General features: G+C 38.9%; 4 protein-coding genes across 6 annotated transcripts in view; 3 read left to right on the forward strand and 1 right to left on the reverse strand.

The window, feature by feature from the left end:
* notum1b (notum, palmitoleoyl-protein carboxylesterase b) overlaps window positions 1–9,414 on the reverse strand; it is a 13,129-nt gene extending 3,715 nt beyond the window's left edge. For both annotated transcript variants that reach the window (XR_007138694.1, XM_027163260.2), the window contains exons 1-5: window positions 8,557–9,414; window positions 4,541–4,593; window positions 4,352–4,447; window positions 2,170–2,230; window positions 776–834 (exon numbers count right to left, since the gene is read on the reverse strand). Coding sequence is in view for 1 of the 2 variants with exons in the window: in XM_027163260.2 (XP_027019061.1) it covers window positions 776–834; window positions 2,170–2,230; window positions 4,352–4,447; window positions 4,541–4,593; window positions 8,557–8,873 (586 nt within the window). In the remaining variant the exon portion in view is untranslated. The remainder of the gene's footprint in view (window positions 1–775; window positions 835–2,169; window positions 2,231–4,351; window positions 4,448–4,540; window positions 4,594–8,556) is intronic.
* A 6,023-nt stretch (window positions 9,415–15,437) lies between these two features.
* On the forward strand, window positions 15,438–46,741 carry aspscr1 (ASPSCR1 tether for SLC2A4, UBX domain containing). The gene is made up of 17 exons (XM_027163243.2): window positions 15,438–15,662; window positions 15,976–16,031; window positions 16,140–16,254; window positions 24,432–24,532; window positions 27,629–27,686; window positions 27,862–27,935; window positions 28,711–29,242; window positions 31,267–31,326; window positions 31,628–31,767; window positions 34,929–35,010; window positions 35,233–35,299; window positions 36,149–36,211; window positions 36,705–36,757; window positions 41,091–41,142; window positions 41,421–41,490; window positions 44,752–44,942; window positions 46,523–46,741. The coding sequence occupies exons 1-17, from the start codon at window positions 15,573–15,575 to the stop codon at window positions 46,531–46,533; spliced, it is 1,815 nt and encodes a 604-aa protein (XP_027019044.2). The 5' UTR covers window positions 15,438–15,572; the 3' UTR covers window positions 46,534–46,741.
* A 554-nt stretch (window positions 46,742–47,295) lies between these two features.
* Window positions 47,296–55,267, forward strand: LOC113653996 (myeloid-associated differentiation marker-like protein 2). Its single transcript, XM_047804207.1, has one exon. The coding sequence runs from the start codon at window positions 53,520–53,522 to the stop codon at window positions 54,432–54,434; it is 915 nt and encodes a 304-aa protein (XP_047660163.1). The 5' UTR covers window positions 47,296–53,519; the 3' UTR covers window positions 54,435–55,267.
* A 7,175-nt stretch (window positions 55,268–62,442) lies between these two features.
* Window positions 62,443–70,369, forward strand: pycr1b (pyrroline-5-carboxylate reductase 1b). 2 transcript variants are annotated; one of them, XM_027163273.2, is made up of 8 exons: window positions 62,443–62,595; window positions 63,972–64,057; window positions 64,341–64,411; window positions 64,583–64,762; window positions 64,889–65,110; window positions 65,309–65,401; window positions 66,807–66,970; window positions 67,101–70,369. In XM_027163273.2, exons 2-8 carry the CDS (start codon window positions 63,991–63,993, stop codon window positions 67,261–67,263), a joined length of 960 nt encoding a protein of 319 aa, XP_027019074.1. In that variant the 5' UTR covers window positions 62,443–62,595; window positions 63,972–63,990; the 3' UTR covers window positions 67,264–70,369. The 2 variants fall into 2 exon arrangements, with proteins under 2 accessions (XP_027019074.1, XP_027019083.1); XM_027163282.2 differs by having other exon boundaries at window positions 62,446–62,518.
* Window positions 70,370–72,089: the final 1,720 nt, after the last annotated feature.

The following is a 72,089-nucleotide window of genomic DNA, read 5'->3' on the forward strand; positions in this document are numbered from 1 at the left end:
TTGGCTTGATTTCAATTCTTAGAAGAAATCTTACCAGATGCTTACAGAGCAAACTATATATGGATTTAATTCCCTAAATCGTTGAGAGCTTCTAATTCCCTCAACATAAAACCAGTAGTAGTACTTTTTTGAAATCTTAGTCTTTAATACTAATTCTTGTCTTGTCTAGATTCGATATTCATTTTCCTATTTTATATAACAAGAGTAAGATCATCAGAAAAAAAGTCTTCTTTCTGAAGCAGCTAAATTTGAATTAAATGCTGCAACATACTGTAAAGTTGACTTGATTTGGCTTAATTTGTTTCTTTCCCTGCGTTTCATCCGGGGTCATTCAGATGGTCTTCTATTTTATGATTTTTTCTTGCAATACAAATGTCACTTCACTCAAATACAAATGAAATGCACAAGACTCAGCAAATCAGAACAAACCTTTAATGTCTACTAATGCGTCAGTATGTGCATGATGAGACAAGATCGTATTATTACCAGAATCAAACAAATCTCTAACAAAATTTATTAGTAGCAGATTCAAAATTATTTGCAGTTCGAGAGTTTCTACAGTATGTCTAAGTGGCCAACATGTGTGAGGTAAAAGATCCATATGAGGCAACAAAAATCATTTGACATTTGCTGTATTTTCTGTCAGCCAGCTCGCAATGAAATCTCAATCCATTCCTCTTGATAATTATTTTAGTAATTATTGCACTTGCAAATTAGGAGCCACACAGTCAAGTGATGATGAACAAATACAGCTGCTTAAAGATAGATCACTCACTTTGGTCAGTTTTTGGTGAGGCTCCACTCCACACGTCACTGGAGCAGTAAGGGATAAATCTGCAATACACAACATACAGGATATTGTTTATACCCCTAAACCCTGATTTACTATGATTCTAAATAATGTTAATGCTAATAAGACCATGATTCTTTGTTAATTACTTGAAAATATATCGACTGTTTATTTATGCAAATTAGGGCAGGGATATAGTGGACTTGCTCCACTGTGGTTGCAGTCATGTGCAAAGTTGGGGTAGAAAACAATATGCAAATTTGTTTTGTTTCAAATGAAACCTAAAACCTAGCTACATAACTTTGCTTAAAGGCTGCTAGATGAATCAGGAAACTAAAAATACAGCAAAAAACAAACTAAGAACGTATGTTCTGTTTAAAGGTCACCGTAAATGAAAACCTTTTCACAGCCTCTAAATGCTAGTGGCATCAAATATCTTATAAGCAACTTTGCTGATGTCATTTTAATACAATCATATAACAAGTCATAATAAGGGGCTCATTTTTTATGTTTACAACGTTATATCTTGGATTTTTGAGCAGCTGAATGGCTGCTAGTGCTTAGCTAACTTTGTTAACAATGCTAATGATGCTAATACAAGTGTTTACATACATGTTGCTCACAATTTGTGATGAAAACAGTATACTGAGACTTTTCTCATTGTAAGTAACTGAAATGAGACCAAATCCAGAGGAACTCCTGAGGGTTAAAGCGTGTAAGACTCATGCCATAAAAAAGGACTTTTTTCATAAACCAGTATGAAATGTATGGAATCATTTTGTGAGTTATAACATAGCTTTTGAGCAGTTGAATTGGTATGTATGACAAGTGTTCTCATGCTAATGCTAACTCTAGTTGAACCACCATCAGTGGACTAAGATTTGTGTACATACTGTAGGTGGGAAATGAGAGTGGGCTCAATCTAATCTTAAACTTTTTTTTTTTTTTTTTTTTTTTTTTTTTTTAAATGCACCTTGAAGGCAAACATAGAAGTGGACATAATTCTTTGCAGACCCTATTAGTAAATAAGCTCAGCAGATTTGTGCATGTGCAACTTTGCTTATTTCTACTTACGCAATACAAAATTCTTGCCCATGATCAGATATGCAAATAAACTGACACACACACACTAGTATAACTTATCCTATAGACTTTGGGTGGCCTATGCTGTATTAAAGAATAGTGTGTGTGTGTGTGTGTGTGTGTGTGTGTGTGTGTGTGTGTGTGTGTGTGTGTGTGTGTGTGTTTGGCTCCATATCCGTTTAAACACACAGCAGTGGTGGTTGGCAATGCAAGCAGGCTGCATTAATGAGAGCTCTCATTCAGAGTCTGGAAAGGTTTCAGGGTGTGTATAGAGAGTCCTGGTCTAGGGTACTTACACTGTGTTTGCATTCCACCAATGTGGATTTTCCTCTGGCTGAGGAGACAGAATCCCTGTACCTGAAACACACATACAAAATATATCACTATTAATGCATGGGCAACAGATTAAAGAGCAGAGCTGTTACCATCCTGCACCGACACCGATCTTAAAGCTGTAAACTGGACTAAACACTTAAATTTTCCTCTTACACAAAGAACTACCATACATATATAAAGAAAAAATGAATATAAAAATAGGAACAGAAACTGCATCATTTTTAAGAAGAGCACCATTTCAAATTCGCAGATCAATGTCCCTGTTTAACCAAACCGGGCACCAACAGGAAGGCATAACTCTGTGGGCATGTGAGGGAAACAGAATGTGCGAGTACATGGCTTGGCATCTTTTATTCTTTTATTCGAATAAGAACCAGATAAAATAGCTTTCTTTGTAGTCTTGTTTTTATTTTTCTTTCAACCAAATAACAGCCCCTTACAACAGAGAGCAGGATGATGAATCAGAGCAGTGATGCTTTAACCTCAACCAACAGAATATTACTCAACCTGATTAACAAGTGCAGAAAAATGTAGCTTCCCTCTAAAGTGACTCATAAGCAAAAGTCAGGAGCATAACAGGAGAAACAGAGCTTCTGTTCTGATGTATCCAGCATCAACGGTGCTGAGTAATTCCCCCCACCCCCATGTGTTTTTCTAAACCTGTAATCATCATAAAACTTTAAAAAGATGTATAATAAAGAAATGCAATTTGCACAAATGTTAGGCAATTAATCCACTTTGCTTTTTCCTTTCAGTGTTTTGTTGAAATCTTCCTTTCAAATCTCAACCCTGTAGTTCTTCAAAGGAAACTCAAAGCATATGAGGTTTGAATGGAGGACATGGGGCCAGTTAGTGGGGGCTTGTCAAAGTCTCTATAAAAAATTTTTTTAAAACCCACACACATCACATCCATCTTGAAGCATAGTTCCTAACCTGCACAGCAGAGGACATCTGTCCACCATCTCTGGACCTGCCAGATTTCTGCTGGTGCTCTACGCCTGCACTTATTTTCAGCTGTTGAAGATGGTTTGTGCCCGAGACTAACCCTTCCTTCAGGTGGATACCTTTAGTACCCAAGCACTGCTGCTGTAACTCAAAGACTGTGATTCTCCTACAGAAACACCCTTATAGGAGCATCATAGTCTTTTTTGATTTTTGTGGAATTTTGTCCACATATTGTCCCAGAGAGTTTGCGGCAATCACCTCAACCTTGTTCATTAGGGATCGCAATCTGCAAGCAGCTTTTGTGTCTGTTAACGGAATTCAACTGAACAACTGAACATATGGCAGTTTAGGATTTTCCCTGCTTGAAAATGGATAGTAGCCAGGTATTAGAGCCAAGACTTTCCCCAGTATCCACTCCTGATCTTCATTCCTATACAGGATACATTTCCAAAGTCTGAATTTGACTCCCTTTAAACAATTCTCTTACAGAAAACATCACATCACATGACATTCACACATTACTTTTATATAGAAGACACTTCACATAATGTATTTCATACATGTTCACATGTTGCATATGTATTAACTTATGCTTCATATATTTCAAGTCATTTTCTTTCTGTTGTAGGTTTTCCTCATTTATGCATATATTAATTTATTTGCACAGACTTTTTAAAGTGTTCATTTTTGTTTACCAAATTTAACAACTCTTATCTTCATGTGGTTTTATTCAGATGATATGACAAGTATTTACTTGCATTCAGCAATTTCAGGGCATAACATGTGGAACTGTACCATCACATGCCCAGTTAAACACACATGGAAAAACATAATGTGTGAAATAAGTGTGATTTATGTTTAAGGCAAGGGTTTCCTTAAGTAGTGTCTCATTAAATGGTCTACCAGTCTCAGCAGTTAAGGTTAGTGCTTGAAACCTGAGGTTATAAGTTCTAATCCCCAGACTGTCAGAGAAACTCCACTGAGCTCTTGTGCAATACTGTTCACCTGCATAGGTCTGTGCTGAAATTGGATCTTGCCTCATTTCTAAATCTATTATCTTTACTTTTACATATTTGTCAAAAGAACAGCAAAATCCCACAAACATTCAAATGACAATAAAATATGCTGACCCAAAAATGGTAGATACTATAGTTGAATTAAATGATAAAACAACAACAACGAAGCAGCTGAGCTCACCTGTGCGTGTCTGAGGCCACCTTGTAGAGCTCATCAGCCTCCTCATGGTGTCGTACCTGGTGTCACAGTTTTGTTTGTTGAAGCAGTACCACCCCCCTTGAGAACATTCAAACAAATGCATCATTTAAAGTAAAGCAGAGACTGTAATAACATTGCTGAACTAAAAGTTTCATTAACATGTACACTGACCTTCCAGGAACAGCAACCATCTTCTGCTTCCCCGTGACTCCTTCATGTAGTACCTGCAATCAATTGAGAAACTAATCAGGAACCAAGTTGTCATTAAACCACGTTAAATTTCTTTGTGCTCCCAGACCCACAAAAGCTACCAATTGGTGTGGTGTTACACTTGAAGCATATCATACAGTACATGTGTGATCAGACACCCGTGGTTGTTTGGATCACTCTCTGATTCAGAGGGAAGAGGAAAAATGTGGTCCCTCAAACCCAGATTTCTACCTATGCACATCTTTAAAGATTTTCTCTTGTTCCACCCTGGATCCTGACATCTTAAATTCTAATTCTTTTTAACCTCACATGTGAAATCACTGTAGATCTCCCCAGTCAGTTCCCCCAATAAAAAGGTCTCTTATGTAAGATCTACCTAATTCTGAAGTGAAAAACCAGGCCTGTTTGACGCAGGTCTTTAATCATCAGAACACTTTTGGCAAATAAGACCAAGAGCATCATATCCACCAGACTAGGTTTGATCTCCAGGCCAACTGATCTCACAGCACCAACAACAGCCCTTTTCTTCAGAGGCTGATAGAAATCAAAGTTTATCCTCATCAGTTAAAGTGTTTAGACCACCTATTTTGATGATCACACTGCATGCTGAATATCATTTCTTCATAGTTCCAGAAAGAGAACTTTATAGCAGGGCCATAATATTTGATTATTTCCCCACAAGCCTTCCTGAGTCTGGACAGCGCTGCATCTTGTCGGCACCAAAGTCCGCCAGCTTGCATCATATTACTCTCCAAAAAAGCTCTGTGCTCTAACCTTCGCCTTTGATCAGCAAATTGAAACATTTGGGTTTGATTTTACGCATAAAGCCCTCGCTCTCCCTCTCCTCGTTTTATTTGGAGCCCGTTTCAAAGCTCTCTGAAAACTATTTATAATTATTGAATTTCTGGACTACGTGTTGTGGCTTCACAACAGCTAATTACACAACAGCTCAATTGTCCATCAGACTTCATTCATTCTTCCTGGAAAAAGAAGACATTTTAAAAAGACATGGCAGGGCTTTGAGTGAGCCATTTTGTTTGGGTAATAAACACATGCATTGGCTGTTTGAATGCAATGAACAGCAATGCCTGGGTGTCGCAACACTAATCAAAATACTATTTAAAGAACAGAACATTTTGAGGGATCTAAAGGTTGTTGTTGTATTTTGGTATGAATTGCAGATGGAGTCCAGCTACTGTTTACTACTAGGTTGTGGGAACATATTATTGCCATGTCTGTGTGATGCCATGACACGTTCGTTGATATTATTGATTTATGTCTAAAATCGATCACCACTTCAATAAAAAGTTATCGTATATTGGTATATGTTCTTCCTTACTGACTTCACGATTAAGGAATAAGAGATTGAATGACTGATCTTAGGCTTTTAAAAAGACCCCAGTTACCTGCTGTGTCCAAGTGTGTGACAAAAATGAGGAGACATGTTTTCTTGTTGACCCAAGTACACAAACAACCATAGCATATCTCTTATTGTCTCTATTAAAGGGCGAGCCCATGTGTTCTGTGTTAAAGCTGGGGAAAGTCCGCCTCAGTGCCCGACAGCTGCTAAGGAACCACACTTGTTCACTCACTCAGTGTTCTCTCGCTCTCTTTCGTCCTCCCTTTCAACTGCTTTATCACAGAGATCAAGCAGAAGCGGAAAACCCACCAGAATAAAGCCATCAGACACACATTGCGCCAAAGATGAGAGAGTTGTGAATCGTTTCATCTTGGGGATGAGAGAGATGGAGATGGATGGAGGGAGTGAAAGGCGAGGGAGGAGGGTGGGAGAAAGTGACCGTCTGTGTGCAAGGTTCAAACGCTGTGAACCTACATCCTTAGATATCCTCATGTATACATGCTCTGTCTTTCAGTGCTCTCACACACACACACACACACACTCACATGCATTCACCAGAAAGCCGTCTTTGATCACTGATTATGCTCAGCAGACAGCTGCGTGTGTGTGTGTGAGTGTGTGTTTAAGGAAATGAATGCAGAAATGGACAGAAAAAATGTGTTTGTATTTGTGTATGGGTGTGTGTGTTACACATTCAGTATGGCAGCCAGATAGCACTGGATCTGGAGTGCCGCGTTTCTTGGCGTGGAATCCCTTTGATGTGTCTCTGGCCTTGCTGAATAAACTGTTGTGCTTTAACATATAAGGAAGCAGAATGCCTTATGTTGTAGACCCGGGTCTAGATTAGTTTCGACATTTCGGCTAATAACAGAAAACACAGCTGCTCCCCAAGAAGTGGTGCAATTTACCAGTTTACACAAACCTCGCACACCACTCCTTGCTCAGTGATACCCTAAGTCAGGTGCATCTAACTGCCATTCACCTGCGAGAAATACTATAGACTTTTAGCAATTTGAAAATGACACTTGTATATGCTAAGCAGATTTCTTCCCTGAACAACTCAATCTGATTACCTCTACCTGAAATACATTTTTAGAATAATCTCAACTTTTTTTTCCCTTCAGATCTTGACTAAGCTCCCAAAATGCGAGCATGTACATGTGTGAATCTAAAGACAAAGCATTTATACATGAGAATATATAAGGATTTAGTTTCACAGTATTTGAGCCTTGCACACAGACATCACTCTCACCATTACCTGCAGCATGTGCCACAGACACGTACAACCTGTTGCTTTAAACGCAGAGCGGGAGAACATGTTCTATTTTTGTAAGGCCACAAATTGGCGCTGACGTTTCCCAGTCAGACCGCAACACGGCGATCCTCTCTTGACGGCCTGCCAGGCGTCTGCACGTTTAAGACAAGCATGGACAATTTTCTTTTCAGCAATCGCAGGGTGCTTATTAAACAAGTTTGTCTGGGATGCATGGAAATCACCCCCTACTTTTATGCATAAAATGGAGAATTGATTAGTCTTGACTTTTTTTTTGCTGTATGCAATATAATAAAATGTTTAACCTTTTCCTTCAACTACATATTTGAGTGCCGGTCAGTGTCTAGGCCTCATGCAATAACAAAATAATAAAAGGAATAGGCTTTAAAAGATGTTGGACGTACATGCTTATAAATGCTCATGTGATGATTCTTAGGCTTGTTTAAGCTCATATCATTTGGTCAGTTTCTTACATACTTCTTGCTGTCATGTTTATTTATTTACACTGCTGTCTGTATTTTTGCACTATCCTGCAGATATCCTGTTGTTTACTGGAACTCTAGCATGTATTCATGTTATATACACAGCCGTTATCCTGACTTGTATGAATTCTATTTCCTCATGCTGTAAACAGGGATATAGATGGAATTACAATAATTTTTGAATATGTGTCTAGAGTAAAATGTTTTAAAGGGAAACATGTTGTGATCCAGTGTTATATATATACGTGTGTGTGTGCGTGTGTGTGTGTGTGTGTATGAGAGAGATAGAGTGAGACATTAATTTGATCAGTGACGTGTTAGACTGTACATTATAGTAAAAACAAACAATCTTTTATTTGCATGCTGTATCATTCAGTAAAACCATGCACAAACATGCACGTGCGCCTGGTTACGGTTGGTGCTTATGAGCAGCATTAGGGATTAAATGATCTAATTGACTCTTTCGAGTGAATCACATTAAGTGAGTTGTGATTCATTTGAATCGCGCGGTGGAATAAAACACTTGTGATCAAAACAAAAAGCACCATGACTCGGATCTCCACAATTACGGTTTCATGCGGTCGTTTTTTTTGACGTAGAACATTACACTATTTTACAAGCCCAACATTTACATTTGCCAAAAAATAAAACAAATCACAAGACTTAAAAACATCGGATGTCCCTGTTTTAATTTGATTTAGTTTGCACAATCAATCAATCAATAAATAAATAAAAATCGAGAAGTTATTTGCGCTTGTGAATCGTTTGGTTTAAACGACTCGTTCAAAGGAACCGAATCGTTCAGGACAATAGCGGACGGCTGATCGTTAGAGGAGGTTTATTTATAAGCAGGACAACGTACCCGGCGGGTGTTCCGTCGTTGCAGGTCACCGAGGAGTTCTCTAAAAAGTGTAACTTCATCTCATCCTCCAGCTTTTGAGCCGAACACGGGTAAAGGGACTGAGCAAGGTTCTTCACCTGCTCCATGAACGTGTCCACGTTGCCGTCCTGCACGGCTGTAAGGTCCAGAGGGAAGCTCTCTGTGGTCTCCGTCCGGTCCCGCTGGGTCTGCCGTGTGTGAGTCCGGCCACCGCGTGCCTTTCTGCCTTCACACCTCTCAGGAACAAGCAGCAGCACCATCACCAGCACCGCTAACAGCACCGGCGTCCGGCTTCCCATCTCCAAAAGGAACCGAGATGAAGATTTACTCCAAGAGGTTCTTTGCTCGTTAAGACAATGATTGACAGCTGGCGGTCGCTGCAGCTATGTAGCCTATAATCAATGCATGTGTTTTCTTCCAAATTCCACTTGTTTGTCCTTTTACAAGCGACTTCTTGACAAAGTTGTAATGATATATAATGCCTTAAAGATTTCTGATGATTATTTTATCTCAAACATCATTAATCATCACTTGGTGAAATTGCCTTTAAGTGCAAGTACAGATGGAAAACCCTAAACAACAACAGAGTCAAGTTAGAAATGAAAAGCTGGATTAATCTCGCGGGCTGTAATTGAAGAACTTGACAGAAACACATCCCTTTGCACCGTCCATGTCAGCTGAGGATTCATAATTTCCACGCGTGAAGCGTGGTGGAGATTTTATTCAAATATTTCGCCCGGCTCTCTACTCTCAGCCAATCAGAGCAGTGGGCTGGTCGAGGAGGCGTGGCTAGTCGGCGTTAGAATTAGATGGGATTATTAAATACTTTATTCTGGGCTAAATAAAGTGCATCATGTCTCCACCTGGGAGCTGCTATGGGTTTCACATTTTAGTTTTAAATGAAGAAAAGACTGCGTTTTATTGTTTTAAAGATACATGCAGGTTCCGAAATGATTTAAAATGACCTTAACCAGGATAATTTATTGCATTCATGTGAAAATAAGAAAGAAAAACTACATTTTAAATTTGGTTCTGAAAATTCATGTTTGAAAGTTTTTGCTATGAAAATAAGGCTCCAGACACTAACAACATTCTCATTCTGAAACTGTACCTCGTCACAGAGATGCTAACTCGAATGGTACATTATTTGTACCTTTAATATGTATCTTTCACCTGGAAATGTGGATACAGTGTTCCTTTAAATTATTTGGGGTCCAAATTATTTAAACTTAATGTTTCAAATGCACATTGTGTGAGTCTAAGTTGAAGATGTATACTAAAGGTTTAGTGTGTTACTTTTTTGAGAGCAAAGGCTTCCCTGAGGAAAAGGCAAAAACGTGAAAGTTCTACATGTGAAACAGCATGTAATATATATAGGAATATATATAAACATATGTACAGTAAATAAATATAAAGGCTATAGCAGTGCAGAGATGTGTAAACATTGTTAAAAAGTACAAGTAAATGGTTCTAGTTCTATGGCATTGAAAAAAATGCAGACACTGTTGTAAAGCAACAAGAAGTAGAAGGTTATAAGGTTATGGCATTAAATATATAGTTGCATTATATAGTTACATTATATAGTCGCGTATACCAAAACTGTAAATGAAACATGAATCGCACATTTTCCTTTAAGGACATTAATTAAATTCTAATCATCTTTTGTCATAACTACACTCGGGCTACATTGCGTCACACCTGGAAGAAGTGTTTGGGGGGAAAATGTGTGGAAACTGCGTTTGCAAATCAGCAGGGCTAATCATACAAATCAAAACAAACTGAGACGTTTTAAATTGACTGGAAAACCCACGCCGACGTTCAAACGAGAGCTCGTTTCCCTTTTGCTGCGCACTTCCTCTGCTTCAGAGGTACAGAGGCAAACACTCGCTCTGAGAAGGGGAGCGTTTGAAGTTTTATTTCCTCGCTGATCGTTTGGACGGATAAAGACCGGCGCTGTTTGTTTATTCAGACGGCAGCAATTTCCCCCCCGGGGGCAAAACCAGTCTGTCTGTCACCTTAATGCCCTTCAATAAACACAAACGGATAGGTGTAGAGAAACCGGGCCGTGTGAATAATATTAAATTCTATTATTATTATTATTATTATTATTATTATTATTATTATTATTATTATTATTATTATAGGTTTTAACAGTTTAAACATTAAAACCATTATATAACAGACTTCCTCACTTTTCTTGGGAGAGTGGAATGTGTTTTTTTGTACGCACAGTAGGTCAGTCGCTATTCCAGGGCTGGGGTCCTATCTATATTACAGTTGGGGTTTTTTTTTATATCACACTGCTCCGTTAACTTTACAACACAAAACTTGCTAGCTCACAAACATCTTTTACAGGTTAATTTTAGGAAATGGTATGGCCTGCTGTAGAAGAAAGACATTGCAGGACAAAAGACAGAAAGAAAGACAGTGCAGGACAAGACAGAAAGACAGAAAGACAAAGACAGTGCAGGACAAGACAGTAAGACAGTGCAGAAGACAGAAAGACAAAGACAGTGAAGGACAAAAGACAGAAAGACAAAGACAGTGCAGGGCACGACATAAAGACAGTGAAGGACAATACAGTGCAGGAAAGAAAGACAAAGACAGTGCAGGACAAGACAGAGAGACAAAGACAGTGCAGGACAAAAGACAAAGACAGTGCAGGACAAGACAGAAAGACAGTGCAGGACAAAAGACAGAAAGACCAAGACAGTGCAGGACAAAAGACATAAAGACAGTGCAGGACAAAAGACAGAAAGACAAAGACAGTGCAGGACAAGACAAAAAGACGGAAACATAGTGCAGGACAAAAGACAGAAAAGCCAGTGCAGGACAAAATACAGTGCAAACAAAAGATACAAGACAATACACAAAAGACAATACAAAAAAACAGTGCAGACCAGTGTACATACTGTATGTTCAATCAATATAATGTGCGGAGAAATACTGGAATGAACACAGTATTATAGCAGCAGTTACCTGAGATATTGTAAAGCTTTGTGCAAAACAGCAATTGATTGAAATGTGAGACAGCATGTGCAAAGAGCAAAAAACAATGTGCAAAACATCATGTAAACAGTTTGATATGATGCTGCTGTAGACAGGGATGTAAGTTGGAAGAGTGTGTATTTGGTGTGGGCCATTGCAGTCCATACCGTTGATTGTGTGTGCGTGTGTGTGTGTTTGTTTTATGATTCAGGTACATAAATACAGCTTAATTAACATCATTAATGTACCTCAAGTAACATTCAGGATACATTTGTACTGTTATTTTAATAGTATTTTACACACTATACCTGAGTATTTAACACAGTACCTTATTCTGACACAAAAGTACAGTAGTTTATTCAGAGACACCATTTTGACAGTATGGTGTTTATTTAACAGCAGTGTTGGATTAACCTTTATAGTTTTTGTGCTTGTTTCCAGCTGCTCTTTAACATAGATCTGTCTTATTCAACAGCAGAAATGTAAGGATGTGCACCTAAGCTAACCGGTACGGCCACTATGATGTGTTCGAGCTATAAGATTAGGAATAGCCTTGTGATCAAGGAATTCATTCCAGAGCTCTTCAAAGCCATGCCTGTGCCTGGGTTTGTGCATACTGTATGTGTTTGTAGCCCCCTATACCCTCCCCTACACTCTCCCCTACAGACACAAAACCCCTTCTGCCCTCATGGCAGAGAAATGGATCTGTCACTGATACCCGCCCAGACTCTTTGACTTATGCCTTTATTTCTGTCGCAATTCTTTCAGTTAAAGGGGGAAACATGCCACTTAAATCACTCGCATATGGAGCCACAGCAGTGCGACACAAGACGAAAAACATCAGGGGAATGATTCCAAAAACGAAGCTAGCCTATATTATAGCCTTCAACTTCAAGAGTTTTATTTAGTTGAAATCTCAGACCTGTGGGAGCTTTACTGAGCAGATTGAAAAAGGTCATTTCAGTGATATGGTATAAACCGGGTAAATCAGTCAGTGTCCATGTATCTTTGTTTAATAATTTTTTAATACTGGACTACATTTTTGCACTAAATGGTATCTCAAAGTATATGACATGATCACTAATGATTAAAATAAGTTTATAATCTCTAGCACATTGTGTTTTAGTTTTTTGTTGAGTTTCTTAATTGCAGTGATATTTTCATCCATTCTGCTTGTACTCTTTGTTGCAAAACTAATTTTCCCCAATGGGGCAATAAAGTTTGATTGATGTGCCATACTTGTCAGCAATTAATCGCTGGGCTTTGGCACAGTTGATGGCAAGATCCCCTTGCATTTCCCTTCATCCCCCTCTGTGTTCCTTTTGATTAGTGCTCGCTCCCAATCCACTTATCTGGAGCCTTTTGATCTCATCACATCAAAGAGATTTAGTGAAGGATCACTTTCACCAAACAGACAGGGAAGCAATGATCCAATCATTAGAAACAGGCAAAGGACCTGAGCACCTATGATCAGTCAGGGGGTTAAAACAATTAGCCTACTTAGATGCTTTTTAAAAACATCTGTCAAAGTAGCATCACCATCTTCTCAGCCAATCTGGCTCAGAGGACGAAGTGGACTCCCCTTTCATGCAGTCAACAGTTCTTGTGTGAAATGACCACAGAAAAAAACGCAATACCATTTGCCTCGGTGTCGGTGTGTGATGCGGTGCTCCATATTTCCTTCAAGCTACAAAAGATATTAAAGGTGCTTAGAATCTGTTATAATATATATATATATATATATATATATATATATATATATATATATATATATATATATATATATATATATATATATAATAGGTTTTGACACTCATACTGCATTGTGGTATTAAATTAATGAGTTGTATATTTTACTGTAAGCTTTTCAACGTGGACCTAAATGGACAAAACTCACAAAATATTTCACTATATTGTAAGTTTTGTGTAGTTTTGAGTATATCATAGTTGAAAGTATATAGATACTACAAATTAGCAACTTTAATGCTACGGTGCAAAACGTTTTTTTGGCAATTACAGCTTTCAGGCATTTCAGAATCAGGTTTATTGGCCAAGTATGTTTTGTGCATACAATTAATTTGGTACCAGGTTTTGGTGACCCTCAAAAGTACAGACATCAATAACAACAAAATGTAGTTTGCAGACAATGCTATAGAGATTAAACAAAAACCATAAACAGAGTACTTGACAGTACTTGACACTAATATAAATATATAAGTAAGCAATAATTATACACTTACTAGATATATATACCTCAGTAAGAAGTAATAAATTCTTTGCAGAATTGCACACTTTTTTTTAGTGACATCATCTTCAGTTCTTCAAGGTTGAGATGATCCTTCTGATGGACTCACAGTTTGAAAATTCTTTATAAATATTGAATGGGCTTTATGTCTGGAGATATAAGGCCTTCTTGAGTTTATTTTGGCTGCATGTTTGGGGTCATTATCTTGTTAAAATATCCATCTTCTTTCCAGATTCATTTTTTTGGCCCATGGTGTTTTCACTGGTGACTTAAAATGCCCCAAAACCATTTGCAAAGAACCTCTGTAATTCATTCTGGTTCACAATTGTGTTCATGGGATCATATGAACAAACCCTTCTTTCTCCAAATGTAACAAGCTGAATTAATTGTCAGAGTTATATTTCTGTTTAATGTGACCAGAGTATATTGTCCTAAAGTTTTCTGATTCATCAAAAATCTAGATAGATTTTTGGGGTTAAGGGATAGAGATAGAGATGAAGATGATTGTAGTCCAGATCATTGTTTTATGTTCTCTGAGTAATGGTGGTTCCGGCTGCTTTTACATCAACCTGAAGCTTTTTTCATGTGACTTCTGACATTTCTCATACTGTCCTTGTCATTAGCATCTGAGAGAGACTTGTCAGTAAAATCCTGGGTGGGGCACCTGTCTGAGGGCGATTAGACATGGTTTCCATAAACTTTCCACCTGCATATTATCAAAACAATTGTCCTGACAGGGATGTATACACTCTTTGCTATGATTCTGTAGACTTTTCTATTTGAGTTTGTTGAATAATTTTGTACCTGAGAACTTTAGGACCTCCTTAATCTTCTCCAATGATTGCTACTTCTTGTGAGAATGTTCCCAACCAATTCCAATGTCTTTTATGAAGGTGCAATGAACATTTTGAGTGTTTAAATCTAGAGTTTATTGATTTTTATGTTACCTTTATCTATATAGTGTCGGTATACCCCTCAGTTTTGTTTAAACATATTTTTATTCATTTGAATACATATTTTTTGCATATTCACAAATGCAAAGTCAAAATACATTATGTGAGCCATTTTGAAGTACATATATACACTGGAAGAAATAAAAACAAAAGTGAATGCTTATTTCCCTTTATTGGCTGAAATGTTTTCTGGTTTCACTTTTACATCTACAGTAATTACTTGGTACACCGCAGTTACTCTCTGGATTCTTTTTCACATCCATCCATCCATCCATCCATCCATCCATCCATCCATCCATCCATCTATCTGTCTATCTGTGGCAAAGATCTAGATAGTTGAAGTGGTAGCACAGGTGTTGGACTATTGTTTGGAGGTTTGTGAGTTTGAATCCTAGTGCGACCAAGCTGCCACTTCCAGGTCCCCTGAGTAAAGCCCTTAACCTTCACTTGCTCGGTTGCATGAGATAAATGTAGGTTGCTCAGGATATGTGTTTCTTCCATATGCCACAAAATGTAAGTGTCTTGAATTTAGAAGATTCATCTCCTACAGTCTCTGAAACACTTTGTACACTCTACTTAAATTCTACCACATTTACAGTAATTACTGGATTCTTCATCTGTAGATCTATTCTATTCTGTTCTGTTCTATACCATTCTATTCTAATTCTGTCGTTCACTATATGTTCATCTTTAATCGGACATTGTGCATTAAAAAACCCGACCACACAAATCCCTGGGCACCTTTGTGTTTTTTTGACACTGTTTTATGTCAATAAAGTTATTTCAAACAAACACGCTGACGTCATTTTGCAATGGCAGCCAGCAGCACAGCGGTGTCAGTTCTTGCTCCAAATGGACGAAGACAGACCGTAAAAGTCTCCCAAAACACACCCCTACTTCAGGTAAATATGATCGACGGAACGAGTAAGATATAACAATATGATGCTTACGTTTTACTTGTAACAGAGGCTGCTCCTTTCCTGGATCATGTGTTATCGCAAACAATGGTGGTGTCCCAAACAAATCTCCGTCGCCTATATAGTGCACTAGTAAGGGAACATAAGCCTAATGTATCACAGCGGGTTAAGTGCACTCGGATAAGTGATCGGGAGCAATTTGGGACGCTTGAGTAACCATTTAGCTGCATTAGCTCAATTGGTATGAGATAGCGAAAAAATATTCAGATTTTCACCCACTGTTGTTGAAAACCTGCAGGTTCTCGAGGAAGTGTGCAAGAAACAAGGGTTTAATCCAGATGAGCATGGACTGAAGTAAGGGGATTTATATATATAATTATACATATAAATATATATATTCCTAACTAATGCTTTCTGTATATCTAACTGTCTTTAACACACGTGTGTCTGTATTTTTCACAGGTTTCAGAGGAATGTGCTGGATCTGACGGTGCAATGGAGGTTTGCCAGCCTGCCAAACAATGCCAAGTTGGAGATAGTGCCAAGCACCAGCCAGCGTGGAGGGGCAGATAGCACGGTGTGTAAATGGGTATTTGTCTGTAAGTCATGAATGTAGTTGGATAGATTATATCTGTCGTTTAATATCTGAACCTAGACCGTCTACATTTATGGCATTTAGCAGACACTCTTATACAGAGTGATTCATTTTTATTTAAAAAAAATTTGACCCTTAATCTTACTCAGGGGCCCAACAGTGGCAGCTTGGTGGATTTGGGATTCGAAACCATGACCTGATCAGTAGTCGAACACCTTAGCCTCTGAGCTACAACATCCTACATCTAAAGCCATTTTTTTTTTTAATCTTAAGTCACATTGCATTATTTTACCACACACTTGAAACACTTATGTGATTATCAAGCTGTTAGAGCACATTTGTGGATAAAATGAGAGCAAATGAAAGATACAATAATCATAATTGATTTAGTAACCGCTTTACCCTGGTCAGGTTGGTAGAGGATCCTCAGCCTGTCTTGGGAACATTGAGCATGAAGGACGAGTTGCAAGTGAATTGCAGCACACCATGTACATACACACTGATACGGTCATTCACCCCTAAGAGTATGGGTGTGGACTTGCTGTTATATCTATCCAACTCAATAAGTTCAATAAGTTGTGCATTCTGAGATGCAATTCAATTCAAATTTATTTGTATAGCGCTTTTAACAATTGACGCTGTCTCAAAGCAGCTTTACAGAACATAAACATAATACAAAAGGTTATTATAAAGAATAATAGAAAGATTAATAGAATACAAAAATTCAAGATTAATATTAGATATATTTAAATGTGTTTGTATTTATCTCCAATGAGCAAGTCTGAGGTGTCTCAGGTGACTGTGGTGAGGAAAAACTCCCTTGAATGGTAAAGGAAGAAACCTTGAGAGGAACCAGACTCAAAGGGAACCCATCCTCATGTGGGTGACACTGGAGGGTGTGATTATAAATATACAGTCTGACAAATGTTGTATTGATGCAAAAGACCACATGGAGTTGGCATCTCCTCTTTGGTATCGCAGAGTCTAATGAGCTGGTAGATCTCTAGATTCCTCATTACTCCTCACCATAGCAGTATTGAGTTAAAGTGAACTTCCTATCAGCTCCAATCAGTGTGGACATTCTCTTTAGATCTCTTTTATGCTCCCTGGTCTGTTTTTTTTTGTTTGTTTGTTTTGGGTAACTTTGACACTATATCCTTGGAGAGCAACAGGTTCAGAAACACTAATCTCAATATTTTCATGAGTGAGCAGTGGTACAGGTATTTCTATTAAGGTGGCTCGTGAGTATCAGTCATTAGCTAGCTGAGCTTTCAACAGATTAATTGAAGGAATTGTAACTGTTTTTTTATATATGGACCAAAAGAAAGTCAGTGGCTTATAGAATGTAATGGTCAAGGTTTATGTATTAAAATTAAATCTACCCTACTGAGGTGAAATTATTGTATATGCAAAATATACATATGTCTGCAATGTTGTTGTTTATTAAATAACACTTTCAGTCTGTTAGCCAAACCGCTTGGTTTAAAATGTTTCAGGTAACAATACTGATCACATGGCCAGTGGCAAGGAAATTCTTTATCGTTAACACTGAAAAGAGGGTTTAGTTCATCTGTAGAACCTTGGATATATGTAGATAAATACATACCCTTACCTTTTACATTGTATTATTTATTATTCTTTTGGCATGAGTACGTTTGCGTTTGTCTTTATTTTTGATGTTCCTTAAAGTTTCTGTAGAAGCAAAAATGATTGTGTTTGCCATTTCTCCTCATCCTCACTCTCAATGAACTGGATTAAATAGTTAGCCTTGTATGGGAACAGGTGAATTTGATTTCCTTTCAGATTTTCAGTGGCTGTTTTTCATTACTGTACAAAAAAAAATTTAGCTGGATGGTGAACACTAATTGATCATCCACAGCCGGAAAGAGCAACTAGTAGAGTCTAAGATTAGGGGTGTAGTCACTGAGTGCCTTAATGAGTGAGCATCCAGTCAGTGGATTAAAATCTTATTGTGTGCAAGCTTATTTTAAGCTTGCTTCTGCAATTTTGCCTTCAAACATTTGGATGCGGAACCGAGTAAGCAGAATTACAGTATACTACATGTAAAAGCTAAAATGATTATGGTTGTCTAAGCTCTCTTACATAAGAGTATGATACATTTCTGGTGTCCTTGTAGTGTCACTCTTATGGACATGAGAGGGAGTAATAACATCCCTCCTACCCAGAATGCAGGGACAGTTCTGTACATCATGAGTGAGATTTTCTAGGACCAAAGATATCAAAGCTGGCTGTTTTTGCCTTCATATTAGTGGAATCGGGTGTGAAGGTTATGTTTGTTAAAATAGGAGAGTATCAGACATTTATTCAGCTGGAGTAAATTCTTTATCTTTGTTTGGGTCAATGTGGTATCATATAACATGACATTTTATTAAATAAATACAATGAAATTAAATGGGAATTGCAGGTGTTCCTCTAATCAAGACCCTCTGTGAAGGTGTAGGTTTACTCTCGGTTTCTCAAAGACTCATGATGCCACGGAGATCAGAGTAACACCCTGATAGATCTTCACTGCATACGTGATCACACAGATGCCTCTGATTGACTAGCATCACTGTTAACGATACGGAAGTTGCCTGTGGAAATGTCAGGATTTGAAATCACAAACTTTCAACCAAGAATCTGATAGATTTCTGATAGAGACAATGGAGATATTCTTAACTATCTTCAAGTATGTTAGCAGGGTTACAGTACGTTTGTTTTTTTCACTTATAGTTAGTGGGTTTATTTGGTTGGTGGGTAATTTGGTTAATTCTAATGTTTTAATGAACTGAGTCACAATATGATTTTAATATATAAAAGTAACTCAAATTGCATTACCAGAAATAACCAGAAAGCTGTATTTAAATTTCCGAACTGTTCGGGGTGTGTTGTAGAAAAGCTAGTGTACATTTTGACTGAAGAATTTAGTTGCAACATTGTTTGCTGACACATGACAGCATGTCTGTTTGCCTCATTCCACCATAAAGATTGTAGTGCTTATATAAATGATTTAAGGAGACTGTGTGGTGTCCTGTATTGTGGGGCTGATTCGTGAGAGAAAGTGCTTAAACCCTGTGGTGCTATGTGATTGCTTTACTTAGCTTTCTTGTTGTCCAGAACATAACGTGTGCTCCCACTTTACTGCTACAACATGGGTCATAAAAATAATCAGCGCCTTGTTTGAGTCCATGTTCCAAAACATTTATTCGTCTGCTTTGAACATTTACATGCATTTTTTCTAACCGCATACACTCATACACCTCACCCTCCGTTTCTATTTGTGTGCTGACATAATTAGGCTTTTACATTACAGGGCCATGTGGCTGGGTCTCGCCGGGTGCGAGATGGCATGGCGTCCTTTCAAGTCTTAAAACATTTCCTAAACAGCCTATTTCTCCTGCTGCTGGCATTTGTCACAAAGTGCCATCTTTTAAGAACTGGCCTAAAGTGGGCACATCTGCCAAGCAGGTTCCTGAACACACCCCCTCTTTTCTGACAAGACCTCATATTGGTTGCAGCTGATTTCTTGTTTGTGAAAGAAACTAATTACTTCAAGCCTTTTTGATTAAGGGTGAGGATTAATGGATGTTTACTCAGCACCAGTGTTTGATAGATGAGATCCTATTAGCAGTAGCTTAAATAAAGCTAAATACAAGTAGTTTTGAATTGTTTACAAAGATCTTCTCTGCTCTTCTACTCTAAAGAAGATTCACTAGAACTCGTAATGGTGCCAGTATTCGAGCTCTGAGAGTAGGCAATATATTCCCAATTCATCTTCCTCTCCTTTAACAGCCTAGAAAGAGCTGCAGGGAATATGCTGTTATTCACTTTCAGCTAATTATGAGGTTACAATGAAATAACAAGAAGAGTCAGGTGTTGGGCTTCACCACACAGATTCACATGGATTAAAATACAACAGTGTATTATGATGTGCTCAGTCTAGCATTTTAGTACTTTTGTCTGTCCGTCCAAAAGTCCAAGGAAACTCATGCTAGATCTCCACCATCAAATTACATTGAGAGACAGATATGGGCAATGGTATAAAACCATTTCCAAAATTTCATTATTGTGAAATGAAGTTTGGACACCCAGTACACCTCCTAAGAGCTCTCCAAGCTCAGTAACCAGGCTAGAAGGTCCTTGGCCATAAAGGTGACATAATGGTTACTGTAACAGAGCTTCCAAAGTGCTCTGTAGACATGTGAGAACCTACCAAGACCGCCTTCTTAGGAAAACGGTGTCAATCAGAGTTGATTGACAGATCGAGTGGGCGAATGAAAGCCATTGTGATTAAATTAACTGTAGATTAATTGGACCAAATCAGGGGACAAGTGACAAGAACTATTGGCTGCATCCAATACTACATCCAATACTACACCCATACTTAGCTGGAAGAAGAAGCCTAGGAAGGCAGGGAGCAGAAACCTATTCAAGTTTTGGGGATGTTTTTAAAAGATCTTCTGCAGATTGTATGAATCATAGCATTGGTGTGCTATTATGATCGTTAGATAGTATTATGATCATATGATGGTTAGACATTCAGATTTAAGTTGATTTTCGTGTCTGTTGTTTAGAATTTTCCATCATGGTCACATCTGACTACATACAAGATTGTTTTGTTTACCGCCACTCCACATCAATGTCTTATCTGTCCTTTATTCTTTTCTGTTTCATCTTCTTGTTTATACTGGTGTCAAATAACTTGAACAAATAAACGATGACTTAAACCTTTTCTAGAATGTTTATTCATGTGCGAACTGTTTGAGGGTGTGACGAGTGGCCCTGGCATGTTGCTAGAACATTGTCTTAATTCTCTATGGCTCAGAAAGGCTGGAAATTGAGGGCAAGACCAATTCCAAGGTTAATGACATCGTCAATCTGAGGCAGCCTCCTTTAGCCTCTGTCATCCATGTGTGCTGGCTGGGCCACCCACAGTCGAACACAAAACAGCGACTGTTTAAACCAGTGGCCAGGTTCACGCTCTATGTCTAAAACATGTGTTTGGCTAGCCCGTGAAGGCACGGACGGACATGATTGTTCATATGCTGCCTGCATGTGTACCTGCCATCAGTTCTGGTTTACTGATGCAGAAGAATGTGTTTATAAGCAAAGGAGAGAGAGAAGCAGACTGCGTGTGTTTGTGTCTGTGCGTGTGTGCTTGTTTCTAGAACAGAGGATGAAAGCAGACCAAAATTTGCTCTCTTTCTCCTATATCGTGAACGAAGGATCAAGGGAAAATGATCACTGGCCAGGGTGACTGTGGCTGTTATAATGCACAGTGGGAAAAGCGCTAACCGCTAATGTTCAACACCACCCCTCTCACTCATGTTTACGGGATGTAAGACAGGAAAGAAATGCTCATTCATGTCCAAGTGTGGTTGTGGTGCATTTACCCAGCACTGAATCATTACATCAGGGCAATTCATGCTGTGCACAAACACTAGCTTTGTCCCACTGACCAGGATCTGTACAGGTTCCTTTCAAGAGTCAAGTCAAGAGTCAAGAAGTCAAGAAGCTTTTTATTGTCATTTCAACCATATATAGCTGTTGCAGTACACAGTGAAATGAGACAACGTTTCTCCAGGATCAAGGTGCTACATAAAACAAAGACAGGGCTAAGGACATGTAAGTAGTCTTAGCCACATAAAGTGCAACTGTGCAACCTGGTGCAAACAGTGCAGGACAAGACAAGCAAGACAGTGCAGGACAAAAGACAGTGCAGGACAAAAGACAGTGCAGACATTAAGTTACAAGACAATACAAAAAGTACAAAAAATGCAATACACAAAAGACAATAAACAGTAACAGAAACAGCGCCGACCGACCGGTGTAAATACTGAATGTTCAAACAATATTTTGTGCAGTAACAGAATGAACAGCAGCAGGTTCTTAGCAGCAGGTCCTTTGGATTATATATGGAGTTGTGCAAAAAACAGCAGATGACTGAGATATTGTCCAATATGTGCAAAAACAGCAGAAAAGTGTGCAAAACAGTGTGTGTGTTTTATGAGGGTCTGTGCAGTCCATACAGATGATGTGTGTGTATGTTGTGCTCAGTATAGTACAGTTCGGTTATTGAGAAGTCTGATGGCTTGTGGGAAGAAACTGTTACGCAGTCTTGTCATGAGGGCCCGAATGCTTCGGTACCTTTTTCCAGACGGCAGGAGGGTGAAGAGTGTGTGTGAGGGGTGTGTGGGGTCATCGACAATGCTGTTGCCTTTGCGGACGCAGCGTGTGGTGTAAGTGTCCATGATAGAGGGAAGAGAGACCCCAATGATCTTCTCCGCTGTCCTCACTATCCGCTGCAGGGTTTTGCGATCCGAGATCGTACAGTTCCCAAACCAGACAGTGATGCAGCTGCTCAGGATGCTCTCAATGGTCCCTCTGTAGAACATGGTCAGGGTTGGGGGAGGGAGATGTGCCTTTCTCAGCCTTCGGATGGAAGTAGAGACGCTGCTGGGCTTTCTTGGTGATGGCGCTGGTGTTGAGTGACCAGGTGAGGTTCTCCGCTAGATGAACACCCAGAAATTTGGTGCTCTTGACGATCTGTACAGATGATCCGTCGATGTTCAGCGGAGAGTGGTCGCTCTGTGCTCTCCTGAAGTCCACAACCATCTCTTTAGTTTTGTCCACATTCAGAGAAAGGTTGTTGGCTCTACACCAGGCAGTTAGTTGTTACACCTCCTCCCTGTATGCTGACTCGTCATTCTTGTTGATGAGACCCACCACGGTCGTGTCACGGTCGTGTTTCCTTTGTACTAAACAATACATTTTATTTAAGAAATTAAACACCACTGCATGCTGTCACAGGAAAATAATCAATGTTGTGACAGTATGATGACGTTCGATGTGGCACAGACTTCCTGTTACCACCCAGATGTTAATTATTTTCTTCTAACCACACTTCCTGAAGTTGTTTATTCCTTTTATACCACAGCAATTTGCCAACACCAACAATCATTTTTATCCGTTTACAGCTACGTTTAATGTTGGGGAACGTCCACAACAAAAGTTTCTGCTATTGCTTATGTTCTAGCAGTTATAAACAGTAATTCCTTCACCAGTCTCTCTTTATTTCCTCTGCCTTGAAGTTCATCAGAAAAAAAACCTATTTGACCAAAAAACCGCAGTCCATGGCAGAGTTCTCTACAAGTCAGTGCTAAAACTATTCCTTTATGTTTTCTAAAACGTCATCTTTTCAACGTCTTCATATCGGCATTCACCATGCAGGTTCAATGAGTGAGATTTTACAATAGAAATTTAAACATATTAGACAATGCGGGGTGATGGTATCGATATCAAGGTTGTGTCAGAATTTGATATCCTGGTGTGTAAATTCTGTAAAGACCTGTAAAATATGGCAAATATAAATTGTCACAATACTAGGGTATATAATGAATGGAAAATTGTATTGTATATTCTCTAAATGCAAGTTTGCTGTTTCATTTAAAAGAGCCTGTTAGGTCACACAAGATCGATTTTTTTTTTATGATGCCACAGCATCTGTTCAAGGTGTCTGTGAGCTCTTCCATGGAAATTCATTGCATTTGTAGCAGGTTGAAAAGATGCAGCCAGTTTGATCAGGATTTGTAAAGACACCTGGACATTAGTCCAATCGTAGGATCACTTATTTACCAGTTAAGATCTGCCCTAGAACCAGCATTATATACCATTTGCAGCACTTAAAAATTACAAAGCAAACCACATGATGTTTGAATCTAATAGATCACTAGATTGCGAAGCACCAGTGGTGGTGAATATCTTTTACATATTTAAAAAGATATCTGATTTTTGTGTAACCCATAAACTTGGAGTTTCTTCCATTATGTCTTTACTGAAGTGCATTTTAATCCCAAACAATGAATGCTTGAATTGTTTTATATATTTTCCCTCTACAATTCCACCATCTCTTGTTTTTTATATTTTTATATATATATATATATATATATATATATATATATATATATATATATATATATATATATATATATATAGATAGATAGATAGATAGATATAGATATATATAATGTGTGTATGTAGTTTTTCTCAGTTTTAGTAATCATAACTATAAATAATACAAATCATTTATTGTAAAATGAGTTTTTTTTATGACTCAAGGCTTGAGTTATGATCCTGATTTGTTTGAATTTCACACACAGGTCCGGATTGCACTACAATTAGAGGATGGATCTCGTCTGCAGGGTTCTTTCCCTAGTGGCCACAGCCTATGGGATCTGCTCAGCCACTTCCCCCAAACCAGGTGCATAATTTTAGGGTGACAAATCAGTGCTAATTTGTGACCTATGTTTATGTTAAGTGTCTTTATAAGGTGCTGGACCTCCGTAAGTCACAATATCAGTGAAGTGTGCCTGAGCACAGAAGCCCCTTTTCCACCAAGGCAGTTCGAGTGCTGGTTCGGAGCCAGAGCCTAATTTAGAACCAGTTCTTTCTGTTTCGACCGCCTCTGAACCAGGAAAAGTGGTTCTTTTAGTAGCACGTTCAGTAGACGTTGCTGGTCTAGACTTAAGAACCGCTTGTGTCAGCGGCTGTGCGCAGGGCTACTGTTAGTGCATTTGATAATGTACCTTAAGTATACTAATGTTTAATACACTTTTACTTTACCACAATATAATCACTTATCAGCACACATGATAGTAGGTAGCTACATGCTAAGGCTAACTTTTTTTCTGGGTTAATGATAAAATAACGTTATGTACTTTATCGATTACAACCTCCGTTTATACAGATTAAACGGAGCTGCACGTGCATGTTTTATTCGCCGCATTTGGATGCCAATGTATGTTCGCAAAGCCATGAGCATTAACAGTAAAGCAACATCCGCCATTTTTGTTGTGTTTGTGTTTGCCGCTGCTGCACTAAAGTTGCTGGGACACGTGACACGTATACGGTGACGTCACACTCGGCGCTGTGATGGCTCTCTAGCCGGTGGAAAGGCAAACCGGTTCTTAGAAGGTTCACCAGTGGAACCAGCACCAGTGCTAGCACTGAACCAGCACCCGGTTCTTTTTGGTGGAAAAGAGGCAAGAGTGTCTGATGAAGTGATGACTGCCATTCTGCCAAGAAGATAATCCTTCAGTGCTTTTTTTTAAAAATTTTTTATGAAGACTCTAAAAGCATTCATTAATAAGTCACTCAAAAATATCTCCTAGATGTTGAATTTGGTTGAGAACCAGTGAGTGTGAAGGCCATTCATGTATTTAAACCGTTCAGTGAGCCCTTGGGTCCTGTGGAGGGAGGCAGGGTCATCCTGGAACAGACCACTTTCACCAGGATGAGGTAAAGGTGATTAGTCACATGAACCTTATATTGATGGTTCTTTTCTCTAAAGCAGTGCTGTCTGGATCTCCTGAGGACTGAGAGAAGCATAGCCAGCCAGGAAGTGCAGAATGTTCAAGCATTATGTGAAATCTCAACTCACCATTACAACTAAACTTTTGATTTGCATCTATGGCATTTGACAGAAGCCATTATCCAGAGTGACTTACATTTATTTCTTTTATACAGCTTAGCAATTGAGTGTTAAGGGCCTTGTTCAAGGGCTTAGCAGTGGCAGCTTGGTTAACCCGGGACTCAAACTCACAACCTTCCGATCACTAGTCCAACGCCTTAACCACTGAGCTACCTCTTCTTTATTTGACTGTATACTTGAATCGAATTGGTTTAATCCAGTTTGAAACGTATAAAAAGACAAGTAGGCTTGTGTATATATATAGACACCTTGGCCTTAATGTGTTCTCTCGATGCAAAGGAATGTAACGGCTCTACGCAAACCTACAAACCCTTGCATGTTTTGAGTAATCGCTTCTCTCTCAGAACAGACCAAAAGAGTGTTTTTCTTTCCCCTCCCTACACAATAAAAATGTCAAACTAGCAAATTGACATGACTCTGAAATGAGTGGCCATTAGACAGATTGTTAATCTTCTGATATTAAATGACACCCCTTTGATTCCCATATTAGTAATCTCAGTAATCTCACAGTACTGTTTTTGCTTGTGCTTTTATCTCGTCTTGATTTTCCTGCTTGAAAGTAAAGGTGCCTTCTTCAAGGTAATTGGAAAATGTTTTCGGTTCCTGTTTAGAAAAATAAATAAATAAATTGACCTAGTATGAAGAATAAAATCTAACCCTTGATAAATGAAATTAATTTCCTATTAATGTTATTATTAGAAACTCAATTTTCTAATGGACCACTGAGCACGTGTTCGCACAGTGTGTGTGTGTGTGCGTGCGCGTGTGTGTGTGTGTGTGTGTGTGTGTGCGTGCGCACGTGTGTGTGTGCATGTGGTTTTGCAGTAACCAGAACATTCTTCGACGGAGGACTCTTGTCTGCTTTAGTTAAATTGTACACACTAGACAAGTTTACATGCACATTTTTTATTCGTTGCTGTACGTAACATCTTTTCCCGAGAGTAGACAAAACAAAAGGGTGCATATAAACATTTCCACTGCTCTCAGGTAACAAGTGGACCAAATCATACCATAATCTTCCCACAGCAGATCAGATCCTCTGATCCCCACCTTCTTATTTGATATCATGTATTTATTACTAAACCAGTGTACCATATGAACTGGAAACGGTGTATGTGTAAGAGTTACCAGTTTATTAGGTGAACAGATTTTATAATTAATAAACTGGAAACTCGGGGTCAGGCGGCATTTTTAGTGCTTTCTGTGTCTGTATCTTCAAAGACTGTGGTGAACAACCTTGTCATCAGCAGCATCAACACTAACCTTCATCTGCCTTTGCTGTGGTTTTTTGATGTATGCCATGTTGTGCAAACTGTGAATACTGCATAGGTTTCTTTTCCAACAGCAGCCGAACCCTCTCAGATCCCCCACCATTGATCTCACGCCACACCCTCTTTCTCAGCAGACCTCACCCACACCGCTAGGTTGCTTGGCACCTGTTCTGAAGTCTTGCTCTTGTTTGGCCGTGTGGGCTGGCTGCCAGCCAGTGTGTTCTCTCGTCTGTCTGCCTGCTTTTCATCACTGACATCATTACAACTTAATTCTCTCCCTTTTTTCCACTGAAGCTTCCAGTCTTGGAATTCTTAAGGACAGCAATGAGAAGGGAACAAATTGAGTGTTTCTTTTGCTGTGATTTTTTATTTATTTATTTATTTTTCCCTGAAAAGTTTTTTTTTTTTTAATTTTATGGCCCAGAGGGAACTCATGCATGTAATCTCAATCTGTTTGATGCTTGAGTCAGAAATGGGCTAAAATGTGACAAATGATTCACTTTTTTTTAACTTTCTGATTTATAGATAATAAACATTTGTCAATCTGGGAACGTTATTCATATTGTGTGTGTATTTGTGTTTCTTTTCCTAATAGAATATCCAAACTGGAGGTGCCAGGAGCCACACCAGTCTGTGTTTACATGAGAGATGAGGTAGGATCCTTCATTTTCTGTTTTATCCCCTTTTTAAACCTTTCTGTTTTAATCTGGTGATACATTTTATTAGGATGTGTTGAGATGTGTGTGTCTCTTTGTGTGTCTCTGTGTGTGTGTGTGTGTGTGTGTGTGTGTGTGTGTGTGTGTGTGTGTGTTTTGTTTTTTTTTGCAGGTCAGTGGAGAAGAGGCTCTTAAGAGGACCACTCTGAGGTCTCTAGGCCTAACTGGTGGCAGTGCCATACTGAGGTCAGAGCCCACTAGACTAGGTTATCAGTGTAATGTTCATTGGAAATTTTGCCATAACATTCATTTTTTTTAGCTGCCAGTTTATATCACTCATCCAACAGTAAACCCAACAATGATTTTATACCACAGTGCTGTTGAATAGTTTTTATATATTTGGTCAAAAAGTTTTCTTGTTTTTTTTTTTCTGAAAGCAGAAATGAGAGAAGTTCTGTAATTAAAATCACAGGTTTATATTCAATTATATTTACTATACGAACATCTTATTTACAGGGACTTGTTTTTAACAAAGATTAATTTAATTCATGTTTATTAGAAAGTGTGTCTGTCTCGATTCTTTGTAAACAGTCAAGGTTTTCCACCAAAGATGAAGGCTTCAAGATGGAGGTCTTTTTGTTTTCACTTTCATGACTAGCTGTTTTTTAAACTTAGAAACTTCAGTTGAAAGAACAGTGGTTGGGAAAATGCAGCATGCTTTGGGTGTGTTAAATATGAAATAACAAACATTTAAGGTCATTTCAGATTTCAGATCTCATTCCTGGGAGGGAGGTAGGTGTGTGTGTGTGTGTGTGTGTGTGTGTGTGTGTGTGTGTGTGTGTGTGTGTGTGTGTGTGTGTGTGTGTGTGTGTGTGTGTGTGTGTGTGTGTGTGTGTGTGTGTGTGTGTGTGTGTGTGTGTGTGTGTGTGTGTGTGTGTGTGTGTGTGTGTGTGTGTGTGTGTGTGTGCAGGGAGTAAGTCACTTTTATGTTAAGATGCTGGAACTATACCTCTCTGTTTAGATATGTACTGAAAGCAAGTAACACTCCAGGGAACAATGAGCCCATGGAGACAGGTGCAACCCTAACTGGCACAGCTGCCCCTGCACCCCGGCTTTCTCCTGCTGTTAAGACCATGCCTGATGAACCCGAGCATGCCCCAGTACCTGCGGAATCCCCTAGTCCTCCTTCTCAAAACCCCAAAGATGCTGCCCAAATGTGCCAAGCACTCCCTGTACAACAGGAACAGGTAGACCTCTCTCGAGACCAGCAGCAAGTTGTGCGGCCCAAAATCAAGCAAGTTGCTATTCAGATGCCTCAGGAAGCCAGTTCTGTGCCACAGGTGGACGAGGAGCAAGCAGGTCCGTCCCTCAAATATCATTCCCACTCAGTTACGGCCAGCAACTTTGTGCCTTTCTCTGGTGGTGGGCAAAGGCTTGGAGGACCTGGAGGTGATGAACAGAGAGCCTGCCCTTCACCGGCATCATCGTCTTCCTCACCACTCTCCAGTGGGCCTCCAAAAGCCAAGAAGGCCAAACCAAGTCATGAAGTCCAGGTAAGAGCCAGAAGGACAAAGAGCACAAATCCATTTTTTTCAGCTCCAGGTTTTTGGGGTTTGTTTGCTGAACAGGGAACAGTAACACAGTTCCATCCACCCAGAGAGCACCAGTTACACTGTCTGATAGCTGTGGCGTTGTCAGGATTTGATAGCTTGTGATCGTGTTTAGAAAACTCACTTCAAACTCTTCTTTATTGAACAGATACCTGTCTGCATAATTAGATTTTTTTTTTATAGAATAGATGGATTTTCTTAAGTTTGATGTCATTCTGATACTGTAGTTTTTTGTAGAGTATCATACAGTGGGGGAAATAATTATTTGACCCCCTGCTGATTTTGTAGGTTTACCCCCCTTACAAAGAAATGAACATTGTATGATTATTGTATCATTGATCATTGTATAAATTATTTCATAATTGATTGAATAAAATAAGTATTTGATTCCCTACCAGCCACAAATGTGTTTGGTCCCTTTAAGAAAGTACTCCTAATCTGAACTTGTGTGTATAAAAGTCTCTTCTATTCAAACCTCTCCACTACCATGGGCAAGACCAAAGACCTGTCAAAGGATGTCAGGAACAAGACTGTAGACCTGTACAAGACTGGAATGGGCTTCAAGACCATCAGCAAGAAGCTTGGTGGGAAAGGTGTGCAATTATTCGAAAATGGAAGAAATACAAGATAACAATCACACTCGCTCTGGCACTCCATACAAGTTCTCATCTGCTGGGGTAATGATGATTCCGAGAAAGGTGAGAGATCAGCCCAGAATTACATGGGAGGAGCTTGTTAATGATCTCAGGGGAGATGGGACCACAGTCACCAAGAAAATCATTGGTAACACACTTTGCCCTAATGGATTGAGATCCTGCAGTGCCCACAAGATCCCCTTGCTTAAGAAGGCCTGTCTGAAGTTGACCAATGAGCACCTGAATGATTTAGAGAAGGATTGCGAAATGTGATGTTTTTAGATAAGACCAAATTTTAGCTTTTTGACATCAACTCGAGTCGCCATGTTTGGAGGCAGAGAAATGCTGAATATGACCCCAAGAACTTCATCACCATTGTCAAACATGGAGGTGGAAACATTCTGCTTTGGTGCTGTTTCTCTGATAAAGGGTACAGGAAGACCTTGAATCTTGGATGAGAACCTCCTAGGCTCAGACAGAACACTGAAGATGGGCCTTCCTGCATTACAATGACCCAGAAACTACAGCCAAGGCAACAAAGAAGTGGCTCAAGAAGAACACGTTAAGATCCAGGAGTGGACCAAAATCCCCCTGAGATGTGTCCATACCATGTTGACCAACTACAGGAAATGTCTGACCACTGTGCTTGCCAACAAGGGTTTCTCGATCAAGTATTAAGTCACAGTTTGCTTGAGGATCAAATACTTATTTCACTCAATCAAATAAAAATGTTATTTATAACCTTTATCTAATGTTATTTCTTGATTTTTATTGATATTCTGTCTCCTTCTGTTAAAAGAAACCTACCATAAAATTGTGAACTGTTCATTTCACTGGAAGGGAGTAAACTAAAAACAAAAATTCAGCAGGGGATCAAATAATTATTTCCCCCACTGTATATCATATCATCCTTCCATTTTTGAGGGTGGGGTGTGTCGGGATGGAGGTGCTTTATTGCTGATGTATTTTTTTCCCCCTATTCAAATTCCTGTGCTGGTGATGGCTTTGAAGTAGTGTTGTGATGGAAAAATCCATTTGTGGCTGTTGTGTCTACTGAGAGATTGTCATACATAAGCAAACATGCACATGATCCTACATGCACAGACACAGCCAAATCTTAGTGAACAATCTGAAGTTCCCAGTCACATGGGATGTTTACATCTCTTCCTTTCTATCTCTTTTCACTCAGTTAAACCCATAGTAAATAACGGTGCTCTCACTTCTCTCTATCTAGAACAGAAAGATGTGGTCCAGGGTTGGAATGCAATTGAGTTTCTCTCATTCTCTCTTTTTGCTGGCCTTTGATTTTCTTTTCCTCTTTTTGGTTTACAGCAATCTTCTAGTGCCACATGCAAAGGAAAGGACTCGGAGGATACAGAGGAATATCTGGAGGTAGAACAGGGATATCTACATATCAGCTCACACTATAGTTGTCCTTGTTCTTAGACACACACACACACACACACACACGTACCTACTGTAGACACCGTCATTCCTTCACTTAGATTCTAATGGTCTGTGGCACTTTTATGACACACTAACTCTTCACACAGCTTCAATGTTAGGATCTTGGCTCCTGCCAAAAAGAATGAAATCTTAAAAATACATATCCGATACATTTATGATGGCTTTAATGAATTCTTGTTGAGCTGATAATTAAGTGTGCTTACTCTCTACCCGTTTAATACTGCAGCCGGTGGACAGGGAACCGCTTGTCTTCCACCTGGACACAGCAGCACAGCGGCAATGTGATGACAAGGAGCTGCCAGACGAGTTCTTTGAGGTGACGGTGGACGATGTGAGGAAGAGGTTCTCACAGCTGAAGAGCGAGAGGTGTGTTTTCAGTGAGATGATGAGTTAGTAAACGCTCCACATTTTGTCATGGAATTAGACTGTTTTACTGAACAAAAAAGCAAAGCACCTTCTACGTGGTGGATAGTCACACATTTATTAACTCACCAAAGAAGTAAATAAAGCTCTTCTGTGCTGTCCAGACCCAATATGTTGCCTGGAACCCTAACTATAGATGCAAAAAAAAATCTAATGAAATAACGTATGATGTTCGATGCAAGCTAGTTAAATGCATTCGTTCCAACATAAACAAGTCCATTACCTCCTGTACACCAGTGTCCGCTAGCCTCGAGGTAGTGGCTTCTTAATGTGTCTTGTGCACTTTTTGTTTTATTAAACAGTTACTTGTTACTACCTGTGTAGGGGTTGTGATGATAATACTACATGCTTTGAACATAAAGACCTGCATCTTGTTTGGGAAGCTTGTGGCTCGGTGACCTTTGACCTCCCACCCGTGCATGCTGTACTCATGACACAGGCTTTCATTTGGAAGCAGGAGAGTTATTCTGGCTCTAAATTGCTGCCTTTCAACCCCACTCACACACAGGCTGTGCAGCACAACATTAAAAAAAAAAAAAAACTTTTTTGGGGGGGTTGGTTTTAATTTTTTAATTTTTTTTTTAAAGAGTGTGTCTATGCAGGCTGCATGGGGAGTGTGTGAGTTATGTGTATTTGTCTGTGTGTCTCTCACAGTGTGTATGTCTCTGTGTGTGTGTCTCTGTGTGTGTGCTTCTGTCTGTGTGTGCTTCTGTCTGTGTGTGCTTCTGTCTGTGTGTGCTTCTGTCTCTCTGTGTGTGCTTCTGTCTCTCTGTGTGTGTCTCTGTCTCTCTGTGTGTGTCTCTGTCTCTCTGTGTGTGTCTCTGTCTCTCTGTGTGTGTGTGTGTCTCTGTCTCTCTGTGTGTGTGTGTCTCTGTCTCTCTGTGTGTGTGTGTCTCTGTCTCTCTGTGTGTGTGTGTCTCTGTCTCTCTGTGTGTGTGTGTCTCTGTCTCTCTGTGTGTGTGTCTCTGTCTCTCTGTGTGTGTCTCTGTCTCTCTGTGTGTGTGTCTCTGTCTCTCTGTGTGTGTCTCTGTCTGTGTGTGTGTCTCTGTCTGTGTGTGTGTCTCTGTCTGTGTGTGTGTCTCTGTCTGTGTGTGTGTCTCTGTCTGTGTGTGTGTCTCTGTCTCTGTGTGTGTCTCTGTCTGTGTGTGTGTCTCTGTCTCTGTCTGTGTGTGTGTCTCTGTCTCTGTCTGTGTGTGTGTCTCTGTCTCTGTCTGTGTGTGTGTCTCTGTCTCTGTGTGTGTGTCTCTGTCTGTGTGTGTGTCTCTGTCTGTGTGTGTGTCTGTGTGTGTGTCTGTCTCTGTCTGTGTGTGTGTCTGTCTCTGTCTGTGTGTGTGTCTGTGTGTGTGTCTGTCTCTGTCTGTGTGTGTGTCTGTCTCTGTCTGTGTGTGTGTCGGTCTCTGTCTGTGTGTGTGTTTGTCTCTGTCTGTGTGTGTGTCTGTCTCTGTCTGTGTGTGTGTCTGTCTCTGTCTGTGTGTGTGTCTGTCTCTGTCTGTGTGTGTGTCTGTCTCTGTCTGTGTGTGTGTCTGTCTCTGTCTGTGTGTCTGTCTGTCTCTGTCTGTGTGTGTGTCTGTCTGTCTGTCTGTGTGTCTGTCTGTGTGTGTGTGTCTCTGTCTGTCTGTGTGTGTGTGTCTCTGTCTGTCTGTGTGTGTGTGTCTCTGTCTGTCTGTGTGTGTGTGTCTCTGTCTGTCTGTGTGTGTGTGTCTCTGTCTGTCTGTGTGTGTGTGTCTCTGTCTGTGTGTGTGTGTGTGTCTCTGTCTGTGTGTGTGTGTGTGTGTGTCTCTGTCTGTCTGTCTGTGTGTGTCTGTCTGTCTGTGTGTGTCTGTCTGTCTGTGTGTGTCTGTCTGTCTGTGTGTGTCTGTCTGTCTGTGTGTCTCTCTGTGTGTGTCTGTCTGTCTGTGTGTGTGTGTCTCTGTCTCTTTCTGTGTGTCTCTGTCTGTCTCTTTCTGTGTGTGTCTCTGTCTGTCTCTTTCTGTGTGTTTCTGTGACTCTGTCTCTGTGTTTGTGTCTCTGTCTCTCTGTGTGTGTTTGTGTCTCTGTGTGTTTGTGTGTTGCATGTTTTTTGTTTGCTATGCGTGCATAATACCATTTGAGTGTTACCACAGCAGACATGCTTCTGTGACCAAAGGCCTCATCTCTGTCTCGGCTCTTTGATCTGCTCAATGTGTGTGTTTGCCTGTCTTTATGTAATGCATGTCTGTGTCTGCTCTCTGTTTTTGCGGTGGTATTTGTTGTTTTGCCATAGTTTGTATCTGTGTGTCTGTGTTTATGTGGATGGTTGTGTTTGTGCTAATTAAACTTTAGATTTTATTTTTATGTATTAACAAACCCAGTACCGTTCTTCTTAAAGGTGCAGTCTGGCAAAAAATAAAAATGTATTCAATTTCCATATACTACAAATATCTGTACTGACGCAACTTTAGCTAACACTTAATGTCAGATGTAAGTAAATGACCAGATCTTCAGATGCGTATCATTGAACTATACAGTATCATTTATAAATATGTGATTTTTCAACTTTAAATAAATGTAGTGGTTCATGTTTACAAGCTCATAGTGGAACTTTGAATCATCCATCTAACCAAATAAAATGAATCTAATACTCATGTAGTAGATGTTATAAAGGGCCCAGTATGATACAGCAGTATACACAATGCAGAATAAATGTTAAACGTTCAGATTGAAATTTCATGTCCCTACAGCTCTCCAGCCTGAGCAGGGAAATCCTCTTCACTCTAACTAATTTGTAATGGTATTTTTTCTGGTTAGGATCCAGGCACCCAAAGGTGTTCCACCCACTTGGCTTAATTGGTAGGGGGTTTGCTATTGCTCCAATGGAAGATCAGACAGTCTGATGACATGGTTCTGTTACTTAATTGGTTCTAATTATGAACTATAAAAATCAAGGAACCACAAGGTTCTGTCTGTTGCTGTCTTTTTTTTTTTTCTTTTCATGTCTGCTCACATGCTGGCCTGTAATTTTGAGAATTATTAACGATCACTGGATCAGTAATCAGATGCTTTTCTTTGTAATAGTTTTTGAGTATTTTTCTGTCTTCCAGTTCTTACTTTTTTAATTTAGTGTTTATTTTGTGTCTGTCTCTCAGGAGGGAGTTGGAGGAGGCCCCTCTGATGACACAGTCTTTGAGGGAAGCTCTGAAGAAGGAGAAAATAAATAGATATCCCAAGGTGAGTCTACTTCATGTCTATGCCAATACTCTGAATCGGACTCTCCTGTCCTTGTAGCTCGCTCCTCTTGTTGCTCACTGATTTATTCGGTTGTTGACTAATGGTGCTTATTTAAGCCTAAATTTGTAGCTCACCCTTTTTTGAGATATCTTCCTGTTCTTCTGTGACTGCTGTTATTACATTTACATGATCACATCAACATCGAATGCTTCTGTATTCCAGGTCGTGCTGAGAGTTCAGTTCCCTGACAGACGAGTCCTCCAAGGGTTTTTTAGACCGCTAGAAACAGGTTAGAGTGAGATCTTTGTCTTTCTGAAAGACCATGCACTACACAATTTATTTTAAGGAAAGAGCTAAATGACGACATGCTGATTATTTTTTTACTGCAATCTCACCTGTAGCAGACAAAGCAAAAGGCAGCCATTCTTTTCCTGTTATACTGACATTTTCAATTTCTATATTTTTAATTTTTTGCAGATTAGTAATAATCATAATAATTAGTAATTAAACTTCACGTTCGGGTCCTTGCTCAGGGGCTCAGAAGTAGCAGCATGTTGGACCTGGTATTCAAACTCACAACCTTCTGATTGGTAGTCCAACACCTTCATAACTAGTCTACCACATCCCCATTACTTCTTCTGGGAATGGTTCACCTTGTTCAGGGTGCAGAGTACATTAGTGTACCAAGTGTGCTCATTGCAGTGATCAAGATTATGTACTACGTCTATATGTGACACAATTACTTCATACACTTCATTGTGGAAGCTAGCCAATGTCAACATCATCTCTGCACGAAGCATGCCAAGGCTTTAAAACCCAACCGCTACAGTTACATATGTTCCTGGGTTTCATTTTACAAGATCAGTATGCATTTTTATATTAGACAGTATTTTACAAATTTTACTCATAACATTGGCAGTTTACACACACGGGATTACGCAGTGATCTATAAATACTTGTAACAGTATTCCTGAGGAACATTTTATTATTTTATTTTTTTTTATCTTTTTTGGAAATTTTTCTCAAGTTTTAAATTGTAAATATAATTACATGATATACACACTTCATACTGTCCTTACTTTTGTGTGTTAATGATGTTATATAAAAGTGGACTAATAAATGTGAGTTTTCTTTGTAGTTGCTCTTCTGAATCAGTTTGTAAGGACTCATCTACAGGATCCTGATCTCCCCTTTTACCTGTGTGAGTGCAAAGTTACCGATAAGACATGTACACAATGGGAGACCATCGTTGCACCCTATACTATTTTTATATTTTGACGTTATATACAGTATTACAATATTGTAAAAGTCAAATTCCTTAATATACCAGTATTCATTATTATAAGCATTTCCTATTTAATATTTTCTAGAAACCAAAGACTATTTTTCTAACTTTTTTTAAGCGTAAAATGTTTTTGTTCTCTTGGCAGATCATTTATCTTAATTCCAAGCAGTAATTTCTAGAAAGAAGCAAAAGTATATGCTAAAAGAATAAGAAAACTTGAAGCTTAAAAATTAGTAATTATTAACAGACTTCTTAATATTAAATATAGTTTTATTGGAATGTTAGACTAAGAACTGGTTGATAAATTGGACTTAATTTAAGATGATATGACTTGCTGTCATGTTTTGCAGTGTAATGGTATCTGTGTAAACCGAGGTGGGTGTATGACCATGTTCTTTTGTCTTGCCAGTCATTGCACCTCCGAAAACCAAGCTGGACGACCCCAGTGTTACTCTGTTTCAGGTGAGACACAAGTTGTGTTTGTGTGTGAGTGACCATGTGGACATGTGCCTAGCTTTGTGAAGCGTGGTCATCCACATCTGTTTTTGTGTATTAACATTTGCATGTTTGGTTTCTATTATGAATAAAAACATTTACTCCCATGGCCCCCTCAACTGCCCCACTACACATGCTAAGGTTCATTTCAGGTTCAGACATTATTTCTTTCTTCGCAGATTTTGGGTTGGTTTTCCACCTGGTTGTAACATGTCTAATGGCACAGGGTTCACAAGCTGGGGCTTTGTCTCCAAATCACCGGTGAAGCTTGCTTTGTCGCCAATGTGTAATTACATTGTGACCTTTTTTAGTAATTCTGGAACACGTTTGAGGCTAAAGTTAATATCCCCGTGGCTTTGTCTTTCTTCTGCTGTCATTGTGCTGGTACGATGTCCACAAAAGAGACAGCTTAACCTGTTTTGTTCAACAGTTCTTGGTGTCAAATATTATTTTCAGTTGCTTTGTACTTCTACTCACGACCACAGCAGGCATGATCTGTGCTGTAAAGGCACAGCTATTGTTTGGCCTCAATTTTTTAGTACAGTTGCATCTCAATATTTATAGGCCAAAAGGAACTAAAAAATATGAGCAGATTTATAAGTTTCAGCACAGCTAACTATTTTTTTCATCTCAATAAAATCTATAAATGACCAAGCATATTCACATATGCAACTGATTTACATTTATTGGGGCACAGAAAGCGCCATAATTCAGAGATTGCTGAAAATGAGCAAATGATGACTTAATGGCAATAGATCATCTCGAGAAACCTGAAGATGCCACTTGCAGCGAGCCTGTCTATGGCTACCGTAGAGCCTCCCTAACTCTAACTCCTCTTATAAGACACCATGTTGTAATCTAACAGCTAATCTCATGTTTTAATTTAGGACTTTGTTTTGGATTGCTTTCTTTTAAGAGTTTCAAAAGATTTATTGAAATGAATTAGTGGTTTATTTTTCACATCATATCTGCTTTATATACAATGCAGTAATTATTTGATGAAGGTTGGTCTGTAGGTTAACACAAACTCATATTCAGAATCAGATTCATTGCTTGATGCTGATTCAGATTCATTACTCCCAGTTTAGGTACAATTAATGCTTTCTAATTCTAATACATACACTAACCATCTGTAGACTTTTCCCAGGATTTTTTTTTTTTTTTAATTAATACTTTTTTTTTTTTTTTTTTTGGATGTAACCCCAAGAGCTCTGGGTTTCATCATTTTATTACCCGAGCCAACATTCTGCAAGCTGTTGCCAAGATACGCAAAGCATCAAAGAGACAGTGGCGACAGTCTTTAAGAACACAGATCTGGTAGATAAACACATGACACAAACTCACTGCCATTCAGCATCACACACATTCATGGGATATAAAATCCCTTAGTGAAGGCTTATTATTGCAAATCTGAAAAGAAGAAGAAGAAAAAAAAAACAGCATTTCAGGGCTCAACATTGGCATCAGTATTGATACTCTGCAGTAGATCGGTGTATGCCTACTGCTTTTCTCTCTCATGCTCTACTCCAGACTGTGAGTCAAGACCAGGCTTTCAGTGGACTTATGGATTAGGTTAGCATCAGAAGCTCACTGGACCAGGAATGAGGGAGTGGTGGATAGTGTAAAAAAAAAAAACAAGTATGTGGATAGAAGAGGACAGGCTGGCTTGAGGCACCTCTCTTTTCTGTTCAAAGGGAAAGGGCCGGAATGTTCTGTGTTTGCCGTGACCTCAGCTGGCTTTCATTTAGCCAGGTGGAAACTGGCATATGGGGGGTGCTTTGATCCCAACCCTTCTCTTTTTCGCTTTCTCTCTTTTCATGAGTCTGGGTTTGCGACAGTTGTGTATAAAGTAGCTGTCTGGAAATACTGATGCAAAAAACAGTTGTAGGTATCTTAGTTTTAGTAGTGATGCTCTTTAAAGAAGTCACTCGTATCTTACCCTGAATCTTTCCCTATCTCTGGAACTTACTGACCAGCACCAAGCATTCAAAATACATGCTGAAGATTTCTGCTGCTTCTTTCTTTTTTCCTTTTTTTTTTTTTTTAAGGCCATTCTTTTTAAAGGCCTTTTGATAAGCTGAAACTTTCAATTTTCCTAAATGTTTCGCTTTCCTTAAATAAACCTTCTACTTTTGTAATTGAGTAGTGTGTGTAATCCTGCGCATGGCTCTCTGGCCACTTGCTTACCCGAAGCCAGCACTGTGATGGCTTAGGATGGTTTTTTAGACCCAGCAAACTTCAGAACTCACTAGTTATCCATCTCTATGCACGTATCTATAAATACACACACTCCTAATGTAGAATCTCTAGTTTTTAAATAACATACGAAAAAAACTCAAGATTGCCACAGGAACCGCTGACTTGCTCCATTTTTGACCACTACAAGTGTGTCCCACAGAGTTTCCCCCACAAACACACGCACTCCGAGAGCCATCAAATCCCAGCCGAGAACCAAAACAGCAATGGCACGAGAGATTGCGGCAACCACAGGACATTTCGCATTCCCTCTTCTCTCTGTTTTTCTTTGTGTATCCAGATGGTATATAGACTTACTCCTTTGGTGTTCTCCTCTTGTTGTTTAATTACAGGGCATAAGGAAGGAAATTCTTTCCTTTATTGTGTATTTTCTATGTCTTGTTTTCGTCTTCTGGAAGAGCGGGGGCTCCTTTGTAGTATCCCAAAGCATTTGATTGGCTGCGTCTGTGCATGTACTGTATACATGTGTCTCTTCACACACAAACACCTTCAACAGTTTTTTCCCCTTCTTCATCATTCTCACTTCCTCACTTGTTTGGTTTTTCTTCCATCTTACTTCCTTTACCTTCTCGTTTCTCCCCCCCTCTCTCCCTCACTCCCTCTCCCTCCACCATACCCCCGTGCCCTTCTCTCAATTTTGTCTTTTTTTCTTCTGTCTCTATCTCTGTCACCCTCTATTAGGACTTAAAAGCATTAAAGGCACACAACAGAATCTTTAATCACTCTGTGTCATGTCACGGAAGGAATGTTTCCCATCACAGGCAGCCTTTGATACAACCCCCCACACACACCAGCCCCTCTCTCCCCCCACACCGCTCAAACGGGAGGCATTCGTGGCTTTGTGGGGACAGAATGCTTGGTAGCCCATTTAAACACATTGTTTTCCCCCTCAAAGAGCCCTAATAATAGCAATTAGGACACAGCTCTACCCATTATAGTGCCAGTACAGGGTGCAGAGGGATACAGCCTTCATCCTTGCTCCAGTGTGCAAGAGAAAGTTTGAAGAAATTAAAGCCGCCTTCAATTTTACAAAATGAGATTTCATTATTAAAGCCTCTATCAACTTATATTCCTTATTAACTTATTTCTGTAGTAAATTTATTATCCACTACAAATTAAAGCTGATACAATTTTTTTCTCGCTTAGTCACCCTTTTTCCTCCACGAGTGACCCCAAGCAAAACTGCATCTAGCATTGAATTAATAACTTTTTTTTTTAACCTTGCATTTTATTATCATCACAGTATTTAACTGTAGCCCTGGACATCTACACCTAATGCTGGAAAAGGTTTAATTAGCTTGCGACCACCATTTGCTCATTTTACACACAGCACAATGCTGGTGCCATTACAACATGATGCTATGCTACCGTCTGGATGTTTTTTTTTAGATGAGCCGAAAGCATAATATTGGGAGGTGCCGCTAGCAATCACTGTTATCTGACAGAGATGCCTAGTTAATACATTTTCACTTGACAGCTATTTGCTATTACAGCATGATAACGGATGAGTTAATTGTATCTGGAGGAATTAATAGAATGTCACTGATCACTACTTTAATTTCTTTTGCATGTCACTGATCACTACTTTAATTTCTTTTCATCCTCTTAAGAAAAGGGAAGTTACAAATTTACCCAGATTTAGGATTTATCCTGTGACAGGGACATGCTCTAGTTTTGTAAAGTTTAAGAGGGTATTTGTCCGTGTGTGGATATTTCTAATTTACATATACCTAAAATCAGGATTGCTTAAAATATTACTTGATTTTATCATTTAATAAATAGTTGGATTAAGATTGATGTCCAGATGGACGTTAGGGTTCCACCCTAACAGAATTTTTTGTGATGCAGTTTTAAATGCGTTTTACTATTTGTGTGCTCACGTTGTCTCTTCCTGTTTTTGAGTCAATTCTGTACCCAGATCACGCCGTTGGCTTTGTTTGTTACCTTGCTTTGGTCCTGTAATTGTTCCATTTATTGGATACAGTGTGAAGTCCATGTTTATAGTGACACGGTTGTGTTTCCTGTCTGCCCTCTCCTCTACCAGGCCAACCTCTTCCCTGCTGCTCTCGTGTACTTTGGCTCGGACGTGAAGACAGGTTTGTTCACAGCAACTTCCATTTTTGTTTTTCTCTTTTATCTTCTGTCCAAAGCAATGACCTTAAATTAATCCTGTTTACTGAAAGCACCCTCTCCCTAGAGGGCATCCTGGGTAACTGTAGCGCTGACACCAGATACGCCGTAATGTAGTGGATGCTTTAGTCTGCTGCGATTGAAGCAGTTAGTCAGTAATGTCACTCTTGTCATTTATGCAGAAGAATAGAAGCCAAGGTCACTGAGTAACATGTCATGCACTGTGTGTGTGTGTGTTTGACAGAATGCTATTTGCGCAATGATCATGTGGACAGCAGTGTCTCTGCCCTGCAGGCCGATGAGCTCATCGCTGGGTATGATATTCTTCAATTCTTCACACTTTAACACTGCTGAAATGACTGCATATTAAAGTTATATACTGTAGGTGGAACAGCAGCAACACGTTATGCTTAAATTCATTCAATTCATTTATTATTCATTCGTCATTTTTAATATAGATTGTAGCTTCTTTCAATCTTTGGCCAGCTCAGCTAAATTGATAGCAAACTTTTTACTAAAGAAGGAAATGATTCAGCCTTTAGATAGTAAGATAAACCACACAACCAAGGCTTTCTAAAAGCAACATAATTTTATACGAGTGTGTGGCGATCTAGAACCGGAGGAACTTTTGTAGCCTCACTGTAAAATTAGGAATCTATAGGGTTTTGTTTCTCCTGAATTTATCCAACAATTCAAATAACAGACTGAATGATTATGCAAATAGTCTGTTACATATAACAATGTTGGTAATGATGGATTAAGATCTCCATTGATGTAAACAAATAACCCTGGAACTCTGTGCATCACAGACCACCGGATTCCCTGGAGCCCAGTTTAATAAGCATCATTTGAAAGCATTTTTCTTCTTGTCAACAACAATAGCCTCAAAGCTCAAGGGCAGTATTACAGAAGCAAACTCCAGGCACTAAACATGTCTTGGCAAAAATGTACGGAAGTTTTTGAAAAGAAAAATTTGGCCCAAACAATTTTTTTGTATATGAAGCTGATTACAACCCCACGCAGTCAACTACACTGGCAGAAAAGTGTCTTTTATCCACTTCCGAATCTCTAACACACACACATACATACACATATACATATACACACACACACACCAGCATTAGTCGCTACAGTTTCAGAATGAACTTGTGCAATCGCTTCAGTGACTCTCTCTCCCCATCACTACACGCCGGCTGTTCTGCGAGGATAGTCATTGGCCTGGCTGGAATGCCTTTGAGGTTCAATCCAAATGGGAGTGTTGCACTGAAACCACAGGTGCCCCCTTCCTCACACACACCTTCATGACCCCTATTCCGCCCTCATTTCCTTGAACACCCCTCCCAACAATTTCTCATACAAATACATTTCCCCTTGTCCTCTCCTGTCTAAAGATAGACGCTCATTTCCTAGTATCGCTGCTCCATCACACACAAACACCATTCCCTCCCACCTGTCTTATTCACTCCTTCATCAGGGCACACACACACACACACACGTACGCTCTTCTCTAGGATTCACTTCAAAGAAGAAGCCATTTCCTGCTACTGCCTGGCATGACATGTCAGTATGATGACTTAATTTAACAATCAGATTTACTCTCTCACGCATTACATTGTTGGAATACTTTATAGACTTTAATTGCATTTGCCGTATATACGACAGTTCATGAATCGGATTGCTCAGGAGTCATTACATTATTTTCAATAACAGTTCTGACAGTAGCTTGTTTCTATAACACATTCGTGGCTACCTGTATTCTGTGCGCTTACACCAAATAACATGTAACTGTTGATACTTTGAGAATTGCTGAGAACTTTTATAGAAGGACTCATCAGTGTAAGCACTTTTTAATGGGCATTTTTCAGAAGTCTTCAGGACAGATGACTTTGAAATTTGTGGTTACTCTGTAACGTGACAAATCATTGTTTAAGAAAAATTAAGAAGCACATGCACGCGCACACAACCCCATTACTGCTAATATTTCTAAAATAGAATGCCCTGCTATGCTTTATTCTTTTATTATGTAATAATTTTTTACTTACTAGACACCTAACTTTAGTCAAAGCATGCGGTTTGTGGTGTTTCTGATTAAATGCCACTCATTGCTTGTACAAGAAATATAAGAATTTCTAGTGAAGAGTTCTAACAGGGATTTATTTATTTATTTGGATTTGTTTCTCTGCTTTAATGTGAAATGAACGTATAATATGCAAATAGTGAAGTACAGTCTAATATTTAGAAACAGTAGGATTCTTTGGTTTGTGCCACTCGGGGAGCTGGTAAATGACCCCTAGGCTTTTCCTTTCAAAAAAGAAAAACCTCCTTAAGAAGCTTAAATCCTTAACGGTGCAAAACCCTTGACAAGCTTTTTTTATTTTATTTTATTTTATTTTTTTAAATAAAGTATGTAGGAATTATATTACCATTTATTTTATACTCTATATAGTGAACATGTATATAGTAGTCTGGAAGCCATGTAGGATTCAACCTAATCGTGAGTTAGAAAGAATTATTCCAGCATGAACATGAGTAAAGGTGGTGGATTTATTTTTTTCTTTGTTTGTTTGTTTGTTAAAAAAAATAAATAAACCCAAGACATCAGATGAGAGAATGTGACTGAGTAAAAAAAAAAAAAAACAAGCACTATTTATTAATGCACAGAAATATTTTTGCTTCAAAATCTTTCAGTTTTCAGAAATGTTCTGGTTTATTCGATTAGACAATTTTGGTCTCATCATACATGTAATGAAAATTTACATTTTTGACGATGCTATATTTGGTATATAGAAGTCAAATGAAGTCTGTAATTGAAAGCAAGGTGTTCAGATGACAAAAAAAAGTAAAGTTTTAATGATCCACATAATTGACACCCATTTACAATAAGCAAAATAAAAAAATATTTTCTTCATTTGATTTGTCGTCATGTTTTCCTAGAATTTGATATAATCAGCTTAAGGCGTGCGAGATTACCCCAGATATGGAGTGGTATTCCTCTTTCCTAACCAGTTTTATAGACTGTATCAACTGTTCCTGTCAGCATGGACTTAAGAGATGTGCATGGTTATTAGTCCGTGTAAGGCATGACCTCTGAGGTATTCTGCGCTCGGTACAGCATGAGGCTTCTCTCTGTAGGAGGTTATGGATGTTGGTTTGGTACAGGAGCAGCAGGTGGCTGGTGTCCCACTCTGCGGAAATACTTGTAGCCGGAAAGATTAAGTTGTTTGCACTGAAGTTGCTCTACACAGGAAGCTTCTAATAACAGCAGCCTCTCAGGAGGTCACGCCCTTTCACCTCTTTACTCTCTTCACCTTCACATGAAAGCAGTCAGCGAGGCAGGGTTAACTCTCCAAAACACACACACGCACACACACACACACAATCCTAAATGCATCTTCCAGCCTAAGAGCACTTTTTGGGGAGTAAAGGATCGGAACTTATCTTGTTAAGCCTCTTTGTTTTTCTTCCCTCTCTTCCTTCCTATTGCTCTCCAAATGTTTGATATCCTCCCCTTTAATCCCCCCCCTCCACCTTTTTAATCTCCCTCCTTCCCGTTATACCCTGCCTTGCTTTTCTAGCTGTATGCCCAGGTCTCCAGCTTCATCCTCCAGTTCACTGCCCCTTGAGGACGCTCTCCCTCTGCAAAGCGAGTCTAACGGAGCTCCCAGGAGCCAGGTGAACCTTGAGGACCACAGTGATGAGGAAAGTCAAGCACCTAAACTGGTTCGCACAGACCCTGCAAAGGTGCCCAAGTGGCTCAAGCTGGCAGGTGTGTTCAGGTCCATGTCACAAAGTTTAGGTGATCTGGTGGTGATGATGGTTTTAAATATACTGGTTGGTGGGGGTGGCTGTGTGTGTGTGTTTGTGTTAACATGCATTTGTGTAGATGATTGAAATGCATAGTTTGTAATGCTTTCTGAAATTTTCATCATGAGTGAGTCCAACATAACTGCATACATAACTGTTTCTAGAATACTTATTATTTTGGATTCACTCATGATGAAAATTTCTGTTTTGGCCCCCCTTTTCACATAGTGAAAATTTAAAAAGATCAGACAACGTAAATTTTTTGGTAAAAAAATGCTCAAAATGTTAACCCGGCGGGTCAACGAATTCATCTGCCTGGCAACCCAACACTTTAGTCAGTCAGCTTATTTGTGCATTTCTCTGGAGAAAAAAAAAACCTCCCGGCATAAATCTGACATCACATACAAGATATTAATGTGCTAAAGATGCAAGGGGTCAGAGTTTTGTATTTATTCTGTTTTGTTTAAAATTGTAGACAGATATTTAAGAGGTATTTAAGGATGTTTTAATTGTCCTGCAGTAGTAATCTACACCAGACCTAAAAAATTCCTTCCTGACCCTTATTCATCTGTCCAAACCACAAGGGCTCAATCTGGCCAATTTACTGCCTGAGACTTTCAGAGTACATTGCCTCCTTCCTTCCGTCCTTCCTTCCTTCCTTCCTTCCTTCCTTCCTTCCTTCCTGTCTTTCTCTCTCTCAGTCTCCCTTCCTCTCCTCTTTCTCTCTTTGTGTCTCTCTTGCTCTTTGTCTCTCTCTCTCTCTCTCTCTCTCTCTTTCTCCATCACTCTATTTCTTTCGCTCGCCTTCTTCACCACCACATCGCTGCACAGTCCACGAGAGTCTGGGCCACATGAAGCAGCTCAGGGCCTCCTCTCCATCTGTTGTGTGCTATGCTGTGGTCACGGTGGCGCTCCGTCAATGATCCGTTTTGTGTTCTTGTGTCTTTTATTGTCCTTTATTGTGTTTTTCTGGATGATTCTCACACGCAGTACAGCTTTTGTCTTCAGGGATGGAAAAAAAAAGCACAAAGAGAAGGAAGAATGTCTTGGAAGTTCAGAATGTTTAACAGTTGTATTGGCATAACCATTTCACCATATGTTTTCAAACACTATGCACCGGCACCAGGTTTTATAAGAGGCTATATGGGTGTTTGTTCCAGTAGAGTGGACGTGTCCAACTAAAATTTTATAGCACTGTTGGAAATTGCCATGAAAATTGTTGTCAATGTAGAACCCAAAAATGGAAACTGTGGTGGATTGTCTAAAAGTGCATCTGTTTTGTTACAGTTTTGAATTTTTTTTGGAAGTGACTGGCTATGAAATTAAGCTGGCACGCTTAATCTTATTAAACTTAAGCTTAATCTGTTATGACTAGAATATTATTTTAATAAACAGGCTTAATTCAGCATTTTATTTAAAAAATCAAGTTCCTTCTGAAGAGAAAATATATATAGCGTATGTTATTATATGATAATATATACTATATATTATTTTTATTTTTTTTAACCAAATGTTGATTTGTCTTTATTTATTATTTTCTAGGAAAGAAGTAATGATCATGGAGTCACTAACTGGTTAAGGAGAGGACTGGAGACTGGCTAACTCAGAAGGCGACTCGTCTGAAGGCCCTTGATGATGTCAATAACAAAAACAAGATGTTCAAAGCCCATAGCTGCCAATGCCATTAGATCCAGCCCTATAGATCTTTGGTGATTAATGAGATGCTGTGTTCATTAAAGCTGAGATGTCAGTTGCCAGTGATTACCATACTGTTGTTTCCATTCTGTTCCATTCAGCAGTTTTCACAAATATAACAGGATCAATTACATTCTTCAGAATTAAGGTTGAACAGAATATATCCTGAATGAAATGCACTGTTTAGACTCCGAGTCTCATTTCATTACATTTTAGGGGGAGATCTTTTGGTCCGTTTGGCATTTGTGATTGTTTCACCAGGCGAGCTGTGGCTGTGTACTTATCTGTTTTGAAAAGGTGAATTGTTTGTGACAGAAGTTTTCCAAGACTCCCAACTGTGTCAGTCAGAATTATTATGGTTTTGTCATGGATTTAGCCTGGGAATAAAATACTGAGGAAACTGTGGCGTTGAAAAAGTTTGGACATGTTCCTAGGTATTCACTAGGTTTGGCCAATATAATAATTTAATTGTATTTATATGGCCGTGATTCCTAGTGACATTTATGCTGATTGTGTGTCACCTGGAAACCTTTACTCTTCAATTTAAGGAATTAATTGGAGTACAATAATAAGTTATCGCTCGTATATGTTCCAATTAAATGAGGACGTTAGCAAAAATGACACGTGACTTCATTATGATTTGTTCGAGTCTTGAACTCTTACTTTACTGACACTTCCAGGAAACCCCACCCCCTTTTCTCCATTTCAAGTCCTGCATTTTCAGGTCATCGAAATTTGAGCTGCAAACGTGCTGTTTTTCCAAATTCACAGCTCATATGTTGCTTCTTCTATTCTCTGTAAATTGAAATAATATTTTCAGAGACTTTTTCAGATATATTGCAAAAGCTTAGTATGAAGTATAAACTATGGCCACAGTGAGTACCAGTTGAGTATCCTAATATTAATATACATGTTATTTTACTATTTTATTGCTCATTCAAGGAAGTGTAGTAAGGAAAAGCGCAAGGTGCTGAAAATGCCAGATGAGATTGATGCTGTCCTACTCAGATGGATTTCCCTTTCCCTTTTGGACTTATTATTCAGGTAGCTTTGATGTTCACATCCCCACTGCTTGTGTACGCACACACAAACACTCTCGCTCTCTCCTTTCCTTTTTAGAAACCTAACTACTCAGCTGCCCATCTGAGAGAACTTCAAAGTGTCCAGAGGGGGTAGCCTGGTGCTCCTGGCACTTGTCATTCCTTAACTAGCTGACCACCCCTTTCATGCCCTACTCTTCCCACCCTCCTTCCCCATCCAGCCCCCTAATTACTTCCAGCTGTGCTCGTCTCTTTGATGAGCCGGTGGTAGTGGTACAGAAAGGGCACATGCTGCACGCACCTGCTGGGTGAACTGGAGGCCCATGTGCAGGTGACCGTGGAAAAGGTTATGGATGAGCGCTCTTGATAAAACCCCTGAAAAACCATTATTTGCTTTTTTTAGCCTCTTAAAGCACCCAGAGAGACTTAATATAATAATCATTGTTATTTAACCATGCTTAACACTAGGCAGGAAGTCTGAGTGACACTCAGTAAGGACCTCATTACGCAAAAGCATCACAGTACTATGGTTGCCATAACAGTACAATTAAAATAAATATGCATCACTAAGTCACTTAATCTTTTTTGTTCCAAGTTTGAACCAAGCATTAACGTGTAGGCTGATTTTATGCATGTCAAACATGCCGTATATTGCGAATAGAAAATAAAGAGACCTAAGTACAGTAGTACTGAGAGCAGTATAATGATGTATGATTGACTTTAAATCCCAAAATGCCTTGGAGTTCCATGATTTGCACATGTACAACAGCACTGACATCTAGCTGATGGTGAGTTAAGAGAGCTCGGAGACTGAGAACGTATTTGTTCCTAGCAGAGAGAAGCCAGTGTGATTTCTTTCTCAAGAACCTGTGGCATTGTACGTCACTGAACTAAATATGGCAACCTGACTTCTGACCAGCTTAGAACTGGGGAATTTAAAAATGGCCTTGTCACAGCAGGCTGTGTTTATAATTGCAGCAGCTAAAAAAGACATCACAGTGAGATCAAGCTGTTTTGTTTTTTTTTTTCTTTTTTCTCAAAGAAATTCCCACTGGCAAAAAGGAAAATGACAACAATATTTTTATTACTGGAATCATTATTTGAATATATTTTTTTTTCTTGTATTTATATATGGAGTCCTGCAAGTCTCGCATTATATTTAAAACTAGGGTGGCAAATAAATTGGCCCAGACAATTTCTAACCTGATCTATTAAATGAAGTTTGAATACATTAATAACATTCTGTTGATTGTAATTAAACCGAGAGATTAAAAAGAGTCACGGTTATTCCACTAGAGGGCAAAATAGAGCAACTAACAAGCTCTAACAAGCTGAAAATGGAGATTTGTGCAGTTACATTTTATTTGCTAAATAAAATAATGGTAAATAAAAGATGATAAATATGAGTAAAAAGAATAGTGTATAGTGAGGTAACTTCTCAATATGTGAATATTATATAAGGATCTTTTTTTAATTGTGCTGTAATGTGGCAACATGTGAAGTGGAGTTTCTGTCACCACCCTGATGTTCATGATTTTCTTATAACATCATGTTTTATTCTGTTTATACCACAGAAGGTTTCTGTTATATTTTTATTCAATTAAGACATAATTATTATTCTTCTTCTACTTCTTGTGGCATGTCAACAGTTTGTTCCTGTTACCCCTTACAATGTGGTAGCTATTAATATTTATTCCCTTACTAAACTCTTAAAAATCTAGTGCTAGCTAGAATTCTGTTTCATGAGACTACTTAATCTTTAATAATAAAGTTAGTTATTGAGCCCTGCCTTGTTCCCTGAGACTTCTGGCATGGGCTAGAGGTTCCCTGCAACCCAGTAAGATAACAGTGTAGAGGATAAATGGATGGATGGATTAAAAATTGGATGGAAAATGGATGGAAGTTATTAAAGTATGTCTTCTTAGCATGGCATATTGACACAGCTACTCTTCTGCTGGTTTATGTGTAACTAATAAGCTGTTACATTTTTGTTGACCATCCACATATTATAATATACACAGTTTACTGTACAGAACTACTATTTTCTACAAGACTCTTTAATGGTTATTGTTAGTCTTGTATGTAGTAGCAGTATTTTTATATATATATATATAATCTATTAATAGTCTTACAAAATTAATCCTTTTAATCCAATCAGAATCAAGCTTTCGGTAGCACTGTGTTATAAATCCTATTATTCAGCTCTAAAAATAAATAAGGCTAAATGGTTTTTACTGATCATAGCAGTTTACTGATGTGCCCTCCTGCATAAGAATGATGAACCGTCAATGTGTAGAACGATCTCTGAGTTTGGAAATGAACCACCAGAAAGATCAACTTGGGGAATTTGAGTAAAGGTTAATCTTTCCAGCAGTGGGGAATGCCATCTTCTTCAGTAGGAAGGGAAGAAGGTTGGCAGAGTTCAGCGAGTGATTGAAATGCCTTCAGACATGAGCATCATTTTCCAGCGAGTCATTCTGGAGGAAGTAATTACCTTGGTTCTCTGTTCGGCAATCAGACTCTGGATAACTGCAGGGGGAACACTGTTTCTTAAAGGGTGATAAGAATTTGAAGTTAAATCATATATGCAGAGAAGGACAGAGGGAGAAAGGCTCCTGGGTATAATTTACTTCAGCAGTAAAGGTTAAAATTTCCATTGTAGCCGGTGAGACCTTGAGCAGAACATGTATTAGATAGCTCAAGGAAGCGAGGGTTTCTGAGGGCAGAGGGGGGAAAAAAAGGTTTTCGGCTTGTTGAGTGAGTGTTACGCTCGAGAGATGCAGGGAGGACATGGAAGGAGGGAATCCACTGCTCATAAAATCCTGCCATGCATAGGAATGCTCTCATTTGTTTCTGTCTGATAGGAACAGAGGCCTTTTGGATGGCAGCCAGACGTTCAGCTGTGAGAGAACAAGAGCCAGGAGAGAGTCTGAGAGAGAGAGAGAGAGAGAGAGAGAGAGAGAGAGAGAGAGAGTGGCCTAAATAAGTAACAGACTGTAAAACTGCATGGAGTTTCTTTTCACATGGCTTGTGGTCCATTTCAGCGAGAGCAAGACAGAGATATTCTCCTAACACATATCTTACTAAAGAGCTAGAAAGTCTACAAAAACCACAACTGAATAGCGACATTTTCACTTTTAATAAGTAACTTATACACTCTAAACCAAAATTTCAGGAAATCCTAAACATCACAGAGGTTTCATACATCATTGCTGGCATTTTTTATATGCCATCCAGCCACCATTACAAAACTCGAAGATCATGAGAAGCAACAAGTGACTGCATATACAATATTGGAAAACATTTCCAGGAAGAAAAGACATTTCCAAGTGATTATTTAAAATACCACAGAGACAAATGGTTAAAGTTAAAGAATGCCCTGCATTTTTTTTTATATTAAAGCATATGGCCACTGTGAGGACCAGTGGGACTCTAAATGCATTTCCTTTCAGAATTATGCAGAATTAAGCAAAAATTACTATTTAAAAGATTTATATGTGTAGAAAGTGATCATTTGATTTCAACATGTATACAAGGAATCAAAAGGTTTCTCAAAAAAGTGATGCATTTCTTATGAAGTCTTGCAAGATTGGAGACAGTTGTAAAGGATCTTGGATCCAAGATGTTCAACATTTTAAACTCCTTTATATTGTACATTTTGCACATTTTGACATCTTCACTGGATTTCACTCAAGTTCATTCTGGAAACTTAGATAACTGTTGCAAAACACTTCATTTCTGTGTTGACCTGGAGGTATTTGTGGCTCGATCTCTTGTCGAAAGGTCTGTCCATGTTTATCTTTTAGGCAGAAACAACCAGATAGGAGACTGTAATATAAATTCTGAGTGTAGCAGAATTCATGATACCATCAAACTATCAAACCACAAAATAGCCCTAAAGTATCAACCTATGCCATGATATTTTACAATGGGTTTGAGGGCTTTTGTTTATTTCATATGAGCATTTTTATGAAGAATGCCAGTAATTATTCAGGACATTATAAGTGGACGAGCATCGACGATAAAACTGATAAAAGTCTTGTAGATAATGTAAATACTGCATATTTTGGATACTGCCGTTATGGTACACGATTTCTTGACCTGTTACACCTGAGTCAGTGAATGTGTTTGACCACAAGATGGCAGCAGCTCCCAAAATGTGTGTTAAGATGTTAAGAAAAACGTGCATGCTTGGAGACGAATCTTTCAAACTAAACTGATTTAAACTTTTTTATGATTGGTATGTGATTTTCTTTGAGTTTAATCCTATCTAATTGACACAATGCTTTGTTGTGATTTCCATTTTGGATGACATCATCTCTAACTTTGGGGAAGTCATGGTCTAATGGTTAGAGAGTTTGACTCCTAACCCTAAGGTTGTGGGTTTGAGTCTCTGGCTAGCGATACCACGACTGAGGTGCCCTTGAGCAAGGCACCGACCAACAACAGCTGTATGTCACGTCACGTCAAAAGAGGGTGATGCGGCAGAGCTTTACTCCTTCAGTTTGTTCCAACTCTCTCCCTTCCTTCATCCATTAAGGGTTAGGGTTAGGGCTCCTTTAAACATGGTTTAAACAAACCATAATAAAAAGTTGAAACTTTTAATGCCATCACCACTAACGCCATCATGTTTCTTGTTAGAGCTTACGGCCACCGCCACAACCTGAGTGCTGATGGACAACATAAGATCATAGCAGCTATGATAGTTCTATCTTAATAAACCAGTATATACAATTCATATACGGATGTGTATGAAGAGAAGAGCATACATTATAAAATAGATTATTCATTTATAAATGATCACGGATACTCAACAAAATGATATCTAAAAAAAACATGGAATATCTAGCTCTACACTATTTTTGTCTTATAAACAGCCACCTGTCTGGACTCTAGACCTTTCTCAGACTGTTGTGTCAAAAGGCATTGAATACAACTGCATAACTTCCCATAGCTTCACATCCTTCCTTGATCGTTTGTAGACTACTATTGCTATTTATAGCTGAACTCCGGTCACCCCCCCAACAATGTAGGGGTCAGGTGCCTGTTGCCCTCATCCTGCTGTCCAGACACACATACCGACCCTCAGGCATCCCCACCCTGCTGCACCCCGGCTTAAATAACTTTCTCCTGCCGCCTATGTATCTTCAGTTTCGATACTGCCCAGCACATGGCCACTCGGGTATGGCGTTATGTAGCTTAGGATGAGTCGTCTAGTAACTTTTGTACCGTTGTTGAACAAAGATACATTTCCAGATTTGTGAAGAACCTTAAAGATTGTTCTTATCCTTATTCTGATTGACTGGAGATTTTAAAAATCACTGAACCACATGGACTATAGGAACCGGCTCACTGCAAACCTTGGACCCACCGAACGAATCCATGTGGTAAATATTGCATATGTTTGCGCATGGTTTAAACTGAAAGAGTCGATGTTGTGGATTGCAATGTAGTGAACTTTTCCAGATTGAATCAGCTCCGATTAGAAGCACAGCACTTAAACATTTTGAAGGGTTTTGTTTGTGACAGTTTGTGAGTCACGTACTCTAAAATAGAGACAGAAATATTTTACATGCCCATGAGGAAGAGCTAGCATTCCAAGCATCTGGAGGGTGCAAGTTTTACAAAAACACCCACTGACAGCAACAGACAACAGGAAGCCAGAGGTCACCATCACTGGAAGTGCCCACCATCACCTGGACAACCTGATGTAACTTGTATATAGTGGTGTAAAATAATCAAAAGCACTATTGAGTTTGAAATCTACAGAATCTGGGTGGCAGCTGACAAAAAAAACCTCCAGTATGAACCCCCAGGGTGGCCATTATTTAAACACGACAGCTGTGCTATCCCCTTTGGGTGCTGTCCGTTTGACTGAACTTGCTCTCGGCTGTACCGTGATCTCTCTAGTGGTTCACGGTGCAGGATACAGTGCTGTCTATGGGATCTTCTGTATGGCAGCATGGAGTGCTTGCTTTGCCCTCTCGGCAGCCATCTTCGCTCTGGACGTGACGCGTCTTCACTCATGTCTTCCTGTGTCCTGGGAGAACCTGACTGTGACCTTAGCGGCACTGTCTGCTCTGCTCTATTTCACAGCTTCCATTGTGTATCCAGTTTACTTTGTGCGCAATGAGTGCCCATATAATGTCTGCGAAGTTAGAAATTTCCGGATAGCCGTCACCGTCTGTTCCTGGGCAGCATTTGTTGCATATATCACTGAAGTTTCCCTGTCCCGGTCCAATCCAACTCGATCGGTCAGCTACATGTCCACGCCATCTGGCCTCCTGAAGGTGCTGCAGGCTTACGTCGGCTGTGCCATTTTCATAACTCTTGCTAATGGGAGTGAGTTTTGGCGTCACCCGGCGACTGTCTACTGTGTAGCAGTGTTTGTGTTGTGTTTCGCTGTGACCGTGCTGGTGGTAGCACTGAGTGTGCTCGGACGCACAACCCTCCTGAGTCTGCCTCTTGACCGTTTTGTAGTGCTCTACACCTTTGCAGCAGTGCTGCTGTATCTGAGTGCTGCTGTGACCTGGCCCGTGTTCTGTTTCGACAGGAAGTACGGCACACCGCTCAGACCTCAGGGATGTCCCGGGGGGAAGTGTGCATGGGACAGCCAGCTTGTGGTGACCGTGTTCTGCTTTCTCAACCTGGCGTTTTATATCACAGATCTCTGCTGTTCCCAGAGAGCACGGTTTGTGACACGGCAGCCACGTGTGTAACCACTACACTGTACTTATATATTTCTGGATTCGAGACTGGACCTCAAATCACATACTCTTAGCTTTCTCCTGTTCACACAACTGTATGAGCAAACATACAGTCGAAGGACCATACATTTGCAATGGTTACTTTTTGTGCAACTCTAGGATAGCAAACACTTAGGTGAAAATATATTGTTTAATGGAGCTCCATATTTAAGCTACAGCCTTTCTATTAAACAGAAAATCTAGTCATAGAAGTGATCCAAATAATAAAATTAAATTCAATTTCATTTGTAATTCTACCTAACGGCCACCTTTTAAATTTTCTTCTCTTTTTTTCTTCTTTTTTTCTTTCTTTTTTTAAGGATTACAGTAGAAATCTTTAAATTGTACCATTATTTCTATTGCTTCGAATTAGCTAGCTAATCCCGATGTAATATAGAAGTCTGGTTGATGGTTCTGTGTTTTTTTATTCTCTGTTTATTTTTATATTTATTAAGTTGATATAGTTATTAGCCTTTTTGAGTTGTCACATGAATAGGGTTCATATCAAATCTCAAAACTCAAAAATAAAGAAGCAAAAATAATCTCAAACTAATGGCAATTTTACTAAATGTAAAATCAATTTTATTAAAAATGTATAGACATTTAATCATTTTATTCTTTGATTCGGTAGATAATTAGCTCTTTAAACTGACTCTGTTCATAGGAAATTAGGTTGTTTTTACATTTTTCTTTTATTGTTGTAGCTGTTTGCTTGTTTTGGAGTATTTTCATTTGTTTGTGTTTCTTTACTTGTTTGCTTGTTTTACCAGATTTTAATTAAACCTTTGTCTATCAATACATGCATTTTTAAAATTATTTCTCTAGGACACAATAGTTATTGTTTGAAATATTATGACTATATTATTAAAGTTTTCCCATACTGTTGAAGGTGTTGATCTGGTTCTTCCTTTATATTAAATGTCCACACACAATCCATCACACACTTACACAAGGACCTTCTAGTCCTGATGCACCTTTGTAAGACAACTGTGGCCCAACTACGGTAATTCTCCTTGTCCTCTTCCCCAGGCAGGTTCTGAGGGCTTTCTCTTGCCTCAGCCAGCTGGTTAGTTACACTCTCTCTCTCTCTCTCTCTCTCTCTCTCTCTCTCTCTCTCTCTCTCTCTCTCTCTCTCTCTCTCTCTCTCTCTCTTCCTGTCAGCATGTTCTGCTCTCCTGGAGGACACGGTGACCAATCCCGCCAGCTCAGCATCACACCATTAGGATCGGCAGATTTTTCACTCAACTTTTCATTTTCTCCAGCCAATGCTCTAGCTCTCTCTATCAATCAGGCTCTCTCGTATATCACATATTGCTGATCTGTTCATCCACGGGTGCTTTTCTTCTCTTTTGTCATCAGGACATGCTATTTGTTATCCTTTCTCTGCTTTCTTTTTATTCTTCTCTTCTCTTTTTTCCCCTTCTTCAAGTAAATGGCCATAAAAGGCATTTGCTTCACCTAATCTCTCACTATCCATTGCATCATATGAGTGATTACAGTGGACCAGAATTTGAAAAAAGAAAAAGCAGTAGAAATTTAATCTCATTTCTAATGGATGATATTTGACCATACAGTGATTCAAAACTTACCTGAAAACTAATCTTTACTTAGGACATGACAGACATGAGAGAAAGCCTGCCTGATTTTTCAACAATGAAGTAAGAAGCATTTTCATGTTTTCTGCCAGTTTTTCACCAGCATTCACTTTTGTAGTCTCATCTCTTTAAGGGCAAATTAAATTATACTGATTTTAATTCACAAATATTTTTGTCAAAACACTCATAAGATCTCTCGAATTATTCAGCTTATTTTAGTCTTCATTTCTATCTCTTCTAAAAAAAAAAAGTTTTATTTTAATTATTTTATTCCTCCTGTATTATTTTATGATTTAAAACAACACAGCCATGTTGGGGTTTTTTTTATTGCAAATTTAAAAGTAATGTTGCTATTAAATAAAGTGGCAATAAAGTAGCAGCGTACACCCCCCTGAGTGTGTTTTGGATTGTGTTATAAAGCATCCTTGGGCATAATTAGAGAATGAGCACACGCATGAGTCTCTCCGTGTGTGTGTGTGTGTGTGTGTGTGTGTGTGTGTGTGTGTGTGTGTGTGTGTGTGTGTGTGTGTGTGTGTGAGAGAGAGAGTGTGTGTGTCTCTACCCGAGCAACAGCACATCCCCTTCAAAAGGTGCTTACTGATAACACAAGCGGAGGATAAGAGTGCTGACTTGCTGATGTAGATAATCGCTCTCATTTTTTTTTTCAGGCTGTCACTGATGTTTCTGCTTTGCTTTGCTTTCTCTCACACCTCTCTCACTCTCTCTCACTCTCTCTCTCTCTCTCTCTCTCTCTCTCTCTCTCTCTCTCTCTCTCTTTCCCTTCTGATTCTCCCACTACCAGAATTAAGGAGTTCAGGGATGCAGCAATAGACAGATGGTAGTGCGTATATACGTTGGAAGTAGAGGTGGACTTGCTTGTGTGTGTGTGTGTGTGTGTGTGTGTGTGGCCCCCTCAGGTGGCAGTCCACACAGATCAGCTCAATCCTTCCTCGCTGAGCCAGCATGTGCCACAATGCCTTGCCGTTTTCCCATCACCCCCCAGGGCTGCTCAAGGGCTGTGACAACTCCAAATCTTCCGTTCGGTTTAACAACGACATTGGCAGTCTGGCAGGTCTCTCATCATTGTGTGTTTATGTGCGTGTGTGTGTGTGTGTGTGTGTGTGTGTGTGTATCTCAGGAACCAACAGGCAGCTTTTCAGAATCAGTGGAGTGAAGTGCCGGTGGCGTCTCACTCTGTGTATCTCTGGCCTCTGTCTGTGATCTCAGTATGCTCGGTGCCCACATCTCCACAGCGGGTAACTGCTCCGTCTGAGCGAGATCATCCCAGACAGCTGTCCGTCACCAGTCGGAGACCTCCATAGCTCAGGGCTTCTGGGTAAGAGCATGAATAGCAGCCGCCTGTCATGGCGTATCACTCATACACACCACATGTGCTGGTCATGATGTCTATGCACTGAATATAGTGTAACCACATCTTCTCTCATGGGAGCAAGAGCTCCAACTCAACAGGGCCCTTGCTGTGTTTCTCACATGTCAATCAAGGTGAATAAATCAACATTAATTAAAAGTAATTAGAAGCCTGCCTTTAATAAATCAGCAGCATTGTTTGGTGTAGACTATGCAAATGTGGGTGGACTTTTAATGACGAACCCATGGAGCGATCCTAAGCGCAAACTCATTTGTATGCACCAAAGGCTCCTCGCACCTGACTGAGTGCGCCACGGCTGCTGGCGTTTGGAGAGATTTAGCAGCGCTCTTCGACCTGACGGTTTATTACCATGAAGGCTGAAACATCAAAGAGCCCCTCACACTGAGAAATAAACCCACCTGGGGGGAAGCAAAGGCCGTCTGAAAGGAGTCGCTTCACGGCTCCTCTGGCCTCAGCCGCATTTTTTTTTGTTGTGGTTTTAATCCAGTGGACAGTGTGGTAATTTCCAGATATGGCCAGAGTATAGAAATTCAGTCGAACACCTTGTGTGAGTCCTTCTCTTTATCTCTTCTGTCTCTTTAACTCACCCTCTCGTTGCTCTCTCTACTTTATTGTTGGATCAAAATGAGCCCCTTAAGAAAAACTGTCAGTCTGTGGATTTGGATTCGCGTGTCTTCTTCTACATGCCAACTTCGCCTAATCACGGTGACAAAAAATTGTCATCCGTGTTTCGCCTGAATTCCCTTTTAGACTGAGCAGATTCTGTATTTTTTAATAAATCTGAGGGGATTTGAGGGTGGCATCAAATGAGTGTCGGCACGCTCCGGCGGCCACAGAGAGGCATATTGTGCCCACGCGGGGAGGATTTAATTGAGTTTTTCGCAAATTCTGTAAGGCCTTCCATGGCAAAGTTGGTTTTTCCCAACTTTTTGTCAGGAAATAAAAGAAAGACTTGTCTTATCTTGTGCTTACATGTAATAGCAACAACAGGTTTGTAGAAGCTCAACAGTGGATGCTCATCATCATGGTATTGAAGTCTCAGCAGAGCCAGAGGTAATGGGATTGAATCTGCAGCCATAAGGATACATAATGCTGAAACTCTTGAGCAAAGTCCCTTAACCAACAACTGCTTCACCGCTACCACATACTTCCTTTTGTACATAAGAGGAATGTTGGAATGCTTGTAAGGAAATATTCCAACATGAACCAGAATTATTACCACTTGTGTCCTTCATGAAAAATGATCATAATATTAAACATGCAATTTGTGGTATTTTGAGCTTTCGTCATTGATTTATTTATTTAAGGCCTGAATTGTTTTCTGCGTATGAGAGGGTAGTTTTACACACTCACACCTCCACACCTTGGTTCAGTTCTTCACTCATACACTGTCAGTGTGAAGTTTTACATGTTCTCCAGGTGTTCTCCAGGTGGAGTTTTACATGTTCTCCAGGTGTTCTCCAAGTGGGGTTTTACATGTTCTCCAAGCTTGGGTTTCCTCAGGGTTCTTTGGTTTCCTCCCAACTCAAGAAACATGCTGGTAGGTGGATTTTCACAATAAATTGTAGATGTGTCCCTTTCAGTGTGTCTTCCTGTGTTCCTGGGAAAGACTCTGGATCCACCAGGACCTGGACCAGGATAAAGTGATTACTGATGATGTTTTCTGCTTTTGAAAATTACAGGTATCTAACAATATCTGTAGAAGCCTGAGCAATGAGCGTCGACATTTTGCATATCTAACAAGATTGGAGTCACTTTTAGAGGGATCTTCAATGCAAAACAATGCGTATGTATGTGTATGAGGACCCCGTTTAAAATCCAGACCACAGGTTTTCCATCAGCGCAATGCAAAATGCAGATATCTTTGGCCCTAAAAACATGTCGTTGTTGATCTAGAGGAATATTCAGGGTCATTTTTTTATTTTAAAAATAAAAACTATCGATGGCCGAACTTTAACCTCCTTGCAGAGGCAACCTGGTTTTCTAGAAGAATATAATCAATCGTTACAAGAGCCACTGAATCACTGGACAAAAAAAGCCTTAAAAATCCACTCCCATGATTTCCTGGAGTGGGACTCGAGGCTTGTCATTACTTCTCAATCTGTTTTTGCCTAATATACATAAAACATCTTAGTTGTGTTATTGGACTGCTGTCGGTGCAGATCTGGAGCGACGGAAGTGTTACATTTGGCCCCAATTTTGATTTGTTGTCTAGGTACTTAGAGCTATTTAATGATGGGAGTTTGTTTGCATTTATTTGAAACAATCCCAGTATAAATTAACCACAGAGCAGTAGTGCTTTGTCAATTTAATGTGCCTTTTTCTTTAAGTTTTTTTTTTCCCCCCTGATTTAACACACAAACACATTTCATCAGCTAATCAGGGACTCTTTCATGTGTTGCAAAAATGGAAGAAAATATGAAAAGCCTTTAATGAACGCTGAAATCATTCAAATGTAGAACTGAAAAAATGCGCTGCATGTTTAAAAAAAAATGAATGTCTGTATTGAATATTACTTTTCTGCAGGAATAAGGTGCAAAAATGTTTGTCACTTACTGTTGTTGTGCCACAGAAATCCTTAAACAAGTGCTTAAATCAACTGTGAGAATCCTATAACCACTATGTTGCACTGGTTCTGTTAGGGCCGCATGGCCTGGATATCATGCATGTATAAATTTGGACTGCCCCTGATCCCAAACCGTGGCTCTAATGCTGCCCAGCTGACAGCAAGAAACAGCTGCTATGTTCTGAAACCTATCTTTACCTTCTGCTGTATACATAGCGGCAAGGCACGACTGCTATTCCACAGACGGCATACCTCGCCACACTGGTCATTACACATGTACGTTGTTTCAACAACCTGGCGAGATCACAGTGATGGTCTAAGAAGGGTCCAGCTGTCCAGCATTTTTATGCTAATTATTTTCTTATTCTTTGCAATCAGAGAACAATGAATCTGATTTCACTTCATTTTGTAATTACGACTGATTTGTTGTTTGCAGGTTTTCAGTGCAAATTGTGACAAACCATAAGATCTTTTATGAGTGAAAATTAAAGGATGCTGGCAGACTGGTGATGGACATTGTTAGCATTCTCGGCTTATCCGATTTAAGTTGACGGCAGATTCTCGGGCGTGGCCTGTTTCCTGATCTCTGTGGAAAATGCATAGAGGAAGGGTTCACACTTGTGCTTGTATATTTCAAGACATCGTGAAGTGGAGTAGAGAGGGTTTTTTTTTTTTGGTCATTCTAGTCATAGAAAGGCTGTAACAGAGTACAGAGAAATCGGAGTTTAATGAATGTTTGTACTGTTTATTGTGTCAAGATTTTACTTAGTTAAAAGTGGAAATCTTCAGAGATAAATTTAGTCAAGGGGTGTTAAAATGCGCTATTTTTAAAAATTCTCATTATTAAAAAGTAAAAAGGTAAATATTTAACTATTGAACAGATCCATTTTTTTTTACGGTACAAATGTACACTCCTTTTTTGTACCATATGTTTTTGTTTTACTTAAAGGAGTAAATTAGTAATAGAGTAACAGCTTCATTGGGAATATAATTGCACATATTGTACAATATCTCAGCCATTATGCACATACTATACAATATTTCAGTCATTTGCTTTTTTTCACACAACTCTATATATTATCCAAAGGACCCGCTGCTAAGAAACTGTGTTCATTCTAATGTTACTGCACGAAATATTGTTTGAACATTCAGTATTTACACTGGTCGGTCGGTGCTGTTTCTGTTACTGTTTATTGTCTTTTGTATATTGCATTTTTTGGACTTTTTGTATTGTCTTTTAACTTTATGTCTGCACTGTTTTTTGTCCTGCACTGTCTTTTTTCCTGCACTGTCTTGTTTGTCTTGTCCTGCACTGTTTGCACCAGGTTGCACAGTTGCACTTATGTGGCTAAGACTACTTACATGTCCTTAGCCCTGTCTTTGTTTTATGTAGCACCTTGATCCTGGAGAAACGTTGTCTCATTTCACTGTGTACTGCAACAGCTATGTATGGTTGGAATGACAATAAAAGCTTCTTGACTTGACTTGACTTGATAATGCAGAAGTAAGAGGTGTCATGGACAGACATGCATGATTGTGCTATTGATGTATTGGCCTGCAGATGTCCGAATAACTCACATTTTATAAATGTGAGATATTGAATAGAATTGAATCGAATAGAATCAGCACTGCTTGAATCCAGTTTATAAACAGCATGAATTCATAAATGCATAAGATCACAAAACCTCACCACAACACACTTACATGTTAGTATAACGTCTGATGTATGTCTGTAATTGTGTGTGTATGTGTCTGTGTGTGTCTGTGTGTGTTTGTGTGTGTCTGTCTGTATATGTGTGTGTGTGTGTCTGTGTGTTTCTGTATGTGTGTTAAATTAAATTATAAATAAGTACTTCATTTTTTATCTTGATTTGTTTCTTAATCTTATTTATTTTCAAGCAGCCATACATATCTTTGGGCAAAAGCATACATTGTCTAACTATTGCAAATTATATATATATATATATATATATATATATATATATATATATATATATATATATATATATATATATATATAATTTGCAATATATTATATAATATATAAAACAAATGTAATATTTTTATATAATTATTTTTATATATTATTATTATTTGTATTTTTATTATTACTATTGTGATTATTATTATTATTATTATTATTATTATTACTATTATTATTACTACTACTATTATTATTATTATTATTGTGATTATTATTATTACTATTATTATTATTACTAAAAACCGCAGTCAGTACATTCAGACTATAACATGTTGTCCATCTTGTACAGCTCTTGAGTTGTTCACGTCACATGGCTGTGAACTTCACCTATATTATTATCACGATGTACTTTTGTGGAGGAAATGATGCAACTATGTCTCAGCCGCCGAAGCCCCACCCACATCCAAACCGTACGCGCTGATTGGTTAAAAGATGTCATCATCTCTGCTCTGATTCGTTGTTTTATTCTCACTGTTTTTTTGGCGCACTGTGTACAGGAGGAAGCCACGTTGACAACGAAAGGTGATTTATTCGGCAAACTTAAATTCGGAGCTTTAAAAATATAAGAAAACAGTTGTTACAACCTGAAAGGTGTAAAGGTAAGGTAATTAATACCGATAGGCAGTTAATACCTACGATGAAACGGTTACTATCGTTGTGATTTCATTCAGAATGCTAATGATGCTAACTAACAACAGATCATGTTTATAGTTTACACGTGTGATAAGAAAGTATGTATAAATGTATAGTATAATACGTCGTATATCACTGCTGCTTAGGTGTTTCAGTGTTTGTGCTTTCCTCATATAACAAACTCCTGTATGTTTCACTCCAATCATAAACTAGTAAAGTGTCTTGTTAAGAAACAGTTTATAAATCCTGCACTTAAATATACTACAAACACTGAAATTTAAGTTCTGGACCATCCTATTACATTCTATAAAATAAATGAACCCATTAAACCATTTTATTTAGAAATTAAAACGTACATTATTATTTTTTTTAACCATATATAAAAATACTATATAAATTTTATATATATATATTTTATTACACACACACATTTTATATGTATATACTTTTTCTATTTAAATAATTATTTATTGTACTTTATTTTATAATTTTATAATTTATTTTATTTTAAATGATGAATGTGAATTAAATATAATTTTATAAAGTGTGAATGTGAATTAAATAGAATTTAAAACCTATTTATAAATCCAAAACTGAGGAAATATCATTAAAATAACAAATTAAAAGTCCTTTCTCATTACCTTCTAACAATCTGCTTGAAAATAGCCTTGTAGAATTATATGGCTACATACCAACATGAAATGACTCATAATATATTATAACTTTTCTCATACTGATATTAAAACTTTGAGTGTAAGTTGATCCTGATCCAATATTCTGTTAACTACCAAATGAGTCACTTGGTATAAGATGGCCAGCTAGCATGACTCAAACTGTTCAAACACCCTACAGTCATCAACATTCATTTTCGTCCAGTTTTATTTGGATAACAGTTTTAACAGAGATGTTGCCACAAAGCAGCTTTGCAGAAATCTGTCATTAGCTAACCACGGGACACGCTGGCCAGAAAAATAAAACAGCTGACACCAGATAGTGTGATTATAAATCATGACTCTTCTGCAGTTGTATATTGTAATGTCAGAGTACTGAGTGTTATGAAAGGATATTCAGAATGAGTATCATGGTACATGTCTATAGTATACAGATGAGACTGACTTGTTGGAGTATGTCATGCTGTTGCTCAGTTTAATCCCAGAAAACATGAAAACACACACACATACACAATCTGCTCATTGATCTATATTTTGGCTTCTGCAGCAATAGCCAGTATTTCAATAATTAACAATTTCTTTGAGCACTTCATGTATGACTGATGAGATGAAAGCTATAAATAATTTTATTAAACGACTGTATAACTGAGTGGGTATTTTGTAATCTGCAGGTTTGCCAGAGTAAACAGGATGAGTGTAGGCTTCATTGGAGCGGGTCAGCTGGCCCAAGCCTTGGTGAAGGGCTTCACTGCAGCGGGTAAGATCTCACTGATCATGGTGACTGTGACCTCCATTTAATTCATTGCCAGAGAAGTTCATTTGCTTGTTTATTCCTGACCTTAAATGTCAGGAGGGGGTGAAATTACATGCAGGTTTTACTTCAACTCCACAGATTTGATTTGATTTGATTTGATTTGAGCAAGCTCTTCTGTGGTTGCTATAATCAGTGTTCTGGATGCTCTGCCCTGCTCTCCTCTATTTCTCTCACACACACTCTGTTCTTCTTTTTGTTACTGTTGTTGCTCTTTGCTATCTCTCAGGTGTAATTGCAACTCACCGGATCACGGCCAGTTCTCCAGATACAGATCTGCCTACAGTGGCCGGGCTCAGGGTCAGTGTGTTCTGGCTTGTGTGTGTGTGTGTGTGTGTGTGTGTGTGTGTGTGTGTGTGTGTGTGTGTATTTGTCCACTTATGGTGACTAGGTGAAACTGTGACAGTTTGTGACAGTGTGTCTATTTGAGATGTATAACTTAATTCTTTTTGTTTCTTTAAAATACTTTAGAAAATGGGCGTGAATTTCACAACCAGCAACAAGGAAACCGCTCATAAGAGTGACGTCCTATTTTTGGCAGTCAAACCTCATATTATTCCTTTTGTCCTGGACGAAATCGGACCTGATATCGAAGACCGACATCTCATTGTGTCTTGTGCTGCCGGGGTCACTATTAGCTCCATTGAGAAGGTGTGTGATGAGCATAATGAAAATCTTCTTTTCTAACATTATTTGTTTGAAATTACCTTTTTTATGTCCTGTAATGTCAACAGTAATGAAGAGTAATTAACTCCTAACCCCTCTCTCTCTCTACAGAAACTGCTCCAGTACCGCGCTGACCCCAAGGTGATCCGCTGCATGACTAACACCCCAGTGGTGGTGCGCGAGGGGGCCACGGTATATGCCACTGGCACGCATGCTGAGGTGGAGGACGGGAAGCTTCTTGAGCAGCTGATGGCCAGTGTGGGATTCTGCACGGAGGTGGAGGAGGATCTGATCGACGCTGTTACAGGACTCAGTGGCAGTGGACCAGCTTACGTGAGTGGTTTTTGGGTTCATAGAAATGATGAGGCTTGCTGTTTGCATGCTGATTAAGCATATTCTTTATATACAGAAGGTGCACTATTTGCTGAATTATTTAGTCCAGTTAACTTGTGATGAGGAGATTTTAATGTAGCACAATTTTGAAATGATGAATCAGCATTCAAGGTGTTCATTGCTTATGCTTATGTCCAGGCTTTCACGGCACTTGATGCTCTGGCTGATGGTGGTGTGAAGATGGGTCTACCCAGGAGGCTGGCTTTACGACTGGGAGCTCAAGCACTGCTTGTATGTTGTGCTTTCATACACCTATTCTCATGTCAGACAGCAAAGAGCCATATTAACTTCCTCCTTTGGTTTCGTTCCTCTGAATACATGTTATTCTATTAGGTGATGTTACCTCCTTCAATTTTATCTGGTAAACCTTCCATGGGTCCATATTTTGTGCATTTACACTTTGTTGACTCATTTAGGTAAGGTGAAAGGTCTTGCGCAAGGGCACAATCTTGATTTGAGTTCACATCCGTCCCTTGGGTAGCTCAAAACCTTAACCACGGAACCACCACTTGCCCACAGTTGCACCACTGATTCAGTATTGTTTAGATGCTTTTTCATTTTGAGTACAGTAGTGACATTGACATGGTGGTGTTAATATGTGTATATCAGACTGAGGACGTATGGAGGAACACCTTGGATGTATAATTGCATTTAATCCAAATATGTGATATGATTCATTTTAAAAACTAGAAATAATAAAAAAAAATATTCATTTTAATATTTTAATTGTACACATTGCAGTGTCGATCAGGGGGTAAAACTGGTTTGCTGTGTTTACATTTCAATGAATTCTCCATCCTCTAGTCTTATCTCTATTCCTGCTATAGGTCAATTAGCCATCTTTTTATGATAAAATGCTACAGAGACAAAAGTATCGCTGAAATTTAGATTTATTAATGGGGAAATATGAGTACTTGCACAACACAATCCGCAGTGTCTCTCCGCTTAACCGTACAGCAGGCTGCAGATGAGCTCATTAGCTTGAATCATCACTTTTAACGATTCTCAGCACTAGTTATGAGAACTCCCTGACGTTTATTATCCACAGAATTAGATTTTTTTTATTTTTTTTTCACTTACCAAATATTTTTAAAGAACCTGTACACCTGATTATGCATGAAAATAATGTTTACATCTAACATCAAAATAGAAAAAAAAAAAAAGATCTCTGTGACTTTGACCATTGCATCATTAGTGAGCTGGTTTGAAAGTTTCAGAAACTGCTGAATGCCTGGGAATTTTAAATGCAGTTTTGAACAGTGAATGGTGCAAAAAAGAAAACCGCCACTAAGCAGCAGTTCTGTGGCCTTGTTGATGAGAGGAGGTCAGCGGAGAACAGGCAGACAAGTTTGAGCTGACCGCATGGATACAGAAACTCAAATAAGCACCGTTTACAACCATGATCAACAGAAAAGCAACTCGCAACATGCTGAGCCTTTTAAGCAAGAATAGGAATCTCAGGCCACAGTGGGACACATTTGTCCCACTAGAAGAACAGTCCTTGTTAATTTTCTAGTCTGTACATGTCTCTTTGCATGATTATGTGATAAATAGCTTCAGCAGTTTTCTGGTGTAATTAATAAAAGAACTGTATCCTGCATCTGACTAACACGGCTTGTATTATTTCCAATTTCAGGGTGCTGCAAAGATGCTTCTGGATTCGGAGCAGCACCCAGGCCAGTTGAAGGACAATGTGTGCTCACCAGGGGGCGCCACCATCCACGCCCTGCACTTCCTGGAGAGCGGTGGCTTCCGGAGCCTTCTCATTAATGCTGTGGAGGCTTCGTGTGTCAGGACCAAGTACCTCCACCTTGTCTTTTGTCTTCTGCAAGACTCTGTCTTGGTTTTAGACTGATGGACAGATGTTTCAGAGATAACATTTTAATTGTCTACTAATTTTTACTCTTTTTTTTTTTTTTTCCCTTTCCAGAGAACTGCAGTTTCTTGCAGATCAAGAGAAAATCTCTCCTGCTGCTATTAAGAAGACCACGCTGGACAAGGTGATGCAGCAGCCTGGTTTTTCTCCTAACACTACAGGAACCAAGAGCAGAGTCAACATGTTTAACAACAAGAGCGGAATTAAAAAAGTCTAAGGAATGTCACACACGCACGCACACACACACACACACGTACCCCTTTACTTAATTCGCATCTTTGCTTTTAGACAGATGTTACTCCAGGTATTTTGGTGAATTTTGAACAGTAGCTCGGCATACCTGTACACATACACACATGTGCAGAGTATAAGAGTAAAATGAACAGAAGTGCATTTCCAGCATGCTGTCTATCGCCTCGTGCCTCCCTGCAGCAGCAGACAGTTCGATCGCTCCCTTGGGAGTAGCATCAGGAGTTACAGGCAGCAGATGCTATATGAGGTTTTTTGTTTTTTCTCCATTTAATACCTCCCTGTCCTCTATACAAATCAACAGTGATGTACTTTTTTTTGGACACCTCTGTATTTGTATCTAATAAGGATCTAATATTTGCGCCCAAAATCCCTGTATGTTCATTCTTTTCTTAGTGCTCTACTTTTGCACATAATTTTTTATATATATATAATATATAAAATGTATATATGTGCTGCATGGTGAATCACTGTAGTGACTCACCACGCCTACCCTTCTGGATTGTAGAGTCGCGAAGACCTTTTGAATATCTTCATCTGTAGAAGGAAGTAAAGGTACAAAAGTCATATGTAGTCTTTCTTTGTGCAATGTCTTGTCTGCTCTCTCGTCTTTTGCTAAAGCATTGAACGTCCAAAAAAAGAAGCAGATTCATTTCTTACTTGGAAACATACTTGCTCTATATGTGAAATTACCTTTTGAAAATAAAAGAAGAAACCTAGTCATGTTTTATATCATAAGGAGTTCCAGTATGTCGTAATGAATGAAACTGCTTCGGCTTCCTGCGGCCTTGATTAAAAAGCTGCTGATTCTAATAAAGCAACACTTTTTATTTTTTATTTTCTTGCTGACTGAAGAGGGAAAAAAATTTTTTGACTTGAGAGGACATCACAGACCAAATGAGTTTCAGATAAGGAAGAATTTCCATTTATTTGTTCCCTGTGTGTAATTATAGCAAGAGGATAGTATGCATAATTAATGGTGAGGTAATTGAATTAACTGGAAACCTTTCCCTGAAGTCCATTAGTCAACCTTACAGGACCCCTTTAATAACCTGTGTGCTCTATCATTTATTTGCAGTGCCAAGCACAAATCTCAGTGTCTGTAAGATCAAAAACTGTACAGACTACATTTTTATTTTACTTTGTACTCTCAACACCATGCCTTTTCACCTCTGTAGCACTTGAAGTTCAGATTGCGTCACTTCAAATTTACCCTGTTACAACATGGTACTGTTTCGTAAATATTAAGCTGATCGTACAATATTAGATTTTTTAACAAATTTTAATAAAAGTCAATAAAAATTACAGACATCATAAAAGCTTTGCCTTGTGATTAACGGGAATTAAGCAATAGTGAGTTTTAAATGGCAGCTCTACAAACTGCAGTGCATCTTCTTTCACGTGGCTCAGATTAAATGTTCAGTGGGATTTGCATGAAATTTTGTCAGCATTCATGATCATATCTTGCACATGATATACACCAGGTCCATCTGAAAGCCTGGTCTTTTGTATGCTGTTTCTCAGTTTTTAAAAATGTACCTTTGCGCTTCTGCAGGTTCCTGAGAAATTAGGAAGAGTGGCTTTTATTGCATTTGAGTGTTTCAAAATGTCCTTTATCTCATTTACTTTTTTCCCCCCTCCAGTGACAAAATGATATAAATTTGAGTGCAGAGTAGCTCAGAGTTAAGGCTCTTGTTTATGGGCCCAGGTCTGGGATTTAAATTCACTACTTTAAATCCATGGCTACAACAAACTAAGGATTCTCATGCCATTACTTTCCTCTCACTTTATTCTTAAAGGACAATAAACATTTTAGTACACCAGCAACTACAAAGCTGGTGCTTAGAAAGTCATGTAATCATCCGGATCTTGATCATGTTGATCTGGAGGAATCCCGAATGCATTTTTTAACACTCATTCACACCTACAGCCAATCGATCATAGCCAATCCACCTAAGTGCACGTTTTTGAGTGGTGGAAGGAAACTGGAGAACCTGCAGAAAACTCACATGTGTCATAGAAAAGCTTCACTAAGAAAATGTAGTTCTGTTAGCTTCACTAAAAAAAATTCTGTTTCACTCCACCACACCTCACCAGATACCCAGATGTGTGCTTTCCAAGTTCCGAATGTAGACAGTAATAATGCTCTAGTAAGAAATGATCTTCCACCACATGTGACACACTGTCCGAAATTTACTGCTACATTTTTGAGCAATCTCACAAGCTGATCCTTCTGTAAGGGGCCAAACTGACACCTCATTTCTAGCTTTAAGGCCATGCTATGGGGTGATTTTCTGCTGCACAAGTCATCAGTCAACCTTGTTAAGTCTACACTTTGTGCTTGGGTCACGTTTCGTTCTCTTCCATGAATCGGAGATCGTAAGATTCAGAATTATGAATTCAGCTCTGCCAAAAGTACCTCCTATGTGGCTTGTTCCACGTTTCAACCACCGACAAGGGTCTTTTCTGCATAACACATCTTTAAGCAGACTCCTGATAGCCATCTACTGTAAGTGCCCCAGCCCTGGACAGCATCCCTACCTACCATATTACTACTTCCAAGGATGAAGGAATGTGTGTGACAACACAATTCAATGTATTTATTGATTAATTTATTTAATAAACGAAATTCTCGTCTCCTTTATCTTCTCGTTTGGGATAGAAATCTTTTGAACACGGTCGACTCGGCTATTAAAACGTTTCTTAATATAGCATGTTTGAAATCCTTTCTAACACACTGGAAAACTGATTAATACCTTCTGTTACATACACATCATTGCATCATTTCAGCATCAAACTGCAAAAAGATGTTATGAATGCTTGTAATACAGGTATTGCAGGAAAAACTGTCATCTGTGTGCATCTGAAAAAATATTGTGCAAGCAGGCAGCAAGCCTCTTTTTCCTTCCTTTTTGCATTTTTTACTGTAAAGCACAATTTATTCTGTTTGAAACACACAGCTCATTTTGTGCATTTCAGTTTAAATACAAAGCCATTTGTCTTTTATCAAGATGGAATTTAGTTAAAGGTGCACACTAAGGTAAATAGTATCATTAAAATATATATAAATCAGAGATATTGCACTTGAGTATTTTTTGTATTCATTTTGCATTTAATTTTTGTATTGAATTTTTTTTTATAAAAGATTTTTGTGTGTTAAATTATAAGCCTTATACATTCTAGCATTTTTTTAATTCTCAAGATAATTCAGAAATGACAGAAAACCTTTTTGGAAAATAATTTGTTTAATGTTTAACCAAGAAAACACAACCAGTTATATGTGTGTGTGTGTATATAAAAAAAATATTTAATATAAAATAAAATCTCAAAATTTTGGAAATTTCTTCTGTAATATTTTTCTAAATAGTGATAGCTGGTAATGTGTCAAATGTCATGCAGGTTACCTATAAACTCAATTTATTTTTATAGGAATATAGGAAAATAATACAAATAATAAAACTAAAAATACAAAGAAATAGAGTTTCTTCTCTATTTAGTTCGGTTTATAAGGTTTAAAAGAAATCTACTGTGTACATCATAACACTTAAAAAGCTTCTCAGACTAAAACTGTACAAAAACAGTGAAATAAACACTTGTGTTGATTATTGCATTATCTTACCTATCTAATTATCTTGAGCCTTATTTTTTCGATTATTTTGCATTTTACTGTGAAAGAAAACCTCAATAGAACCGTTCTGCAACATTTCCCTTTATCATCAAAGATATTGTTTGTTTGGTTATTGTATTGTATTGATATATATTGTATGGTTGTTTATCAAGACAGAAGTTACAGCTCATGTTACATCCGAGAAAAACACATTTTGCACCGACTGATGTATCACCTCACTGGTGAGTGCCTTGATTCTCTGAGTGTGTTGCTAGAGTATGAAATTTCTTCTGTAGTGAAGTAGGTGTGCTGGTAGTACCCGAGACAGCCAGAAGTCTTGTCTATTTATAGAACAGAATTTTGTATAGATTTTTTTCTGACCGGCTGACATGGAGAGAAGGCACGATTCGCCGCCTGGAGAAACAGGCTGCCTGTTTTAGAACTTCACTGTCAGCGTCAATTGCAACAGGACACCTTGGGGATGACCCACATGTCAGGCTGCACACTGAACAAACCAGGAACCAACAGCACAATTTTTAGAAAGAGGGGGTACTCGGAAACATTGGTGGGTGCAAACAATGACATCGCTGAAGCATGCCATTCCTTATAGGCACAGAATCACAGTTCTGTAGTATACCATTACGTTATGGTGTTTTTTCTGCAAGCCACACAAGGCCATAGGCATTCCTCTTGGTACTCTATTAGGTCCATTTGTGTTTTTGCACCTGTGATAAATCCAGTTAATTTCCGAACAGTTCCACACACAGATTGCTGGCAAATGTGCAGAACCGATTAACCCTCCTCACTATAAAAAAAAGTCTGATAATGAGAAACATGGGAAGTGCCTGTCTCTTCATGAGGGAGATGTTTTCATATCCCTCAAGTATGCTGAATGACAAGCGGCAGCAGGATTAGTTCCAGTGTCAGCGTGGCGATTAGAAATGCTGGCCTTGTGTAGCGTTTTCCGAAGGCCACTATTTATTTGTGTGCATGATGGGAAGTCAAGTAGGCACTAAAGTGTGCGGCTAATCCCTCTTTTATTCCTGAGGTTACACCCCGTCTGCCTCATCAGTCTAAAACACTGATAACTCTTCACTCAAACAGCTTCTATTAAGATGCTATTTCCTTAAAATATGTTGGCCTCTGCACCCCTTTCCTTGTTGCCTTGTCTTATTATTTTAAAAAAT

Source organism: Tachysurus fulvidraco, chromosome 2 (assembly GCF_022655615.1).
Source record: "Tachysurus fulvidraco isolate hzauxx_2018 chromosome 2, HZAU_PFXX_2.0, whole genome shotgun sequence".
NCBI classification, from domain to species: domain Eukaryota; kingdom Metazoa; phylum Chordata; class Actinopteri; order Siluriformes; family Bagridae; genus Tachysurus; species Tachysurus fulvidraco.

Excerpts from the sequence above, each read along its gene's own strand:
- pycr1b (XM_027163273.2), top strand. The coding sequence starts at position 63,991 with ATGAGTGTAGGCTTCATTGGAGCGGGTCAGCTGGCCCAAGCCTTGGTG. Across the intron at positions 64,763-64,888 it reads CTATTAGCTCCATTGAGAAG|AAACTGCTCCAGTACCGCGC; the intron begins GTGTGTGATGAG and ends CTCTCTCTACAG. Across the intron at positions 65,402-66,806 it reads TGGGAGCTCAAGCACTGCTT|GGTGCTGCAAAGATGCTTCT; the intron begins GTATGTTGTGCT and ends TTCCAATTTCAG.
- LOC113653996 (XM_047804207.1), top strand. The coding sequence starts at position 53,520 with ATGAACCCCCAGGGTGGCCATTATTTAAACACGACAGCTGTGCTATCC.
- aspscr1 (XM_027163243.2), top strand. The coding sequence starts at position 15,573 with ATGGCAGCCAGCAGCACAGCGGTGTCAGTTCTTGCTCCAAATGGACGA. Across the intron at positions 24,533-27,628 it reads AGCCACTTCCCCCAAACCAG|AATATCCAAACTGGAGGTGC; the intron begins GTGCATAATTTT and ends TTTTCCTAATAG. Across the intron at positions 41,143-41,420 it reads TGGCTCGGACGTGAAGACAG|AATGCTATTTGCGCAATGAT; the intron begins GTTTGTTCACAG and ends TGTGTTTGACAG.